Below are 72,089 nucleotides of genomic sequence, written 5' to 3'. Positions count from 1 at the left end.
TGTCACGGAAAAGGCTATCCATAGAGGATTTTGATTGACAAAAGGTTGAGTGAAGTGCCATAGAGTGAAGTCGTTGGGGATGTTAGCACTTGATGGGATGGCATTGTCAAGAGTCCTATATTAGGGAACCTCGCAAGTAGTGCGGGATTTATAAGTTCAAGGGCCTCTCCCACCCAAAAGGCTAGTCTTTTAGGATAAGCTCTCCCTTTGGGCTTGTGCTAGTCACATTGCCACTCAATGACACTTAGCGGGGTGGCATTGTCACAAGTCCCACATTGGGGATCCTAACAAATGATGTGGGGTTTATAATTTCAATGGGCTCTCCCTCCTAATATGCTAGTCTTTTAGGATAGGCTCTCCTATTGTACTTGTGCTTGTCATATTAGTGCTTTCATTGAGAGGCCGGTGTCATGGAAAAGGCTACCCACGGAAGGTTCTAACTAGCAGGAGGCTAAGTGAAGTGTCATTGAGTGAAGCCACTGAGGACATTGACTCTTGATAAGGTGGCATTATCACGAGTCCCACACCAGGGAGCCTCATAAGTGATATGGGACTTATAAGTTTAAGGGACTCTCCCTCCTAATAGGATAGTCTTTTAAGATGGGCTCTCCCTTTAGGCTTATGCTTGTTACATTGGTGCTTTCATTGATAGGCTAGTGTCACAAAAGGGACTACTCTTAGAGGGTTCTGACCAATAGGAGGCTAAGTAAAGTGTCATAAAGTGAAGCCACCGAGAATATCAAGTCTTGATAGGGTGGCATTGTCACAAGTCCCACATCGGGGAGCCTTACAAATGATGTGGGATTTATAAGTTCAAGGGGCTCTCCCTCCTTATAGGTTAGTCTTTTAGGATGGGCTCTTCCTTTGCACTTGTGCTTGTCACATTAATGTAACTAGCACAGGCTTAAAGGGAGAGGCCATCCTAAAAGACTAGCCTATTAGGAGGGAGAGCCCTGTAAACTAATAAAACTAACATCACTTGTGAGGCTTCCTAATGTGGGACTCATAACAATGCCATCCCATCAAGAGCCAATGTCCCCAGCGGCTTACTCCACAACACCTTACTCGACTTCCCACCAGTCAGAACCCTTCATAGGTAGCCCTTTCTATTGCACTAGCCTCTTAATGAAAGCACCAATATAACAAGAACAAGCCCAAAGGTAGAGTCCATCCCAAAAGACTAGCATATTAAGAGGGAGAGCTCTTAAACTTATAAATCTCACACCACTTGTGAGGCTTCTTGATATGAGACTCATGACAATACCACCCTGTCAAGAACTGACGTCCCTGGCGGCTTCAATCAACGGCACTTTACTTGGCCTTTTTCTAGTTAGAACCCTCTGTGGGTAGCCTGTAATGTCCATCTTGACATTACCAAAATTCACCACACAATCACATCAAACAATCATAATTAGGAGCAAGGATTTGCTCCTAATCTCACATTATATATATAAGGGTTAAAACTAATAATATTTTTAAAAAATTAAGGAATAATTAGGATCCCATAAAACCCTTTAAATTGATAGTTTGAGCTCAAACTTAATGATTTATAAAGGTATTGGAAGCATAGAAAAATTTTGGGAAGCAAACTACTTTAAAACAGGGCCAAAAATGTCATTTTTAAGTGTTTTGGTCTATACGCCGTGGCTCGTGGTCCATGCACCACGGCATGTGGCACAGAATGCCAAATTTTCTCGTTGTACCGTGCGCCGTGGCTTGTGCGAAATGCACCACGGCGCACGTGTCCATGATAGTAATGCTATCATGATAGCTTTTTTAGATGAACTTCAAACGCACGCCATTTTCACATCCCATGTCCGATTAGAGCGATTCAAGTGCCCACACGAGGCTTATTCAATAAGCTAACTAATGGTAAAGTTTCGTTATGATCTAACACCGTATGAGAATTTTAGAAACTTGAATGCAAAAGTCAGTTTTTCAAAAAAAAAAATTTCAACCATCCAAGTACCCAAAACTTATAAGTTATACCATTAACCCATTGTGAGGCTTGAACCAAGTCTAATGGATCAAAATACACTTGAGTGACCAATCAAACACACAAAAACATACCAAACACAAAATTTTGCCACTTAATGGCCATTTCACCCAATATGGCTAAAATACACAATTAACACTACAAACAATATTTGGCCTCTGTTGCCACATAATACACTACCAATACATTATCACCACATAAATAAAACATTCCTTACACTTGTATTAGTATTTTAGCCCATCACCACAAAAATTACTACATATTCACCTCATATATAATATTGGGTTAAAATATACCACAACATAGTATGAAACAAGTGCAACCAATCAAAATAATATGCATTCCTAGTTAGCAACATATAATATCATATAACAAGTTTATGTACACCACTCAAACTAAAATCAGGCATTATTATTTGATGTAGCAAATCTACTAGTCCTTACCCAATTCCTTTCCCTGCCCAATCTTAGAGGTAAAACCTGTAAAATGATGATCCATAGGGTGAGATAAAAATCTCAGTAACTAAGATAATCTACATTATTGATTAACATGCCAAGTTATAAACAAGTATTAAAGCAAGTAACATAATCACATCATGTAAGATCACCACAAATTTGCATGCATGATCCCTAACCATCCAGTCCTCCAATACTCCCGACCGAACCAGTAGGCTATTTCATAGAATTAAACCACATGTATGGTCCCCAAGCTCACCGTTTATGGTAGGACTACCTGGCCAAGGTATCCTAAACCACTTCCGGACTACTATTTCCCCCTATTACAAGTAATTGAGGTGTCGTTACTCCAACACCGTGTCTTATGGATGCTAAGGAGCATAATCTCTAACTCCGTACCCTTTTGGGTACTAAGGAGAATAAGTCTCCAACACCGCACCCATATTCAGGCACTAAGGAGAGTAAATGCTGCACCTGGTGTCCCGAGGTGCCAACAATGTCATGTGGACTTAATCTTCACTATCTCCACTAGGGTGACCTCCCACCCTCTCATATGTCACATTTCACTACATATCTCCACTTGACCATGCATAAATAACTTTCCAAACAAATATAACAAAATCTTACCATTTACTTCAAAAATATAGAATTTTACAAACCAATACTCCACTTTTTCTAAAATAGTTAACCTTTAAAGAATTTATACATATATACTCAACAATCATAAAAAAGCACTTAAGAATAACTAATACAAGGTAATAAACAATGCAAATTATCTAGTTACCTCAACCCTTTTGTTATTAAAAGGGTTACCCGTGGTACTAAATTTCTTCTTGTGTTAAGGTAAGTCTTCCCACACTACAATCTACATCAACAAGTACTATATGTTAATTTTCAATTAACACAAGCACCATTAGCTAATAATAACCTCCCAATTCTCCCACTTCTCACTTAAATTCTCAACAAATAGACTTGTCAAGATTAGAATTTGTTCACAACATCCCTTCAAGTCCCCTTCTAACTCTATCACAACATAAAACTCAATATCTCAACTTATCACACTTCAACACCCTATGATCAAGTTGGGGCTTGATCCAAAATTCACCAAACAAGAAAGTAACTTCCTATTACCACATATCCAAGATCAATAAACCTAAATTAAACCTTTAGAGTTAATAGAAACCTTCAAAACATTGACTCATGGCTTAATCCAATCGGACCAAATTCTCACTCTTCCAAATCCCATGGAAAATGAGATGAAAAGGTACAGGAGAAAGGTAGGAAACTTACCTAAGAGTTTGGAGGCTCAAATCATCTTGAAAATCCTCCTAAATTGATGCCCTAGTAGTGCCCAAAGTTTCTTCCTTCGTGCTCTAGATTTTCCACCCAAAAATCTGTCAATTTTTGATCATTTCTGAAAATTTAAGTTGCCTGCTGTGCCATGCGCTGCAGCACACGCCACACAAGCCGCGGCTCACGACACAGCAAGCAATAAGTAGATTTTGCTCTCCTCGATGCCTTTTGACTAGATCTGACTTTCATCCTATCTCAATCTAGAGCCAAATATGACCCAAAAATCCAATTAGCCACCCAAAAATATAATTAAATAAATTAATCATATTTTTAACTAATTTATCTCTTAATTAATCAGCTTTTCCAGATTTGAAGTTTTAGGATGTTACATAGCCCTTTTCATGACATCGGATTCTCAACAAAAACACTAATATAATAAGCATAGGCCTAAAGGGAGAGCTTATCCTAAAAAACTAGCCTATTGAGAAGGAGAGCTCCTTAAACTTATAAACCCCACACCAACAAAAGCACCAATGTAACGAGCATAGACCTAAAGAAAGAGCTCATACTAAAAGACTAGCTTATTGGGTGGGAAAGCCCCTTAAACTTATAAACCCTACACCACTTGTGAGGCTTCTCGTTGTGGGACTTGTGACATATGGTATATTTGTAATAATTTATACGATTTCATTTAACATTTTTTAAATATTTCTTTTGGACATTATGATTTCTTCCTAACATATCTATTTGCTTTTTACATTGGTGTTCTATTTATTGTTTTATGTTTCCTTTTTGCTTTCAATTTTTATATTCTTTTTAATATGTTTTTTGTCCTTGCATAAAATTAAATTTTGGCCCAATGTCATCTAAATGAATAGATTAGTCAAGAATGAAACAGATTGCTTATTATATGATCCATGATATTGACCCGAGTGAGTAAACATTGAAAATCAAGGTTAAATGCTACCTAAAAAAAAAGACTTTTAGTGGTGACTTTTAGCAACGACAATATGTCACCACCAAAAATATACTTCTGGCACCAAAAGTATTTTTTATAAAAACATTTAAATAAAAATTATTTGTAAATTTACTTTTGGTGACAAAATTTGTCTCCACTAAATATATTTTTAATAAATATAATTTAAAATTATATAAATAATTTATAAAATTATCATTTAAATTATCAAAAAATTTCCAATGAATTATTTTAAAAATTTAAAATTAATTAAAATCATTCAAAATATATTTATGAAATTAAATTTCTTATTTTATAAATAGAATTATAAATAACTGATATATAGTATCATGAAACAAAAAAAATAATGGTGATGTTTTAAGTTTAATTATTAAATCATTTTTTAGTTTCTGTATTATTCATAATCTTTTTTTAGATGTATATAGCTCATATTTTTAAGAATTTTGTTACAAGCTAGTATTTTAATACACTAAATTAAAATCTTGGTGGGTTATTACTTTCAATTACAATGAAGCTAACTTATACATAAATTATTACTCACATACAAATACATAAATGGCAATGGGATGTTAAAGTAGTATAGATGTTGTAATATCCTGAATTCTTAATTCTTGCATTAATACTAATTAAGATGTAATTTAGTAATTTAATGTGAGATTAGGATTTTGAATGGTGGAATGTTATTTTGACTATTTGGGATTTTATATAAACAGAGATAAGTGTAAGAACGGCATTGCAAAACAAAGCATATGAGTGCGGTGAGGAGTTTCCACATTGTGCCACAGGCTACGGCTAGAGCTGGATGCACCGTAGTGCATGGCACAAAATTTTGATTAATTGGGGCATGTATTAGCACATGAAATAGAAGGAAAAAGAGGAAAAAGAAGCTCAAGCATGGAGAAGAGAAGGGAGCTTTGCTAGGGCAATGAATTTTCAGAGCAAGGACGATGTTTCCAACTTGTTACTTATTAGGTGAGCCTTATGCTCTCTTAACCTTCGATTCTACTTTATTTTTTCCTAGTTAAACTATTGAGAAATTGAATTTAAAGATCTTAAGGAGATGATTTCTTACTCTATAATAATAGAAAGATTCTCTAGAACTAAATTAGGACTTTATGACTGGTTTAAGTCAAAACGATAAAACTTTGAAGGTATAGGTTTGAATTAACCTAATTTAAAGAGAGAAAGCTAAAATAAATTTGATAATGGGTGTATTAGTACCTAAATTGAGTAACAATTGGATGTAAAAGGTAGAAATTACTGTGAATAGGGGAAATTATAAGGATTATGAGCTTAATTTCTATGATTGGCACTTTTAGTCATCAGGGTAATTGACTCTGGGTGCCTTAATTATGTAGATATCTGTGTGTGACAAGTTGAATAACAAAAGAAACTTAAGTGAGGTTATGAAACTCGGGTAAACCTTTATTACAAATAGAAGGGTTGAGGTAACCGTATTATTTGTTATATTCTATAACTATTATAATTGTGTAGAAGTAAGTGTGATTATAGTTTAATATTTGTTAATTTTCCTATGCATGGTTTTGCAAATGGTTTTGGCATGAAAAGTGAATTGGATAAGTTTACTGAATAACTATGTAACATCCTGAATTTCAATCTAAGAAAACTAGTTGCTAATCAGGGGTAAATTAGTAATTAGTAAATTGATTATGGTTTGAGTGTTGGATTAATAAGTGTTGGTTGGTTAGTGTGGTTAGAGGATCAAGTGGTAGAATAGAAAATCAAGGCATAACGCATGAGTAGCAGGGTGGAAGCTACATGCACCGCAGTGCATTACACAAAATTTTACTTAAGAGCTAAGTCAAAACTAGTGAAAACATAAGGGAGAAGTTCAGAAAATGTATCTAAAAAGGAGAGAAGGCTTGGTTCTGTTAGGGCATTGATTTGTGGGAGCTCGGGAGTTTGCTTCAACTAGAGACTTGTCAGGTGAGCTTTATTTCTACCCTATTTTCATTAGATTTGATCGATTGAGAAATCAAATCAAGAAGTTTTAAAGTGTCGGAATCTAAAAGAAAGGTTTAAAAAGGAATTTTGAATGTAAAACTAAGGTTTTATTACTAGTCTAAAGTTAAATGGTTGAACTCTAAGAGTTTAAGCTCAAATTAGCCTAAATAGTTAGGTTGAAATTGAGAGTAAAATAAGTTAGGAGGGTGTTATGATCATTTGAATAACCTATAGGGCTAATGACTATAAATAATAGATTATATGAACTTAAAAGATGTTAATTGAACTATTTTGTGTGTTAAGAGATTTAATTTAACTGAATCAATGCCTCTGTTTAGTATTGAGAATTGATTGAGGGATATTGTATTGTGTAGATTGAGCATTTGAGAGGTTCCTCGTGAGTAATTCTACCCTTTGGGAATCCAAAGTGGTTGGTAACCCTTGATAGTAAGCGTAAAATGTAATTAGAGTAACCCTTTTGCTTATTAATTTGTGAAATTATTTACATGTATTTTGTATAACTTTATGCACTGTATTATGAACTGATAGAGTAGCAGTATTGTAAAAGAATATGCATGCGGATGTGTGAGTATTGATTGAAATGTTTAAGAAGAGGCATGTGTATTGCATCCACGAGTATACCCTTGAATAGAGTAGGAGGTTGTGGCCTTACTTTGTGCAAGTCTAAGAAATCTTAAAGGTCTTAAGTGTAAAGCTTAACTCTGCCAGGAAGGACCTAGAAAATCTTGAAGGTCTCAAGCATATAGCTTAACTCTACTACAATGGACATAGGATAATGATCCAAGAGTATACCTTAGACTAAGATAAGGGGTCGTGGTTCTACTCTATGTAAGGTTAGGAAGTCCTGAAGGTCCTGAGCATAAAGCTTAACTTCACCATAAAGGACCTAGGAGACCACCCATATGTGAAGAGGATACCTAGTTTGAGACAGAGGTATGGTATGTTGGAAATTGTGCCCTAGGGCTAATCATTGTACTATAAACATTATTATTTATAGAATTTCTCTTTTGTTATCATATTAATTACATGTTTACTATGATAACTATATCCTTGGAAAAACTATAGTAATTGTCCTAAATGTCCTTAGTCGATCATCTAAGAAGGATCATAGATGAAACAAGACTAGTATGACTTTGATTAATTATAGAGATATAAATCAAAATCATAGGCATTTGAAAGAGTACAAGGTTTTAGAACAACCCGCTATGGGATAGTTGCATGGTACAAGTTATAAGCTTATCTCATATGTAACCACATCACTAAGCCCTTTGACCTGAGACCATCACAAATTCCTATATGATGACCATTAAACTTTGATCTATTTAAAAGTCACTTTTGATTGGATGATCATAAAGGCTATATTGAGTTTAGTGATATTCGTGCAGATGAATATAAGTGGTTAAGATGGAATTTGTTCTTCACATTAAGTGAAAGATATTACTAGGCTCCTTGATGAGTAAGATTGAGAAAATGTATGGCCATGCTATAATGGAAAGGGTTTTTCCATTGTTATGTTAGTGCACTCAAAAATTAAGAAAGTAATAGTCAAGTAAAGGAGAATAACAATTCCATATCTCACGCTTGACCAAAATATCATATGACAAAAAGGGTGTGATATGGTTATATGATAAGATGCATCAAATCATCAATCCTCATATGAATTGGATAGTTGCAATGTCTTGCTAGAGGCTATTTGTGACTTGTAGGCTAATAACATAATTAGCCTACTGCCAACTTCATATAAGGCTACAGGATCACACACAATAATAGCCCAACTCGAGCTATAATGTCCAAGTTCATTGAATCTAGAATATGTTTAGATTCAATGAATGTAATATAGGGTAAATAAATTATATATATTTGAATATTTATTTGATAAATATTTATATATATACACATTTATATGAAATATAAAATTTAAAATATAATTATATATATATATATATTCAAATATATATATATATATATGCATATATGTGTAATTTCATGTATACATATATTTATAATATAATATGTACATCACATATATATTAGATTATATTAGATTATATTGTGTTAGTTTTAAATTTAATTTTATGTAATAGATTAAATTTAATAACTAACATGATATAAGAGAATATTAGGTTAGTTTTATAATTTTAATTTCTAAGATAAATTCAAATTAGATATGATATCATGGATTAAATTTTTAAGATAAATTTAATTAAATTCTCATTGGTTCATTAAAAGAAGACAAAAAAAAACCTAATATATATATATATATGATATAGGAGGGGACATACTCATTAAAGAGAGTTAGAAAAGTTCTGACAGCCAAACACTTTGAGAGTATGAAACACCCTAAAGAAAAGTAAACTAAAGTTCAAAGACGAACGGACGTTGGGGTCGTTAGCATGCTGTTTGAGTCAAAGAGCTGTTTATTTAGATACTAATAGAGGGAGTAAATCTACATTATCAGCTCATGAGATCCAAACATTTGAAGAGAATGCATGTGAGAATTCAAAATTCAAAAAGTAATTTTTCTATTTACCTTGACTTAAACAAGTTAATTCGGTCCACATCGGGATAGGGATTTGAAATTTTAATCTTTCACTATGCCTCCCTCTCTAACATGGTAGGCCCTATTTTGTGTAAGATTAGAAGTCTTGATTCAAGCATAGAGCTTGCTCTACCAAGGATAACTAGGAATGCATAAGCATGAACATGATGAGTGGATGAATATGATTTTGTGTATATACATATTATATTATTTTCTTGAATCACTTGCTGCTTTATCTTTTATTTATGATTTTGCTCACTAATCAGTATTTGGGTTATATACGAGTTAATGAGACATATGTCTCATCTGTTAACTTTGTACACAGGTAAAAAGAGTACAAGAAGGCCAGGAAAGGAAGCGAGGCAAGAGTAGTTTCGCTTGGTAGTGGTATGACTATCATTATAGATAATGAATGTATAATATGTTGTTAAAGTTGAGTTGCCAACTAGGATGCATACTTGTTTGTGGATATAAATATATGAATTGTGATTGAAAACTTGCTTGGGTATGTGATATTACATCTCGCCGAGGGTACCACAGTAACAGGTACATAGGTATGTCTAGATGCTAATCAAGCAATTTTATATTATGTTGTGTAACCCATTTCACTTGTATATATGTGAATTATTATGTGAAATTATATGTATATGTGAGAACTTGACATAAATGGTGAGGCTGGACATCATTTGAAAGAGTCGAGTATATTTGTGATTCTCGACCACATGGTGAGACAGAGCCTTATATGTAAAAGTCAAATGGTTGAAAGTGGAACAAGTTTATGTGTACATGTACTTATATGTTTGTGCCTCATATAATTTCAAAATTGTGTAATATGGCATTAAGAGATCAAAATGAGCATTTAATGTGATATATGTGATTTGTTGAGTCAGTCAAGTGTATATAGTCCTTTTAGAATTGGTTTAAGGTTTGAAGTGCTCTAATGAGATAAGAAATGAGAATTGAACACCTAGGGTGCAGGTTTTAAAAGAAAAGGTAGCTTTTTCACCCCAAGTGTTCAATTTTAGATTAGACCATCATATTGAGTCCAAACTTGTCTCATTAGATAGAATACATTATAAGCTTCACTCACGTGGGCACTTGAATTACTTTAATCGGACATCAAGTGTGTAAATGGCGTGCCACAGAAGTTCACCCTCAAAACTATCATTTCATAGCAAAGTTGCTGGCATATGCACTGTGGCTCATGGTATAGAGAAGAATAGAGCACGTTGCTTTGTACCACATGTCACACTGCCTACTGGTGTAAACCGTAACGCATAGCACTTTTTTAGGGAAAAGATGTTGTGTTTCATTGAGTCATAAAATTGTGTTTACACTTTCATTAGCCCTTTTATTTGAACACATGTTTAACAAAGTCAGGATCCCACATTTTAAAAACAATTTGAGGGCTATCACTATGATATTATGTGATTGTTATTTAATGATTGTGTATTTGAGAATGGTAAAGTCTAGATTAAGTAGGGACTTTATAGTTTGATATCAGTTTCTTTAGTTTTAGTCTCTTTGTGCATTCCATCACATTAATTGGAAATTTTTATACATGCATTATTCTCTTTCCAGTCTCTAACCACTTATTTACTAACTTTTTTACCTTTACTCTAAAGGAGGAAAGAAAGGTATGTAGAGCTACAATTATCCTACAGTAGGTATGAAAGGACATGGTAGAATTTCACAGTGCACATAAGGTCAAAGTGCCCAAGATGCACAAGATCTAGAGGTACCATCAGAATAACCTCAAAGTGATGACCTGATAATAGCATGTATGCTAGAAGTGGTGCTAGAAATTTAATGAAGTCTAGCTGGTCATGATAACTTGAACCGTAATAAGGATCATGAGGAACCAAGGCCAAACCAAGAGGTGAGGCTGAGGTTAAAGGGAGGATAAAACCTAAGCAACATCCTGAGATACAATTAAGTAGGCTAACGACCTCCCATGCTTTAGGGAGTAGGCTAATGATCGGTAGGGAAGATTAGGAGATTTCTATGGACCAAGTCTAGAGGACTTTCTCGCGGCTAAATTCATCGATCTTTAATAGTAGTATGAGAGAGGGAGACATAAAAAATTGGATCGAGAAGATGGAAACAATCTTTGAAGTCACTTCATGTTGTTTTAAACAAAAGGTGATATTGGCCATAATGTAGCTAATAGGAGATGCCACATATTGGTGGCATTCAATGTAACATCTTGAGTCTTTAGTTAGGGATTTTAAGTTTTTATAAAGGTTGAATGGTAATTTCAAGAGAATTTTGGATTAATGATGTTTATGGGAGACTAATATAGTTTTTGGATTGTTTGACAACCTTAGAAGAGAGATCAAAGATCAAACAGGCTGTGACATGAAGGGAGGTTTAAATTGTGAAGGGACTCATTATGCCATACGTTACAATAGATATGTCAATACACCGTGGTGCACGTACACAATTCTAGGGCATGATCAAAAGTAGGATAAGTGAAATTGTAAGGAGGTAATAGGCAATGACTAGTAATTACTAGGGCATGATCTCTGGATTATTTTAAACATACTTGGGGCAATAATTTTCCTTGGGTAAGCTCCCTACACCTCTCTCTCTCCCTCTATACGAATTTCTGATGTTTTTGGCTATGGTTGAGGCTTGTTTTCAATTTCTTAGGTAATGGACGAACCCATTAACTTAGATAAAGTTTTGGGGAGTTAAATCAAGCCTTTAACCCTAGGTTTATTGGTTTTATGGATGAAATTTTTGGCTAGGGTTTAAACAAACCTTATATGAGAATTTGAGGTTTTGGGATAATTTGAATAGTTGGTTGATGATTTTAGTATATTTAGATGCTAAATAGGATTGTTAGAATGTTTTGGAAGGGTTGATGTGGTTAAATAAGGAATTTAAGTGTTATGGGTACTTGAAATCTAGTGATTTTGGTGTTTAATCGGATTGATAATTGATAATTATTGGTTAAATGTCTAGACTAAGGGTTGTTCATGTGTCATTATGTGAGTGAAAATGTGTAGAGCTAAACTTGAGCCACAGTAATCCTTTTTGTAACAAAAGGGTTGAGGTAACAGCATAATTTACACTATTTGATTGTATTGCTTAAATGTTTGTGAGTAGATATATAAATTTTCTACTTGTGATTTGAAAGCATTGCATATTGCAAACTATGATTTTGTGCATGTGAAACAATTTCCTAACAATGATGATTGTGAAAGCCTTATATGAATTTAATGAGAATTGGATATGAATATGTGTTGTATATGAAATACGTAAGCATGATCATGATAGGAGTTGGGAGTTCACCTATAGGAAGGAGTAGTGAAAGTCCATATGGCATATATCTCCTTAGTGCCTAATAAGGCATGGTGTTAGAGATTATCTCCTTAGTATCCAAGTAGGATACGATGTTGGAGATTGATGTTCCTTAGCATCAATGATACAGTGTTGGAGTAATGACACCCTAATTCATGTGCAAAGGGGGAGACCATAGTTTTGAGGTGGGATAGGACACTTTGGGTCGAGTGATCTTACCACTAAAGGTGAGCTCGGGCCATTGTGAATGTTCACTTGGTCCAAGAGCCTATAGTTTTAGTCAGAGTAATATAGAGGCTCGTATATTAGAATGATCAGGTTAGTGGTAAATAATTTGTGCTCATGGAAAGTATATGGTTGAATATCTTAAAAGAGTATTTTTGAAGTATATAAGATTTACTCGCTTTTAGTTGTGCATGTTAATTGATAGTAGTGAATTATTATATGACTGAGATGTTTATCTCAACTCGTGATTATATTTTACAAGTGAGAGCTTTGGTAGGGGCAAAGGGAAGGAAGGGTTGACCAAAGAGTGAAGAGCATCATTGTATAGCTATTCTATTTCCCTTTTTTAGGTTTTGTAATGAATATGTTATGATATTATGCCAACTCAAAATCATTACATTATTTTGATATCACTTATATAAAACTCTATGTAATATGTACATATCTCGACCTAAAATTGTGATGCTTGTGGTTAAGTGAGTGTGAATGGCCAAGATATTAGTACAAGTGATTTATTGTGTTAACTATGTGTTGGAATGACCAAAATGAGATTTTTGTTGAATTTTATCAACCCCTTTATATTGTTGAGCATTTGGGTTTTGGTAGTCATTTTGAGTATGAATGGTTATTTGTGTAATATAATTGGCCATATATCTTGTGTGTGATCCATTTGAGATAGTCAAAGTGATTCTGGAGTTAATGCATTCGGTGGTGTGAATTAGACACCTTTGAATGTATTTTTAGGTGAAAACAGACCATTTTGGGTTCAGGTGTCCATCTTTTTAAAGGATGATTATTTGAGTATGAGACTGGTGCCATTGGTTAGAGGGCTCAAAGAGCTTTGTGTTGACACTTCAAACACTAAAATTGAATGTTAGATGGTGAAATGGTGCGCTTTAGAAGTTCAAAGTGCTATCATGATAGTAGGTACGCGCTGTAGTACATAGGAGTTTGAAGTGCAACGCATGCTGAGGTACTCATCATTTGTCACGATAAGTATGGCTTGCATTGTGGTGAACAAGCTAGTTTTTGGAGAAATTCTAGTTTTCTTCTTTTTTTATGTGCAGCTTGCTTACCATGCTTCCGTTATCCTATTTGATTTATTGTAGATTATAATTTGAGCTTAAATGACTTTCTACTTTCTAAAAAAGGATTTTTCTTGGGTCTTAAACATTTTAAATTGTCTACTTTTATACTATTAAGTTGTGATAACTTTTACTTAAAATTTTAATTAATCCTTATTATCACAATAGTGTGTTAGAGTGTTGTCCTAATAATGTCAAGGTGGACATTTACATTTGATGAGACCTTCTGTGGGTAATTGACTCAACTTGGAGCAATTCAAGGAAAGATTCTTTGACTACCAACTCCTATGCCATTCAAAGATGAGAAGGAAGCTAAATTCTATGCTTTTTAGCATGGAAATATGGATGAGGAGTCATTTATGAAGAGATTTAACTAGCTTTCTAAGTTTGTGACTTATCTGTATGAGCGAGATGGCAGTAAGTAGAAAGCTAAGCGGTTGATAAGTATGGAAGGCATATGGCTTTATTGGGAAATGCTATTTATAAAGAGATTTGTACCGGACTCTGTATAGCTACAAATTGGGGTCAAGAGGCAGATTTTGAGAAGAGAAGAGATAGTTATAGGTAGTTTTCTACCCTATTAGGCCCGACCGGAGGAATATTGAAGAGGAATAGTTTTAGTGCCAATGGTTCTGAATCCTGAAGCAGAAGGGATTTCATTAGAAGATCGCAGTCTTGGGGAATAATTGGCCAAAGTAGGAGGTTTAATGGGACTAGAGATTCTAGAGCTCCACAGTAGTCAAGTCAGATTACCATCGTCCTTACATCTTGTGTGAGCATTGCATACTCACCTTTCTATGCAGTCTATTGAAAAAATCATCCTGGAAGGTGTTGGGCATGTTATATTTGTGGTGGGATGGGCCATTTTGTGAAGGATTAGCCCAAGAACTAAGAGGGTTATAAGTAGTGATTGACAATGCTAGGTCGAATGTACATCATTTCTTAAGTGGAAGCTCAAACAACACCGAATTTGATCATAAGTACAATTTCTATCTGTGAGTAAAAAGTTAAGGCTTTATTTAATTATGGAGCCACTCATTCGTTTATATCGCATGACTGTATAAAGAAGTTAGAATTTCCTGTGTATGAGTTTCCTTATATATTTAAGGTGCCTATACCATCTGGGTTATTGGATAAGACCAGTAAGGTATGTGAAAGAGTAGAGTGTTTTTTTGAGTGCAAGGTTTTTGTGATAGATCTAATCTTGATTCCTATGCAAGGTTGGATGTGATAATTAGGATAGACTAGTTTCTTACACATGATTGAATGCTTCTGTTGTGTATTGATTTTTAACTAATCGAAAGTGTTGGAAATGATTTTCAAAAGCTTTTGTTAGGATCCCAACCCTTTTTAGAGAAAATGATTTAAAAGCTTGTGAGATTGAATGGATGATTGAATAGTAATATCAGAGAGATTACAAATGTCATAAGATGCTAATGATATTGTAAGCTACTTAGCATATTATGCACTTGATGTAATGTCCACCTTGACATTACCATAATTCACCACACAATCACAACAAACAATCATAATTAGAAGCAAAGATTTCTCTTAAGCTCACATTATCTATATAAGGGTTAACACTAATAATCTTTTAAAAATAATTGTGAAATATTTGGGATCCCATAAAAAACCTTCAAGTTAATAGTTTGAGCTCAAATTTAATGATTTATATAGGTATTGGAAGCATGGAAAAGTTTTGGGAAACAAAACACTTCAAAATAGGGTTAACATTTTTGAGTGTTTTGTTCCATGCACCGTGGCTCGTAGTCCATATGCCGTAGCATGTGGCACAGAAAGCCAAGTTTTCTTGCTGGACCTTGTGCCACGGCTTGCGCAAAATGCGCCACGGCGCATGTGTCCATGACAGTAATGCTGTCATGACAGCTTTTCTAGAAGAACTTTGAACGCACGTCATTTTCGCATCCAATGTCCGATTGGAGTGATTCAAGCGCCCACACAAAACTTATTTGATAAGTTAACTAATGGTACAGGTTTTTTCATGATTTGACATTGTATGAGAATTTTAAATGCTCGGATGCAAAATTTAGTTTTTAAAGTGATTTTCAAGCATCCAATATCCAAAACTCATAACTTATACCATTAACCCATTGTAAGGCTTGAACCAAGTCAAATGGACCAAAATACACTTGAGTAACCAATCAAACATGCAAAAACATACCAAATACAAAATTTGGCCACTCAATAGTCATTTCACCCAATATGACCAAAATACACAATTAACACTACAAGCACTATTTGGCTTCTATTGCCACATAATACATTACAATTATATTGTCACCACATAGATAAAACATTCCTTACACTTGTATTGGTATTTTAGCCCATCACCACAAAAATTCTCACATATTCACATCATATACCATATTGGGCTAAAATACACAACAACATAGTATGAAACAAGTGCAACCAATCAAAATGATATGCATTTCTAGTTGGCAACATATAATATCATATAACAAGTTTATGTACACCACTCAAACTAAAATCGAGTATTACTATTCGATGTAGCAAATCTACAAATCCTTGCCCAATTCCTTCCTTCGCTCAGTCTCAGCTGTAGAACCTGTAAAATGGTAACCACGAGGTGAGATAAAAATTTTAGTAACTAAGATAATCTACATTATTGATTAACAAGCCAAGCTATAAACAAGCATTAAAATAAGTGACATAATCACATCATATAAGATCACCACAAATTTGCATGCATGATCACTAACTATCCGGTCTTCCAATACTCCCGACCGAACCAGTAAGCTATTTCACGAAACCAAACCACATGTATGGTCCCCAAGTTCACCATCCATGGTAGGACTACCTAGCCAAGGTTTCCTAAATCACTTCTGGACTACTGTTTCCTCCTATTACAAGTAATTGGGTTGTCGTTACTCCAACACCGCATCCTATGGATGCTAAGGAGCATAATCTCCAACTTCGCACCCTTTTAGGTACTAAGGAGAGTAAGTCTCCAACACCGCACCCATTTTCGAGCATTAAGGAGAGTAAATGTTGCACCTGGTGTCCCGAGGTGCCAGCAATGCCATATGGACATAATCTTTACTATCTCCATTAGGATGACCTCCCACCATCTAATATACCACATTTCACTACATATCTCCACTTGACCATGCATAAACAACTTTCCAAACAAATATAACAAATCTTATCATTTACTTCAAAAATATAGAATTTTACAAACCAATACTCCACTCATTTTCTAAAATAGTTAACCTTTAAAGAATTTATACATATATACTCAACAAATCATAGAAAAGCACTTGAGAATAACTTATACAAGGTAATAAACAATGTAAATTATTTAGTTACGTCAACCCTTTTGTTACTAAAAGGGTTACCCATGGTACTAAATTTCTTCTTGTGTTAAGGTAACTCTTCCCACACAACAATCTACAACAACAAGTACTATATGTTTATTTTTGATTAACACAAGCACCATTAGCTAATATTAACCTCCAAATTATTTATGATTTTGCTCACTAATCAGTATTTGGCTTATATCAAAGTTATTGAGACGTATGTCTCACTCTGTTATCTTTGTACATAGGTGAAGAGAGCATGAGAAGGCATAAACTATAAAGAAACTTTTGCTCTAGTTGCTAGATTGGAAGCAATTCATCTACTTCCAGCTTGTGCATCTGTGAAAGATATCAACCTATACTAGATGGATGTAAAAAGTGCATTTCTCAATAGGTACATTCTTAAAGAAGTATATGTTGAACAACCACATAGTTTTGAAGATCCTTAGAAATCTGATGCTGTCTTCAAATTGAAGAAAGCTCTCTATAAACTCAAACAAGCACCCAGAGCCTAGTACGACCAATTGAGTTTCTTTCTTTTAGAAAAAGGATTCAATCGAGGTAAAGTTGATACTACCTTCTTTATAAAAAGAAAAAGGGATTAGATATTAATTGTTAAAATTTATGTAGATGATATTATATTTGATGCAACTGATGAATCTCTGTGTAAGGAATTTAATACAAGGAGAATCTAAAATGTTTATAATGGGGGAATTGACATACTTTCTAGAACTACAAATTAAGCAAAGAAAGGATGGTATATTTTTGTGTCAAACTAAACATCATAGAGAGACGCTCAAAAAATTTAGGATGGATCAAGCTAATAGAATTGATACTCCAATAAGCTCAACCATAAAAATGGATGAAGATATTGCTAGAACAAAATATGATTGCAAATCATATAAAGGGATGATTGGATCGCTTCTATATCTCATAGCAAGTCGTCCAGATATATCCTTTAGTGTTAGTCTCTGTGCAAGGTTTCAATTAGCACCAAAAGAATCTCATGTGATTGCAGTGGAAAGGATTTTTAGATATCTAAAAGATACTGATTCATTGTAGTCACATGAGATTCTTTTGGTGCTAGATATCTAAAAGATACTGATTCACTAGATCTCTGGTATCTTAAAGGAGTAAGTGAATTCTTAATTGGATATTCTAATGCTAATTTTGGTAGATACAAGACAGAAACAAAAAGCATGAATGGAATGTGCCACTTGTATCTTTGGCAAGCAAGAAATAAAATACTATCTCTTTATCATCAACTGAATCAAAATATATAGCTGCTGGATTGTGTTGTCATCAAATCTTATAGATGAAGCAACAACTTGAAGACTTTAAAATCAAGCTTAAGAATATTCCAATCAAGTATGACAATACCAGTGCAATATGCGTGACTAAAAATCTAATTTATCATTGTCAAATTAAGCATATTAACATTCACCATCACTTTATCAGAGATCATGTTCAAAAGAAAGATGTCACAATAGAATTCATCCATATTAAACTACAACTTGCTAATATCTTCACAAAATCTTTAGGAATAAAGCAATTCATATTCATAAGAAGAGAATTGGGTTCTATTAAATCCCAATAAACTGTAAGCAATTCTTTCTTTTTACTCTTTCTTTTTAATCTATTTAATTATGTGTCCTAACTTAGGTATTAGAGTGACTATTTGAAAGTGCAAGTCTTTGTCTAAAAAAGTTTTCTTTTAGTGTTATAAAAATATATAACACTAGTGTTATAAATTCAACACCAATAATAATGGTTATTCTAAGATATTATAGATAGCTAACTTTGATATTAACATCGATGATATATTGTTCAACACCGATATTATGAAAGCCACTGCAAAGTTATTAACATTGCTAAGAGATAAGTCTGACACCTCAAATGACTTAGAATAGATAAGATCAAATTGATTTACAACTTTAAATGAGGTAAGCAACACTGGTGCTATATCTATCTATATATATGTGTGTGAGTGTGCATTCTCGCTTAGCTCACTTTTTTTCTTAAAAACACTGGTGCTACTTTCTCTCTTGCATATATCCCTTCTTCATTCTACCCTCTCATAACTATTTTTCTTGTAAATCTGACCATTCCTCTATCAAATTTACACCATTTTCTCCATCCAAATCTTTGAGATACACTAATCAAATTCGAGATGAAGCTTGCATGAACAAAAATAACTAAAGAGGCTCTGAAATCTTAAGGACTCTCTGTGTTTAATTTCTTCTAAACTATAGACATTCTGGTTAAATGAGCTAGGTCAGCTATAATGAAGTTATGAATAAAGTAGAACAAGTTGCTAAGGTTAGAAAGAGAAAGGAAAGAACGAAGATAAAAACTCTTGACGAAGAACAATTGAAAACTACTAGTACTACTCTATCTTAGCTTACTCTTGAGAAACCTAGGACTACTTAAAAAGGTCAAAGAGCATCAAAGAAAGCTAAAACTTCTCAACCTTCTGAACATGAACCTGTCTCCTCTGATAGGACACCCGAGGGTACATTGCCTAGTCAACCCTACTCTAGAAATCTTGAACAATAGAGGAAAAGGAAAGAGAAAGCTCTTATTACTAAGGCATCAGATAAGAGTGATGATTTTGCTAGTTTCTACTTCAACTCACTCCACACTAGGTAAATTCTAAGCCTGGCCTTGAAAATGGCCAGAAAAGAAGTTAATAAATCTTGGATTGTCAACTTAACAGAGCTTAAAGAGAAGGGGTATGATGTTACTAAAATGATGAAGCCTTACAAGACATTATTAGAGCTCAATAGGGCAGTAAGTCTAGAAGTTATAAGAGCTTTTTATAGTTCTCTACAAGTTATGCACAATAGTGTAGTACTAAGAGCAATAGTGAGAAGAAAGTCTCTTGATATTATAGAAGACTATCTCAACACTCTTCTAACTTTTCCAACCAATGAAAGGTTGATGAGGCTGTTAAACTTATCCTATGAAAAGCCAGTCATGTTGACAATACTAGTGCCAACTTGGGAAGAAAGTTTTGGTCCAGTGGAAAAGCCATAGTCCATGCCAACACTTCACAGAGTAATCTACCACATTCTGTCAAGGTCGATTACTTGCAAAAGATTTAGGGTAAATAAGTTTATCTCTGAAGACTTGAGGCTTCTGGCTGCCTTAATTAAAGGATTCACATTGGATGTTGCCTCCATCATCTTTGAAAAGATCAAGAACTTAGTCCAGCTGAGTAGAAAAAGAGATGGGAAATATCTCATCTATGAAAATGTAATTTTCAAAATACTGGAAGATTAGAAGATTATGTATCTGGAAGAAAATGAAGTATTGGGACATAAGGAGATCAACTCTGTACTCTAAAAAAGATGGAAATTATTAAAGAAGGAAGAGGTGGTGCTCAAATTGAAGCTTACTTTATAGCAGCTCATAGTGCTCAAGCTAGATAAGATTCTCAACTAGCTCAAAATGACTCATCTGTCCCACCACCATCACAAGGAGTATATTTTGACTCAGATGCTGTCAAGTGGTTGGATAGGAGATTCAAGATTCAAGCTGAGCTTTTCACTTTATGTCTTGAGAGACAAGCTGAGGACTTTAATTCAAAACTAAAGAAAGATTCTAAAGAGATTAGAGAAGAATTCAAGGAAGAAATTAGCTTGCTAAGAGCTCAAGTTTTGAATTTAAGAGGTATACTGGCTAGACCAAGGGAATCATTTGAGCATTATTCTCCCTATAGGATGGGTACTCCTACTAGTATCTCTTTACGTGAGAATGCTGGAACAGATTTTTTTAAGGATTTTGTGTCAGTACATATGTCCAGCACCTCTACTTCAAAGAAGGGGATTAAGTAAGACATTGATAGTGACCTACAAATACCCTCCAAGATTGGAAATCTAAGGGTTGACCAGTTTCCTTTACTGATTTTAAACTAAAATCTATGTTTGAAGATAGTTCACAAGAAGTTGAGTCACATGCTTCAGAAAACAACAAGCTTGCATTATTTGTGGCCAAGATTGCCAGAGAGTATATTAAGATATTTGATGATGAGGAAGAATCAGAGTCTACACAGTTACCTCCACCTTCTACTCTATTCTTCTTTAGGATCAACTATACAACAGCCATTCAAGACTTAATTAGCATAAATCTTAATTTTGTATTATCTCCCACACCACTCACTACTATTTTGGAATCTGGTATAGTTTTCAAGCCTCTACCAAGGTTCAAGAATGTACTAGTTTGGACTGAAAGTGGTACTTCTTCATCCTATGTGCCTTCCTCCAACCTTTTTGTTCCTTTTGATCTATCCAAGCCTTCTGCTAATGACAAAAAAAGGGAGAAGATTAAGGATGCAAAGTCAGAAAATAAAGCAGACAATAAGTTTCACAGTAAGACTCAAGATAGTGGGTTAGACAAGTATGTGGCTGAAGACTTGGGAAGTGGCAAGCATAAGGGTCAACCTGTTATGAGAATACTAAGAAGTACCTTGCCTAAACTCAATAGATTCAAAGCAAAGTCTTTAATGTCTTTTGAGCCTCAATGCTTATCCAAACCCTCTGAACATCAATCCTCTTAACCCTTTGAAACACCCAAACCTTTATCTCCCACTACCAAAAAATTTCATGAGTTAATGGACTTTTTTAGTACTATCTTTAAGAAGTGAACTGAGTAGCTATTTGAATGTTTACTTATTTATTTGATTAAACTTTCTCTGATAATTTGTAACATGTTTTGAATATATATATATATATATATAATGTGCATTTCTTCTTTTTTAATCTGTGTTTATCTCTTTTAAGAAGTAGAGACCAAAGTTACTTCGAGAACTAACACTTTGCATTTGAGTTTTGTCATCATCAAAAAGGAGGAGGAGAAATTTTGAATCCTAGTTTTGATGATAATAAAGTAAAGAGAAGTTTTGTACGTTTTAGGTTTTCTTGACCAAAACCAAGTTAATTGGCTTTACATTAAATCTAACTAAGCAAGAGCTTATACGTAACAAAAGTATGCCATCCTGATAGTTAAGTATTTGACTTAACTATAATCTTTGTGCTTGAAGTTTTCTTATTCAAAAATATTTTAAAGTGTTGATAACACCAGTATTAAAAGCCTTAACACCAGTGTTACCTTTATTATCTTCATTATTCTATTAATTCGTGTTTCATATAACATTGATCCTACTCATTCTAAACACCAGCATTACCCTTTTAAACCTATGCAATTGAGTCTCTCTTATTTAAACCTTTTTTCTTGCACTGGTACTATCTTTTCAACATTGGTCTTTTTCTTCATTTATCCTTACTTAAGTTATGTCAACACCTGTGTTACTTGGTTAGCACCTATACTAAGCTTTGTTCACGTTTGTACAACACCTGTGCTAACACCTTAACACCAATACTATCATTTCTTCTATCCTACGAAGAGATTTCATTGATATGTTACTTTGGTGTTATTTCCTTTTAACACCGATGCTAAATAATCTTTTCAAAAATATTCTAATTCTTTCAAAAATATCAAAACTCTGTCTTTTATATATTGGATTACACGGGTACTATGAGGACAACACTTGTGCTATGACCTTCCTTCTGTGTCTGATCATCACTGTAACACCAATACTAGAACATAGTAACACCGGTACTACTATAAATCTTTGTGCTCTGCTTTTCATATCTCTTTCGAAGGTCATCAGAACTCATTTTTTTCATTCTTTTTTTCATCCAAGATCAAAATGATATTTAAACACAATTCTTACCTTAAAGTTTTTCTGGTTGCTTATGTTTGTTTTTTATCACCGAGCTTGCTTTCTGTTATACTAAAATGTATGAGCTTCTACTACTTTTGTTATAAGCATTTAATGTTTTTAGCTGTTACTGTACAAACGAAGAAGTCTCTACTGTAAAGTACTATTTCATTGGCTAATCCACCAGAGAACCTCAGAAAAGCTCAAATATATGAGGAAACTCAAAGCTAGAAGGAAATAGATCACAAGCAACTTCTAAAGAAAAAATTTATGAGTTTAATAGATCATTTATGATTATGAACTATAAATAGACTCATTTATGAAACCTGAAAAGGTAGAGGAACAACAAGAACAATAAGAATATTTTGCATTTATTTGAGCATCAAAGTTTACCTACCTTCTGTGTATCATTTATTGATAGAGAGCTTTATTGATTATATATCTACTGTAAAAGAGAGTTTAAAAGTAGTAGTAGTTCATTCATAAACTTACTCTATTTATCCCTATTTTACATTTTCAAAATAAAGGAATTTAAGCTCGGGGAGTTTAAGGAAATTTATCATTACTTTTGTAAGGGGAAGAGTTTCAAACTTATTGAGAAGTCTATTTATGTACTAAGGCAACCAAGAACCGAAATTAATCTTGGTAATATAGTTGAAAATCTCAAGAGGTTCCTAGGGACTAGATGTAGACTTAAATGGTAGGAGTCAAACTAAGATAAATCACTTATGTCAAGCTTTGCTTATCTAACGCTTGTGATTGGTAATTTCATTCTTTCATCTCACTTATTATTACTATATTTTATTTAAATTTTCAATTAGCCCAATTCACCCCTTTCTTGGGGCATTTACATGAAGAACAAGAAAACAGAGAGAAAGAGTGAACGAAAAAATATATTTCAACTGACAAATTCCATAATCTTACCCATCTTCATTTTCCACTCCATATACCCTTACATGCGATGATCTTCCATGATGGCCTTCAATTCCATTTGGTTCTTTTAAGAAAATTCGTCTCTTCTGCTAGCTTGACAACATCATCTCATTGTGTAAACAAAACTTCTACAACAAAAAATGTAAAATTATTCCTTTATAATAATTGATAATTTGTAGGTTCATAAACACTTAAAGCTCCCAGATGTAGAAATGTATGATACAATCATACACCATAAAGAGCTAAACAAATTAAAGTTCATTTACAAGGAGGATGGCCTTTAACGTGATAATATTTTCATTACCTCAGCCACTCCCAAACATCCCAAATAAATGCAAGATAAATTCATGGAAAAATATTAATACTTTCAAGGAAAATCATCACCACTATCAAGTTTAGTGATTATTTCTTTATGTTTATGAACACTCAGACATTGTATAAAAAATTGTACAAAATTTACGAGAAAAATGAATAAAAATAAATGTGTTTTACAGCATTTAATGCATAAAAATAAGATAAAAGTGCCACAATATATGCATAATGAACATCTCTCTTAAAATAATCAGAGATTTATTTCCTCACTAGGCTTTATGTTTCCTGCAACTACTCTTTGTGATCCTTGACTTGTTGCATAAAGTTTAGGACCAATAAATGCAAAACCAATGATGAACTAAAAGTAGAATTTAAGGTTACTAAAGCTTCTTCTCTTCATCTTGGTCTTGCATGATTTGTCCTCTCAGTTCCTAAACAAAAATTCTCTAAATCCAAAATGTAGCTAACAAAGAATCAAAGAAATAGAGTGAAGATCCCAACAATAGAGGTAAAGGAAAAAAAAAGAAGAAAATTGCAAGGTATTAATTTTGCCAAACAAAAAATAAGACAAAAGCACCACAATATATGCATAATGAACATTTGTCTTGAAATAATTAGAGATTTATTTCCTCCCCAAGCTTTATGTTTCCTATAACTGCTCTTTATGATCCTTGACTTGTTGCATAAGGTTTAGGACCAACAGATGCAAAACTGATGATGAACTAAAAGTAGATTTTAAGGTTGTTAAAGCTTCTTATCTTCATCTTGGTCCTTCATGATTTGTCCTCTCAGTTTCTAAACAAAAATTTTTTGAATCCAAGATGTAGTTAACAAATAATCAAAGAATAAGAGTGAAGATCCCAACAATAGAGGGAAAGGAAAAAATGAAAGAAGAAAATTGTAAGGTATTAATTTTTCCAAACAAAAAGCTTGCAAATAATGTATGAGAGAGCATAAGACCCCTTTAAACCCCCAAACAAATTCACATGCTTTGGATTTGGGACCTAAGTTCAATATCTTGTAAGTTACAATTAACTATTTATGGTATCCACATCTCTCTGAAATTAAAACCTAAGAAGGGTCCCCTTTAGACTATTCCCTACTCCTCGCAACTTGAAAGACATCAAAGAATTTGCTGACTCAAGGCTACTAAACAAAAAAGATAAAGGAATCAATCATATTTATGTACATGATGTCTTATGTTGAACAATTAATTGCAAGATGTTGGGTATAAGGGCATTATCACATGTCTCTTAGTTAGTCCTCTATAGCCAACTATGACTTGTCTTAGAATTTTAGTAATGACTAAATTCCAAAATCATAGTGATAGCAAGTTTGTCTTATTTATTTATATATTTCTACAATTTCTATTTATCAATTGTTTAGTTTCTGAAAAGACTGTCGTTGAAAATCTTTCAATCTTTTGTTACTATTTATTTGTATTGTCACTATTTATATCTTGTGATTCATAGAAATGATTTTGATGTAATTGACAAAAGGTCTAGTGATTGTTGATATATTCTTGTATGCATGAAAATACTTGCATACTACAACTTAGTGATTTTTTTCCTTTCATTTTTCTTGCAAATGAAGGAGCTAAACTCTTATGTGGGTTTGAGAAAACTGTAAGTTCACCCACTTGAACAAAAATAGCGAATAAAATTTATTCTTATGAATGCATTTGAACAACTCCCATGTTTAATATAAAAAGTTAGGGTAAGGGCTTACCGGCGCCACTCGCTAACGGAACTCAAGTGCCAGTTTCAATCTCAGTCTCAAATTAGGCTTTTATGTAACCAAATCTCTCTCTCTCACTTTTATATTTGTGACTTTATTTGGGAATGAAGATGGAGAGATGGGGTGATGATAATAGAAGAGAAGTTTGACTAGCAGTGGGCACTGAGGGAGAGAGGGTCAGAAGATGATGATTTTTTTCAATGATAGAAAGGTATGGAAGGTCAGAATGAGGAAAAGAGAATATTTTTTGGGAAAAATAATAATAGACAAAGAAATGATGGTACCCACATCAAAATGGGCATTTATGGGAGAAAACTATTAAAATAGGCTAGCATCTAAGAGGGGGCAAAATTGGATGACACTTAAAAACTTTTTAAAACTTGAAAGAGTAAAAAACTTTAGTATGAAGGAAGAAGATGAGATACACAAGATTTATACTAGTTCAATCCCAAACTTGGCCTACATCTAATCTTCAAGGTTACGCTTGATATTTTCAACTAAATGCACAAGCTTCAATGGGTGCTTACTACCACATTATAACTCTCAAGACTTAACTTATCTTGAATCACTCAACAAATCTTGCTACAATCCATCAAGTTGTTATAAACACTTGAAAAATACCTTTCCAAAGTTTCTAAAGAATGAAATAAACTTTCACAAAAAACCCTCTTAAAGAGTAGATAAAATTATAATTGAAAGCTTGTAAACTTATAAGAGCTTTTTCACAATTCTTTTTACGAATACTACATGAATGCTCAAATAAAGATTAGTTCGCTCAAAAATCATTATTTTTGTTTCAGGCTCAAAATGAATCACATATATAGTTTTGATAGTTCATAAACTGTTAGAACAATGATTCTATCTATTAGTGCAATTTCTTGTGAGTGACTTGCTAAATCACACATGAAATTACACTTGCTTGTTCCAAATATGTATATGCGATAAATCACACATGAACTTCATGAACTCTCATGCATGGTTTTACATCTATGAATATGCATTTAGTTCTGTGTGCTAAAACTTGCGAGTGAACCATTAGCTCTCACGCATGGTTTTGCATATGAGAAACCATCATCAGTTCTGTATGACAAATCACACATGAAACTACTATGCTCTCACGTATGATTTTGCTTACAGAAAGTGAAGCTCATATTTGAGTAACAGAACTCACATAGAAGCAGAAACCTATCATGCATGAAGTAACTACATCCAAACTTAGTCTATTCGAGATGACAAATCACGCATGGATCACACATTCACTCACGTGTGAAATAGCAAGCAATAATACACAAACTAGTTTGGGTTCATTTTCACATGTGGAATTGCACATGACTCAAGCATGATTTTGCATGATCAAGAGATATGAATTTGTTAATCACAAATCATACAAGTGAACAAATTTAACTTGACTTGAGATGACTTAAGACTCAACATAGCAAAATGTGATTGTGTAACAAGCAACAAATCACATGTGGCTACCCTCAGATCTCATGTGTGAAATAGTAGTTGACACAATATAATGAAGCATATTTACTAAAACTTGCTAAAACCTCCAGTTTCTTGTGAGTGCACAGCAGAATCATGCGTGATTCTATAGCTTTCACAAATTTCAGCCACAATGATTTATAACACGCAAGAAAGACGTTACTTGCAAGTTTGAACATACTTAAATGAGTCTTAACACATTTAAATAAGACACATGATGCATTTATTTTAATGATTAAGAAAAGTAATTAAACTCTCAAAGTTTTCACATTGAATCTAAGAGAATTTAAATAACTTATCCTAAACTCTTTATCTTCTCTTGATTCTTCATTGCTCTTGAGGCTTTGTCTTCATCCATGATTCTTTATATCTGCACACATAACAAATACCTCTTCTCTTAATTTTGTAATTATCAAAACATATTATCCAACAAAAATTGAAGATGACCCATGTAATGTCCTCCCAACACTACCAAACACACAGAATACAAAACACAAGACACCGTTATGATAACTAAAATTAATTAAATCTTTTATATAAGGTTATCATGACACAAGGGTTAGAAAGAAGTTTAAGAAAATTGTAATCCCAAGAAAATCCTTTTTGAAAAGTCATTTGAGCTCATATTATAGTTCAAAATATATTAGAAAAGATAGCAAAGGCAAGAAAGTTAAAATAACATCTCAAACAAGCACTAAAAGAGACAATTTAGGTTATCGTAAAAGTGCTCTATCCACCATAGTGCATGTGCCATCCACTACGATAGATGGCACAAAGAGCCCAAGGCTCTTACTGTGTAGTGTGTCACAGCGCTTTGTTGCTGTTATGACAGCACTCTTAGTCTAACTTTTAGAGCACACTATTTCTCCATCTGACATCTAATTTGAGTGATTCAAGCATCTACACATAGCTCTTAAAGCCACCTAGTTATTGGCACTGGTCTCACACCCAAACATTAAACCAATTGAAAGTTGGACACTAAATATAAAACGATCCATTTTCCTTCCAAAACAACAATCAGGGTATCCAAACTTACATACCAAGTGTCAATAATCATGAAACCAATTAAAACACCCAAATGGACCACAAACAATGAGATTGCACAATTAAAATCACAACAATAACATTTCACACAAGATTTGGCCATCAAAACCCAAAATCAACATAATTTCTAAGGGGTAACAACAATTCACAATAATCATTATTCTGGCCATTCAAATACACAATCAACATAAAAACAACACTTGCACCAGTACCTCGACTTCTCACAACCAATACATCACAATTTCAACATTCCAAGTCCAAATACCCACAATTTACAAAAAAATTTATGCTAGTAGGAACAAAATGACTTTATGATCCTAAGTTGGTATAAGCATAAATAATTAGTTACAAAACTAAAGATAGAAAGAGAACTATACAAATTTCAAGTCCCTCAATGCTCCACAGCCCCTTCCTTTTCTTTGCCCCTATCAAAACCTTCACATATAAAATATAACCATAAGGTGAGTCAATGAGTCAATAACTAAATAGTTTAAACAAACTACTCATGTGTGAGAATAGTTACTGAGTATGTGAAGTGGCATTTAAAACACATATAACAAGTTACATACTCATACATATGGCTATTCAATGAAAATATGCATGATCAACACCACTTTATATCCTCCTTATATCTTTTTACTGAATCTATGGGCTGACAATTTGATAAAACCAAATTTATGTAACTAGATTGGCTCAAGCTCACTAATCATAGGAGGCAGGCCTAGCCAAAGACACCTTCACCCACTATAAACTACAGACTCTCCCTTTTCGAGAATACTTGAAGTGTCGATGCCCAATCTATATGACATAGTATTATGACTTTTAAACAAATATAGAACTATGCATTGAGGCCTTTATGGTGCTAGTGTACCATATCAATTTCCAAACAATGTCTCCAACACCACACTAGGGTGAACTCCTATCCTCTTATAATGATCATGCTAAATATATGCTCAACAAGTCTACACATAGCCATAACGTATAATTTCCACTATAGCAATAATTTCCACCATAAATCACAGAATTTTACAAATACTTATACTTGAATATAAGATTTAGTCTTCAAAACCACAATATTCAAAACATGATTTTTCATTCCACTCCACATGAAGTTTATAAATCATAACCATTTCATATTAATACTATACCAATACAAAACAAGAGTATTAACTTTAATAATTACCACACAACCATCCAAACACTCAAATAGAGAGTTTAAACGATTTAGTTACCTCAATCCTTTTATTACTATAAAGGTTACTGTGGTCAACCAATAACCCCACACATGTCCACTTGCATAAAAATGCTACATCAATATTTAATCTACAAGATTAAACATTTAATCACCATTTCGGACACTAATTAACCCCTTTTTAGCATAAGTTTGAGTACTTACTATACCCAAAACCTTACTTTAACACAATTAACTCTCCCAACACACTCTATTAATTTCATTTAGCACTCAAACACTCTAATAACATGAATCTTCTACCCACATTGCTCTTAAATTCCTAAATTTCATTTAGGGTTTGTCCAAACCCTAACTAAAAACTCCAAATCATTACACAATCTATAAACTTAGGTTTAAAAGTTTGATTTAACTCCTCAAGACCTTAATTAAGGCAATGTGTTCAGTCATAACCCAAGAAAAATAGAAAATCGAGCCTCATATTACCCTAAACATTCAGAAATTTGCATAAAAGGAGAGGAAGAGATGTAGGAAGCTTACTCAAGGATGAATCTTGCTCTAATTACTTCCAAATAGCTCCCAAGGTTAAGCCCTAGCAACCACGAGTCATTCCTCCATCACTCCTCTCGCTTTCTTTCTTTTCCCTTCTAAAATTAGATGCATTTTTGCATCTAGTTTATCCTAAAAAATGGCCATGCACGGCAGCACATGGCACAAGTGTTGCATGCTAAAATGGCCTCCCTTTGAACCCGGTTGACCGATACACCATCTTAGTTATATCCCAAGCTATCCAAAGGTCCAAAAGCCTTATTAGTTTTCCAAAAATATCATTAGTTCATAAATCCCTATATTGACCAAATTACCCTCCCAAACACTTGAAATTTCAAGGTTTGAAACTTAGAATGTTACAATCCACATGAGGTAAGGTCATTGGGGGAAAAACATTGTAGATGAATAGTGATTGCCGGGCTTTATAATATGTAAGATTAACCTGAATTTTTTACATATAAAAAACTATAGGTTTTGTAGGTTCAAACAAGCTGGAATAGAACCAAGCCTGAATACTGCCTTTATCACTCTTGAATATATTTATGATTGCCGATTCAAAGTGGTCCAGTTAAATCCAAAGAGAACTTTTGGTCCTTAATTAATACACAGGGCCTTCCATGCCTACCCGTTAGCCCTTTTTTTTTTTTTTTTAAGGTAATGGACCCTATTTTTATTATTTGTTTTGTTGAATAATTTTACAATATAAAAGGCAATCTACAACTTCAGACTACAATCTACAATCTAGAATGTCAAGTAAATGCCATGTAATCCAACTTTTATTTTTTAAAAAATAAATTTTACTTTATATTAAAAATTAGACCACATGGGGCTTACTTAAAAAAATATTTTTAAAATTTAAATTTTTTGTTATCTTGAATTTTAAATTTTATGATATATCTTAATATATATATTTTTTGCATATTTAGATCTCACTTGGGATTTACATAATTAGCCCACAGGTTATTTAAAGTTAGACTTAATTAATAAAGCTCTTGATGGTTAATTTCACTTTTCACTTATAGCTACAACTTTATAATTTATAAGTAAAAAGTTTGTAATTCATAAATCAATTTTCTTGTTTAATGCTAAATATCATATGGAGTTTCTATAGAATTAATTGTGCCTATTTAAGATTATAATTGATCTAATTGGAATGTAAAATTTATAATTCACAATGTAATTATAGTCTTAAATAGGTATAATAAACTCCATGGAAGCTCTAGGTTTTATCAAGCGTTAAACAAAAAAAAATTAAATTGTAAATTATAAATTTTTACTTATATAATGTGAAATTGTAATTGTAAATAAAAGTCAAGTTAACAAGAGAAGTATTATTTTGTATCTCAATCTCAAATTAAACTTTAGATTCCAAAGGATTTGGTTGTAATTTTAAAATTTTCAAAACTTATTTATAAATAAATCTGTTATACATGACCTATTAATAATTTTTCCTATCAATATCCTTGTGTAACATGTTCAAAAGTAATTTGTGTTAAAAGAAAATAAATTTGTATTTATATTCTCTAACGTGATAGCAAATTTTAAAATATAACGAGTTGTTTATACATGTGGAATGAACGAATCTTAAAACAAATTAAAACGTTTTTTAGATTTTAAATTTGCATATATAACTAGTAAACCGTGGTCAACCATCAATCAACACTCACCAGCAGTCGATTAACGTCAGTCGAGGTGTGAGTCCAAAAGCATTTAGATAGGGCTGTGTATGGTATTAGGCTGTTGAGACCACTGCCTTGTGCCTTTGAAAGTATTTGCTTATACGTGTATAACTAGTCATTACTGTTAAATATTAATGCTAATTACATAATTTTTTATTAAAAACTTATTGTTTGCTTATATCTTATATAATCAAACATTAATTTTTTAAGCATTAATATTAATTATATTTTTCTATTAAAAACTTATTGCCTCGTAGTTTACTGCACTTATTACTGTTCTTCCCAATATCAATTAACAATGGAGGGTGATATCCATCCAGTGTCAGCCTATCACTACCACTTTGCTACAGTCTAACATATTTCATCTCTCCTTCTCTCCCAATCAAATCATTTCTTGTCATTGTCCTTATTTTCTTGTAAAAAAAAATGTGGCTCTGTTGCTTTTGCTCAACCTCCTACGTTGTGGCTTTGTTGATTTGTTTATTGTTGCAATTTGCTACTGTCAAATCATTTTATTTGCTTACTAGAGTTCTGTTTAAAATTAAGGTTAAAGTATAAATTTATTTTTAATTTTTTTTAAAAAGACACTTGATATGACATAATTTTTCTCTAACATTTTTAAAAAGGATACAAATTTATTCAGATGTTAGAGAAGCTTTATGTCGACCATTAAATAAATTTTTTTAACACGTAACATATATTTGGCAACCAAATGGACATCCACGTCTTCCTCTTCTCTCCTCTGCTTCTCTCAATTGTGTCCTAACTATCACCCCTTTCTCACTCTTCCATCAGAACTCCCTCTTCCTCTATCTTCCGTCAGAACTCTCCCTAAGCACAACAACTCCAAATCCATTGGAAATCTCTTCCAGATATCTACTTGATGCCCAATTACTCTTTGAAGGCCTTCACAAAGTCGTCCTTATTGCTGTTGCTCAGAGACTTCTCACCCAAATAGCCTAAAGAAAACCCAAATCAATTTCAAGAAGTTCTCGATCTAACCTTGCAAGCTCGGGTTTCAGATCCTCAATCAGATGGGATTAGGGGAAACTTCAAGTATGAAGAGAAAGAAGAGAGTGGAGGAGAGAGAGGACTCAATAGGTGAGAAGACATGGGTAAGGCACTCTAACACAGTGATCTGGAGGATGATTTTCCTGACTTGACTAGGTTTCTTGGAATCTCCCAAGGTTTCTCCACCATGCCCGAGTTTTAGATTTATCATTTTGGGAAAAGGCCAAGCATGGAGTTGCCGGCGTGTATAGGATTGTCAATCTAGGTTGCAAATGAGTCACATGCTTCAATTTTTTTTCCATAATCATTTTGTGCTTGATGTTCTTTAAGGCCAAATCCTCTTACTTTTGGGTTAAAGATGAATTTATGTTTATCTTAATGTGATTTAATTAGGAAATCTTTTTGTTGTTTTTGGATTCTTTTTGTTTTTATGAAGATTTCAATTATTGCTCAGAGGAGGAGACTAATGAGAGATTTTAAAAGATTGTCAATTTGATTTTTTTAGGTTTCCAATTATCGATTGTAGATCTGGGTTGTTGAATGTTTCAATTATTGGTTTGTATTTCTTATCAAAGACATGTGCAAGATTGTGTGATATTTTAGTTTTCTACCGTGGGTTCTTGTCGAAGACATGCACTAGATTATTGCTTTGATATATATTCTAGACCATTAATTATCTGTGAGTGGTGGGTTTTATGATGTTTGACTGTTGAGAAAATTGAAATTTTTTTTCTTATAGTTTGATTTACTCTCATGAACTGTCATTATCATCAACAAAGATCACCGACAAGATTGTGAATGAAGGGAGGAAGAAAACAATGAGATGGGGATGACGAAGAAGGTGGGACCCACTTGTGTTTAATTTTATAAGAGAGAGAAGGCATGAGAAAGATGAAAGAGGTGGGAAGCCAAAGAAGTATGCCATGTAACCAAAATGGGTCAATTGACAGTCAAACATTAAGGTCTGTTAAGATGAGATAGATTTATATCATTTTTAAAAATATCAAGATAATATTGTGCCATTAAATATTTTAAAATATTAAATATACTTTTAAAAAAATTTTAAAGATAGATTTATATTTTAACTTTTAAAATTAAATAACACCAATTATCAATATGAATTGTTGGCGGAGCAAGATTTTCTCCTAGTACTCCTCTCTTGTTCCCTGTCTTGCTCTCACAATTGTAAGAATTTTTTTTTTAATTTCTTAAAAATTCCTGCCCTTGTGAGGGTAGGATAGCCTCAGATGGAGCGGGGGAGGGGGACTAGGGGAGGAGGAGATAACCTGCTCCCATCTATATCAAATATTTTTATTCTTTTTTTACTTTTTATTTAAAATTAGAAAAAAAAATATAATTTTGGATTCTTGTATTTTGTTCGAGTTTTATTATACGTCCATGCACTTTTTTTTAGTATTCTGAGTCCCTGCATTTTATTTTTAAATGTTTAATTTTAGGGCTTTGCACTTTAGTGGAGGGACTTAGAACATCTAAAAACAAAAGTTTAGAGACTATGACACCAAAAAAAGCGTAAGGACTTATAGCAATAATTGAGCAAAATACAAGAATTTAAAGTTATGTTTTTCCTTAAAATTATGATTGTTTTGATATTTTTTTATAGGGTTTGGAGTAAAAATGTCAAATTAAAATTACTTGACTACAAAGTTTTAATATTTAATTTTACAATTGGAAAAGCTAAAAATGTAATGTGAAGATAGATAAATGACAATATAGTAAGATTTCTAAATAATTTTATTTTACAGATCATTTTATAGAGAAGATTAATTACAACCAACTCCCATCACATTTAATAGTTTTTTCACAAATTTGTGGTATTTAATTGTAAACAATTTTTTATTTGATACTTATATGTAATTTAAAAAAAATAATTATTTTTCATTGTTATATTTATTTATTTATAATTACATGAACAATTCTATTTTACACTTGCTAAACACTATTTTTTAAAATTATCATTAAAAACATTAATCACGAATTGTTCTATATGCTATTACACTTTTTTTAAAAACATATCAAGTAAACATATACTTAATATTAATTCCTATTATTTTTTGATATATTATGAGGTTTTGAACTTTTAAATTATTCCCCCACTTCATCGCATTTTTTTATTATTAATTTTTAATCTTCTGGGCATCCCACGAAATGTATATTCTAGTTTCTTACAATAATTTGCTTGCAAGTTTGGCTACATAAGATGGTTTTGATACCACGAACAGTAGATTTGGCAGAAAAATTGCAGCAACTATTGATCTGATCTAACTACAGTATTTGTTAGAAGCCATGGTAATATGGTTCGAAAGTATAATTGTGATTCTCTTACAAGTAATCCATGCTTTTATCATAAAATATAACTGATAAAATTCTATATGGAAAATTGATAATTAGGACTCCATAGAAACATTAATAACAATCACAGAACTTAAATTATTCAAATCATAATAACAAACTATGATTCTTACTTACAATAAATTATGTTTTGTTGATTATTAATTTGAAATTTACAAATTACAAACAACTTTAGTAAATTCCCAACAAACACTATAAAAATTTCAACTATCTTTTGTTGATTTTCTAATCAATAACAAAAAAATACAAGTGATTCACTTGTGATTCACAACTAACATTATAAATAATCTCAAATATATTTAGTAAATTTTTTAAATGATATATCTATATATTGACAACAACAAAAATCATAAGTGATTGGTTTGTAATTTATAACTAACTCTTATAAATTCCTAACCAACATCACAAATAATTCCAATTGTATTTGTTTAATTTTTTAAGTGATTTATTTGTATACTAATATAAAAAATTGAAATTCACAACTGACTTTTGTAAATTCACATCTAACATTATAAATAATCATAAGTGTATTTAGTGAACTTTTCATCTAATTATTCACATTTTTTAATTGCAAGTAAGAACCATGTCTATGATTGAGATTTCAATAATTGAAAATATGTAATTGTTATTATTTTTTTATGAGATTCCCAATTGTCATTTTCTCACTCTCTTTTTTAACAGGATAATTGAGTAAAATATGTCAATATAATTAACCAAGTTATCAGGGAAGATGAAATTGTGACTTTCGTAGTGATATCACTCCATGGTTTCATGTGGGATATTGGAACTTCAGCTGCTAGGATGATTTGCAAAAATAGTGAAGCTGAGTTTCGGCGCTTGTTTAGATTTAATCTCGACAATTTAAGTCTAAAGTTTATGATTTGTAATTTTAAAAAGTTGCTTATCCCTAATTAATTTAGGCACGATTTATATGTAATTTAAACAATTCAAATTTAATATTAAAAACTATTACATTTTTTGTAAATTGACTGTCCAAGGTCTAAACTTCAACTTTGGTATTAAAAACATTTATATTTTTATAAATTTTTATTTTGATAACCACAACATTAAAAGTAAAGATAGTTGTCTAATTAACACTTCCCACAAAATAATTTTCTTAAGAAATATTTAAAACTTTAAATCTAAAAAGCTCAAATCTCATGAGGTGTTGAGGATCATGGTCTGTCCCAAAACTAGACCCAATTTTTATATAGTTGCTCAGGAAGTGTCTGTGGTGGAATTAGCTAATGAATCTGATTAACATTGCCAAGTGATTTTGGAAGTAGACTTTGGAGCACACTTAGACTAACATATAAAACATAATCGAGTTAATGGTCATTTTAATCCCTGAACTATACACAAAAAGTTACAAATATCCTAAACTCAACTATGGGTCAATTTTATCCCTCAACTTGAAGGATTCTCTCCCCCATACCCCTAACATTAACTTCCCTAGCTTCTATTAACTTTAGTGTGTGGGTCCCACATTTATTATATTTTTTACACTAAAATATTAAATATGGGCCCCACATCTACTTTTACCCCCTCCTCTTTCTCATTCCCACCATTGGTGTGCAAGTTGGGCTTCATGCATGAGGCCCATTCAATAGCCTCTTTACTCTATTCCCTTTTTCCTCATCCATTTGTCTCTCCTCCTCGAGCTCACTCTACCCCTTGTAAGTTAGACTTACCTAAGCAAGTGAGCTTGAAGAGATGTTTAGAGACCTCTATTTTATTGCTTGAAAATAAAGCATACTTATGCTTATAGGAACCAATTCGAAGACAACACTAAAGCACCGAATGAATTAGTTGTGCTTCATAAGAATATGCAGACCACCACATGAGACCTTAACCCAAACAACCCCTACCTGACACCATTCATGAGTAAGACAAACTCTACCCAATGACATTGATGAATAAGAAGAACTAAAGCTCCATGCATGGAACACTATGGCTTCTTTCCTGAGCTTAGGCATCTCCACCACAAGCATATCTTCGTATACATCAGACGAAGGAGCCATACAAGTGCACATGTTTGGGTTCTACTTCAGGAACTCGTTAGTACTCTCTCTCCTCCCTACTCTCTCTCTCTCTTACATCCACCTTCCTTTTCTTTGATGGTAGAAGAAGGGGTACATAATGGCCTCCTCTATCCCTTAGTGACTCAGTCCAAGTATGTGATCAAGGTGCATCATTGCCAACTCTAGGTCCATTTTGTTGATCTCCATCATGTCCTCGCTTAGCAACACCCACTTCCCACTTGGCATCAACACCAGGGACTCGCTCTCTTGTGCACGCCATCAACACGTTCTCTCTTCACTCATTGATCACATTTAGGAATATGCTACTCATGGACAAAGTTGGGAAGATTGGAGGAGTGTACATATTAGGGAGTTTTTTTTGAACTGAAGAAGGTGGGAAGAGAGAGTGTGGCTGTTGAAGATGAGGAAGGGAGAGAAGTCAGTGGAAATGTTAGCAGAGAAGGAGAGAAAGGACAGGGAGAGGGACACAAGACCATTATGATAAAGAAGAAAAGGTAGGAGATCTAGAGGGATGGAGAGGAGAGAGGGGGAGAGAGAGGGAGAAAGAGTAAGAGGAGACAGCGAATAAAATATAAAAAGGGTAATATGGGGCTCACAAGTAATATTTTATGATAAAAAATATTAAAAATTCAAAAAGTAGGATCCACATTAATGGACATTAAGAAAATTAATGCTAGGGTGCTGGGAGAATGGATTTTTTAAGTTAAGGGGCAAAAATGACCTCAAGTTGAGTTTAGGGCCCCCAGTGATCCTTTGTGTACACTTGAGAGGCAAAACTGACTCTTAACCCAGCACAATGACACACTTTTACAAACATAAACATACATACACATAAATGTAGAGGGAAAAAGAAAGATGTTAACAGCCTATCCATATATTAATACTCCCTCTGTTTTTATATAAATGAGAAAAAACTACATCACACAATTCAAGAAAAGTCAGTTAATTGTAATAATTATATTTGAAAATAAAAAAGTAGACTAAAATACCATGTGTTAATCACCATAAGTATATATTAATTGTTTTTTGCTAATGTAAATTATGAGAGATTATTTGAAAGATGTATGATAAATGCTTATTAGAATAAGTGATTTTGTTGGCCAAAAAATACAAGTTAAAAGTGACAGTTTCTTTAATAATAAAAAAATTAGAGGGAGCATAATACAAAATGTTTAGTGTTCGAGCATTGATTCTCACAAGACACCAACATTATCTGCTTAAAAGACAACACATGGGTTTGTTTCTATAAGACTCGGATCACATGTTAAGTAAGGCCCATCAACACTTGTTTCACTTTCTCTCTCTACATGTTTAGTCTTAGAATTAGAATTGGAACTAAGAAACAACCTCCTAAGAAACAATGTGGATGCGGCGGATAACAGGTTCGAGTCCCCTGAACAGAATGTCCATCCACTCCCACTCAAACTAGAGCCGAGAATAAGGGCCGGACCTAAAAGGTTAGATTTGAAGGCCCTATTTAAACAAGGGTTCGAGCTTTAAAAATAATTTTTTTTAATGTAATCAGGCTTGAAGGCTTAGCTTTGACAAGCCTTGTAAAAAAGGGCTCGGGCCTAAGTTGCCTTTCAAGCTCTGTTATATTTTTTTTTCCTTTGGTAGAATATGTATTTGAAGCCAATAACCTACTCACTTGATCCTACATGCATTATATTATTATTAATTTTAATTTATTCTAAAATTAATTTAATATAATTTAATAAATATTAATGTATAGTATAAATTTTTTTATATTTTTTATTTTTCTATAATTATTATGTTGTGTATTTATAAAAAATAAACTATTTTTTTAACCAAGATTTAAATTTTATTACTAGACTCTAAATATGTGTTGTTTAATTTCTAAAAAATTATGAGAATTTTAATTTTTTTAATTTCAAAGTATTTAAATTAATTTATAATGCTTAATTTTATTTTTATTTTATTTTATTTTTTAAAATAAGGCTTGCGGGCCTGACCCTGAACCCTTCACATAAAGGTTGAGCTTGAAAAATGAGACTAAAAATGAAAAACAGAGCTTTAGGGCTCAAGCCCTTAAGGCCTAAGCCCACCATCACTACCTTCATATTCACAATCGGCATCTTCTATACTCACATCAAAAATATTCTCAATAAATCCTCTTTTTTCCCTACATTTAAATATTAATTATTGTGAATTCGAACAAAAGATCATCGAGTAAGAATCTTAAATCTATGAAAAAGAAATCACTGCAACTACGTACAACTCTGATATCAAATTTAAAATAGTGCAAAGCATTACTTGAAAAAAAAAAGTATATTGTAAACTTAAATTATGAAACACAAAGAGTTTTGTGATGGCGAGAAGGTAATTAATTTTTTTTACCTCAGATTATGAAGAAAACTACCTCTCTCGTTGCCTATGTCACTCTGATGTTCTCCTCATACGCAGTGTTGTCTCTGAGAATTGAAGGGTGGCCGCTATTTATAATGGAGGAGGGAGGAGGCTTCTTGTTGTGCAAGCTAGCAAGGAACAAGGAAAAATTGGGAAAATGACAATTAGGAATCCAATAAGAACATTAATGATAATTATAAATTTTAGATTATTAAAATTTCTATAAAAATCATGGTCTTTATTTGTAATTAAAAATATGAATACTCAATTGAGAAATCTATTAATTACACTTGGGACTATTTATAATATTAATTAGGAATTTACAAAAGTTAGTTAAAAATCTTGATATTTCATTGTTAATATATAGATAAACCAATTACGAAATTAAATAAATATACTTAAAATTATTTATAATGTTAGTTAGAAATTTATGAAAGTTAATTATGAATGTCAAGTTAGTTGCTTATGATTTTTTTACTTTTAATATATAGGTAAATTACTTGAAAAAAATCAACTAAATATATTTAGGATTATTTCTAACATCAGTTGGGAATCTACAATAATTCGTTGTGAATCTCAAGTCAATCAATAAAAAATAATTTATTGCAAATAAGGACTACTGATTGTCATTAGAATTTCAATAATTTAGGGTCTGTAATTATCATTAATATTTTTTTAAGGTCCTTATTTGTCATTTTCTCAAGGAAAATTAGTCATAAGGACCAAAAAACCTAAATATCTAAGAATAAGTCCTAGATGCAGAAATGAAATCAAGGGACTATAGTCTTAATTAAGGGATAATATTTTCCAGCAAAAATCTTAAAATACCCTTTTTTTATTTTTTTAGGAAACTATGATCTTTTTTAGAGGCACCCAACATTGTTAAATGAAGGACAGTGCAAGAGTACCTATAACATCCTAAATTTCTTAATCCTAAGTTTAGAGGTAAATCAAGGGTGAAGTGAAAATTAAAGTGGGATTAGAGATTCGGAGGACTAATTGGTATTTTTACTGGTTTGTGTGTTGTATGGATAGATATGGGTGATAAAAGTGCGTTTCGGGTCGAAACAAGTGCGCGTGGTGAGAAAAAGTCTCACTGTGCCACACGCCGAGGCACATGGACCAGAATTTTCCTTCATAAGTAATAAATTTTAAAAAATTTCAAAGGAGAGAAATTGAGAAACACACGAAACAGAGAGGAGAAGGACTAAGGCGCTAGGTCAAGTCATTTTAGAGTAGAGGAAGGTGATTCAAATGGGTAACTTGCTAGGTAAGCTATGTATAACTCTTACCTTTCATTCTACACAAATTTCTCTAAAAATGAGTTATAGAAAAATTGAATCAATGGAATTTAAGGGGTTTGATTCTTGCTCAATAGTAATAAAAAGGTTCTTGGAAGTTAAATTAGAGCTTTATGACTAGTTTAGAGCTGAACGGTAGAGTTTGAATTTAGAGGCTCAATTTTGCGTCTTTAGAGAGAGAAAGTTAGGGCAAAATCTATCTTAAGTGAAATAAGACCGGTTGAGGTGATGTAAAGTAATAATTGGGTAGTTATAGACTTAGAATGGATAAATAAAAAAGAGTTTATAGATGAATATAGCCCTAAATAATACAAATGAGTTTTTAGTCAAAATAGGCTGAATGACTAAAATATGCTAAATGTGTTCACATTGGCATATTGGGTGAGTGAATAGAGAAAGGAAGCTTGAGATAAGTTTGTACGATAGTGAAAATCCACGGGAAACCTTTCTAGTGTTAGAAGGGTTAAGGTAACCGAATAACTTTATTTTTTTAACTGTTTATTGTAACTGTATGCTAGTATGCATGTAATGCATGAACTGGTTTTGAATTGAGCATGTTTTGCGACATTGAGTGAAGCTATGTGTTTTGTTGAAATGATCATTGAAATTGTGTTTTGTAATGTAAAGTGACATATATATCTATGTTATTTATAAGAAAAAGTAAATTGTGAAAAGGGAACCTTAAATGGTTCGAGAAAGCATGATCAGAGTGGTGAAAGTTCACCCAAGTATAGGGGATGATAAAGACCATATGGTAAGGTTTTCTTAGTATCCTGTTAGGGTGCGGTATTGAAAATAATTCTCTTTAGTGCCTTATAAGGTACTATGTTAGAGAAGATCTCCTAAGTACCTATTAAGATACTGTATTGGAGATGAGAGATTCCTTAGTATCTTTGTGATACGGGTGGGAGTCAACGACGCCCCATTGTATGCATTGGGGGAAAACCATAGTCTGTATTGTGCATTAGAACATCTTTGGCTGGGTGATTCTACCACTACAGGTGAGCTCAAGACTAATGAGAGTGTACATTAGTCTGAGATGAGCCTATAGTTTCATGTTAGGGTGATTTGGAGGATTGGTTGTTAGAGATCATGCTAGTATTTTATGATTTGATGAAATATCTTAAGATAGTATGGAAACCTTTGGGATTGATGAAAAGTGGAAAATAAAATGTGATATGAAGTAAATACTACTTTATGAAGTTTTAATGGTATACTATATTTACTTTCATATTGTTACATGTGATAGTCAATAGGAATGAGTTATTCTTTTATTGAGATTTTTATCTCACCCTCATGGTTACATGTTTATAGGACCGAGAAGTGATCAGGCCAAGGGAAGAGAGTCTAGATTGGCTTGAGTGGAGAAGCCGTGTACTCTGAGGTTGTGTAATGAACTAAATCGAAAGATTGTATATATAAGTGTCTATGAGTTGCTATAAGGTTGCATGCATGTATTGAATTGAGTTTTTATGAAATCAAGCCGAATTATGTGCACCTAAATTATGTGCATATGTGTTGTTTGAGACAAAAAGGGCTTTGATTTGAGTATGTTTATGTTGCAATGGTTATGTATTGGTGAATCTTAAGCTAAAGAATAAATTATGAGGAAATGAATAATTTAGGGGCTAAAATTGTATTTTGATTATGATGGGTGAATCTTAAGCCAAAGGGTAATAATGCCACCCATTCTTATATATGGGACGATCGGTGTGAAGTGGTATTTCAAAAGTTGAAAGAGAAATTAACCACAGCACCAGTGTTGATTATCCCTAATCTAAGGTTACCTTATGAGGTATACACAAATGCATCTTTGAAAGGTCTTGGTTGTGTCTTGATGCAAGATAGTCAAGTGGTAGCCTATGCTTCGCGACAATTGAGACCATATGAAGAGATTGTCCTGCACACGATTTAGAGCTTGCAGCAATGGTGTGGTGTTTGCTCTAAAGATTTGGTGCCATTACTTATATAGTGTAGTGTTCACTGTGTTTAGTGACTATAAAAGTTTGAAATACTTGGTGGATCAAAAGGAACTGAATATGAGGTAAAGAAGATGGATGAAACTTCTTAAGGATTATAACTTTGAATTGAAATACCATCCGGGTAAGCTAATGTGGTTGCTAACGCTTTAAGCTGGAAGACTTTACATATGGCAAGTCTTATGGTTAAGGAATACAGATTGATGGAATCATTCGTTGAGTCACAGTAGGATGTGCCATTGAAGGCATTAGTGGGTGCCTATTCCACTGAGATTAGCAATGATTTTTGGAAGGAATTGAGAATGGCACAATTAAAAGATGAAAGTATTTTAAAGATTAGAGAAGAAATTGAAGCAGATCAAGCTATTGAGTTTGGATTCAATGATGATGGTTTTGTGGTTTATCAGGATAGGATTTGTAGGCCTAGTGATGTAGATTTAAGAAAAGTTATCTTGAATGAGGCTCACTATAGCAAATACACGATCCATCCAGGAGTTACAAAGATGTACTAGGATGTAAAGCGGTATTGGTGGTGGCCTGGTATGAAGAAAGATGTAACAGAGTTTGTAACTCGTGTTTGACCTATCAAAAGGTTAAGATAGAGCACCAAAGACCAGCAGAAATGTTACAACCGTCGGGTGGGAGAGAATTTCTATGGATTTTATAACTGGGTTGCCAAGAACTCAATCTGGACATGATGCCATTTGGGTTATAGTTGATAAACTTACTAAATCGGCTTATTTCTTAGCTATTCGGATTAGTGATTCTCTGGAGAAGTTAGTAGAGATCTATATCCGAGAAGTGGTAAGATTGTATGGTGTGCCGAAGAGTATAATTTTTGATAGAGATCCAAGATTTACTTCTAAGTTTTGGGAAGCTTTACAGTGTGCCATAGGTACAGAGATGAGATTCAGTACAGCATATCATCCATAAAACGGATGGGCAGACAGAATGAACCATATAAACTTTAGAGGATATGCTGAGAGCTTGTGTATTGGAGTTGAAAGGTAGCTGCGATAGCCATCTCCCTTTGGCTGAATCTGCTTACAATAATAGTTACCACTCCACTATACAAATGGCATCATATGAGGCATTGTATGGGAGAAAATATAGATCGCCTCTTTGCTAGATAGAGTTGAGTGAAAGGATTATGTTAGGATCGGATATTATGGATTAGACAACTCAAAAGATTAAGTAGGTCAAGCAAAAGTTGTTAATGGCACAGAGTAGGCAAAAGAGTTACGCAGATAAGCGTAGAAGGCTGTTAGTGTTCTTGGTGGGAGATCATGTATTTCTAAGGGTTACACTAGTGATGGGAATCAGGAGATCGATAAGAGCTAAGAAGTTGACTCTTAAATTCATTGGTCCTTTTGAGATTCTAGAGAAAATTGGACTAGTTGTCTACAGGATTGCTTTGCCACCACAGTTATTGGGTATGCATGAGGTGTTTTATGTGTCGCAGTTCAAGAAATATCAATCTGATCCGTCACACATGATAGAACTGGAGAAGATTGAACTCTAAGAGAATTTAACCTATGAGGCTGAGTCAGAGCAAATCATATATGCAAAAGAGAAGCAGTTAAGGAACAAGACTATACAATTAGTCCATGGCTCATGGTGTTGCTACCTGGGAGACAGAGGATAGAATGAGGCAACAATATCCTCACCTGTTTCCATAAGTATATATTTATGTCTTTTAAGAATTTTAAGGGAAAAATTTTTTAAAGGAGGGGAGAACTGTAACATCCTGAATTTCTTAATCCTAAGTTTAGAGGTAAATCAAGGGTAAAGTGGAAATTAAAATGGGATTAGAGATTTAGAGGACTAATTGGTATTTTGACTAGTTTGTGTGTTGTATGAACAGATATGGGTGATAGGAGTGCTTTTCGAGTCAAAGCAAGTGCGCGTAGTGAGAAGAAGTCTTACTGTGCCACGCACCGCGGCTCGTGCTTCGTGCACCACGGCACATGGACTAGAATTTGCCTTCATAAGTCGTAAATTTTAGAAAATTTCAAGGAAGATAAATTGAGAAACACATGAAACATATAGAGGAGAAGGGTTGAGGAGCTAGGTCAAGTCATTTTGGAGCGGAGGAAGGTGATTCGGATAGGTAACCTGTAAGGTAAGCTATATATAACTCTTACCTTCCATTCTATACAAATTTCTCTGAAAATGAGTTATAGGGAAATTGAATCGGTGGAATTTAAGGGGTTTAATTCTTGCCTAATAGTAATAAAAAGGTTCTTGGAAGTTAAATTAGAGCTTTATGACTAGTTTAGAGCTAAACGGTAGAGCTTTGAACTTGGAGGCTCAATTTTAGGTCTTTAGAGAGAGAAAGTTAAGGCAAAATCTATCTTAAGTGAAATAAGACCGGTTGAGGTGATGTAAAGTAGTAATTGGGTAGTTATAGACTTAGAATGGATAAATAGAAAAGAGTTTACAGATGAATATAGCCCTAAATAGTACAAATGAGTTTTTGATCAAAATAGGCCAAATGTGTTCAGATTGGCATATTGGGTGAGTAAATAGAGAAAGGAAGCTTGAGATAAGCTTGTACGATAGTGAAAATCCACGGGTAACCTTTTTAGTGACAGAAAGGTTGAGGTAACCGAATAACTTCCTTTGTTTGACTGTTTATTGTAACTATATGCTAGTATGCTATGTAATGCATGAACTGGTTTTGAATTGAGCATGTTTTATAGCATTGAGTGATGGTTTGTGTAAAATGACTTTTATTTGAAATGAGCATTGAAATTGTGTTTTGTAATGTAAAGTGATATATATATATATATGTTATGTATAAGAAAAAGTAAATTGTGAAAAGGGAACCTTAAATGGTTTGAGAAAGCATGATTTGAGTGGTAGGAGTTCACCTGAGTATAGGGAATGATAAAGATTATGTGGTAAGGTTCCCTTAGTACCCTGTTAGGCTGCGGCATTGGTAACAATTCTCCTTAGAGCCTTGAAAGGTGCTATGTTAGAGAAGATCTCCTGAATACTTATTAAGGTACTGTGTTGGAGATAAGAGATTCCTTAGTATCTTTGTGATACGGGTGGGAGTCAATGATGCCCGATTGTATGTATTGGGGGAAAACCATAGTCCATATTATATGTTAGAACATCTTTGATCGGATAATTCTACCACTGCAGGTGAGCTCAAGACTGATGAGAGTGTACATTGATTTGAGATGAGCCTATAGTCTCATGTCAGGGTGATTAGGAGGATTGGTTGGTAGAGATCATGCTAGTATTTTATGATATGATGAAATATCTTGAGATAGCACGGAATCCTTCAGGATTGATGAAAAGTGGAAAATGAAATGTGATATGATATAAATACTATTTTATGAAGTTTTAATGGTATACTATGTTTTCTTTCATATTATTGCATGTGATAATCAATAGGAGTGAGTTATTCTATTATTGAGATTTTTATCTCACACCCTTAGTTACATGTTTACAAGACTGAGAAGTGATCAGGCTAAGGGAAGAAAGTCTAGATCGGCTTGAGTGGAGAAGCCGTGGAGTCTGAGGTTGTGTAATGAACTGAATCGAAAGATTGTATAAATAAGTGTCTATGAGTTTGCCATAGGGTTGCATGCATGTATTGAATTGATTTTTTGTGAAATTAAGCCCAAATTATGTGCACCTAAATTATGTGCATATGTGTTGTTTGAGACAAAAAGGGCTTTGATTTGAGTATTTTATGTTGCAATGGTTATGTGTTTGTGAATCTTAAGCCAAAGGACAAATTATGAGGAAATGAGTAAATTGGGGGCTAAGATTGTATTTTGATTGTGATAGGTGAATCTTAAGCTAAAAGCCAAAATTATGATGAAATGAGTAATTTGGGAGCTAAGATTATATTATGAATAGGATTGCATATGTATGAGTTGAGAAGTAGCAAAGTGGGCTATGTTATGTCAAGAAATGGCACAGCTTGTGTAATTAGTAAATTGTGAAAATTAGCCGTAGAAGGGTTAAATTTTGATATATGATTATGATTGTGATTAATTATGGTCAATTAGGTGCATTAGATCCTTTTAGACTTGGTTTAAGGCCTAGTGTGGTCTAATGAGAGAAAGGGATTGATTTGAGTACTTTGGTGCATCAAATTTTCAAAAAAGTGACTTTTTGCACCTCGGATGTTGAAATTTTAATCAGACCGTTAGATCATATCCAAACTTGTCTCATTAGTTAGTATACGAGCTAAGCTTCATGTCGGCGCTTGAATCACTCCGATCGGATGTCGTATGAGAAATTGATGCACGCCAGAAGTTCATCATTTTTGCTATCAAAATGACAGCAGAAATCCGGACAAGCGCACTGCGGCGCATGGATGCACATGCCAGGGCGCACGACACAGACAGAGAGAGCGTGTGGCTCTGTGCCACATGCTACGACGCACTGACCGTCCACCGCGACACATGTACCAAAATTTAGTTTTATTTTGTGGGCTGAAATGCATGCATTTGAGAAAGGAATGCTAGTTGTTTAAGTCCACTATGTATTTGAAAAGTATATGATTTATTTCTATTGTATTTTCTTTGATTGAATTGTGATTTAATTGATTTTATAAAGTAAGTCTTCAGTCAAAGCTTTTAAATTGGAATTGGATTATTGTGAATGATGTGAGTTAATGGTAACATCGTAATCTTCTCTTATATTGAGTGGATATATGAGAGGAGGTTACAGTACCCATAAAGTTAATGAAATAGGTGCAAAAGTGTTCAAATCGTTAAGTTTGAGTAATTTTTTTTAACTTGACTACTAAAAAATGGAAGCAAATATAATATAAAAAAAATATTTATAGAATATTTCTCTATGAGCTTTTTGTATTCTAAAGTCAACAATGGTACATAAGTACCCATTAATTTTATAAAATAGGCCATTATTCTCCAATCTATTAAATTCTATTTTTAGAATTTTATGCTCAACATCAAGTTAATGAAATAGGTGCAAAAGTGTTTAAACCGTTAAGTTTGACTAATTTTTGTTAACTTGACTACTAAAAAATGGAAGCAAATATAATATAAAAAAATATTTATAGAATATTTCTCTAGGAGCTTTTAGTATTCTAAAGTCAACAATGGTACATAAGTACCCATTAATTTTATAAAATAGGCCATTATTCTCCAATCTATTAAATTCTATTTTTAGAATTTTATGCTCAACATCAAGTTATTTTAACGAACTGAAAAAGGTTAGATATGATAATTTGGATCAAGCATGATACGTTAACTTGAATAAGCTCATAAAATTATAGCACCAGGCTTAAAAGTTAAAAAAATTTCGTTACTTCGAGCTTATTCAAGCCACTTGAATAAGTACAAAAAAATTTAGGTTAAGCCTAAACCCAAATGGGATTAACTTGAATACCAAAACTATTTTTTATTATTAATCAAATAAAATTAAAATTAGATAAGAATCTATAAAAATCTTCATTTTTAGGATAAATATTGAAATTGATTAAAAAATAAAATAAAAATATTTTATAATTCAGGTATTCAAGCTAACTTAAATAAGCCCGAAAGCCTAAGTTATTAAAGCTGATTTTGGTTATATGAATATTTTTATACCTTATATTTACTTTATTTTTTATTTTAATGGTTAATGTTTACAAACATTAGTCAAATTTAAGCACTCTTGCAATATCCTTCCCTTAAGGATATTAGGTGTCCTTAAAGAAAAAAATTTGTGAATATTTTTACTCTTTAACCCTATTTTCCTTTACATTTAGGGAGAATCACACTAAGGGCCCTAAAAAATACATAATTGCACCTTAGGCCTGAAATATTGCATTGCAAGCCTTGAGCCCCTTATTGTAATTTTTTTTAGAACAAAAGTACATTTTTTCCCTTTGTTTTATTTAAATTCAGAAAACTTGCACGAAATCATACACAACACAATATCTACTATGCACAAGATAAGGCTCATGCATACTTAACTCAAAATCCATACCTTTCTAGCATTTCAATAGCCTAGGCTTAACAAAATGGACAAGTTAGCCAGATTATGAACAACACAATATCCACTATGTACAAGACAATGTTCACATATACTCAACTCAAAGTCTATGTCTTTTCAGTATTTCAGTAGCCTAGGCTCAACAAAATGAACAATTTAGCCAGACATATACAATAAAATACCTACTATGTACAAGAGAGTGATCATGTATGCTCAACTCAAAGTTCATGTCTTTTCAGTATTTTAGTAGCCTAGGCTCAACAAAATGGATAATTTAGCCAGACCATACACAACACAATATTCATTACGTACAAGACAATGATCACGTATGTTCAACTCAAAGTCCATGCCTTTCTAGTATTTTAGCAGCCTAGACTCAACAAAATGGACAATTTAGCTAGACCATGCACAACACAACATTAACTATGCACTAGGTAATGCTCATGTATGCTCAACTCAAAGTTCATGCTTTTCTAATATTTTGGCACCCTAGGCTCAACAAAATGGATAAGTTAGGCAGACTATACACAATACAACATCTACTATGCACAAAATAATGCTCACGTATTCTCAACTCAAAGTCCATGCATTTTTAGTATTTCAATAGCCTAGACTTAAGAAAATGGACAAGTTAGACAGACCATACACAACACAATATCCACTATACACAAGACAATGCTCACGTATGCTCAATTCAAAGTCCATATCTTTTTAGTATTTCAATAGCCTAGGCTCAACAAAATGGACAATTTAGCCAAACCATACACTAATATCCATTATGTATAAGACAATGATCACGTATGCTCAACTCAAAGTCCAAGCGTTTTTAGTATTTCAGTAGCCTAGTGTGATGTCCACCTTGACATTATCAAAATTCACCACACAATCACAACAAACAATCATAACTTAGGAGCAAGGGATTGCTCCTAAGCTCACATTATTATTATTATTATATATATAAAGGGTTAAAACTAATAATCTTTTAAAAATAATTGTGGAATATTTGGAATCCTATAAAAACCCTTTAAATTGATAGTTTGAGCTCAAACTTAATGATTTATATAGCAAAACACTTTAAAACAAGGCCAAAAATGTCATTTTTAAGTGTTTTGATCCATGTGCCATGACATGTGGCATAAAAATGCAAATTTTCTCGCTATACCATGCACTGTGGCTTGTGCGAAATGCGCCGTAGCGCACGTGTCCATGACAGCAATGCTATCATGACATCTTTTCTGGACAAATTTTGAATGCAAGCTAGTTTCGCATCGAATGTCTTATTGGAGTGATTCAAGTGCCCACGCGAAGCTTATTCAATAAGCTAACTAATGGTACAAGTTTTGTTGCGATCCGATGCCGCATGAAAATTTTAGATACTCAGATGAAAAAGTTAGTTTTTAAAGTGATTTTCAATCATCTAAGTACCCAAAACTCATAATTTATACCATTAACCCATTGTGAGACTTGAACCAAGTCCAATGGATCAAAATATACATGAGTAAGCATTGAAACACACAAAAATATACCAAACACAAAATTTGGCCACTCAATGGCCCTTTCACCCAATATAGCTAAAATACACAATCAACACTACATGCACTCTTTAGCTTCTATTACCACATAATACACTACATATACATTATCACCATATAGATAAAACATTTCTTGTATTTGTGTTAGTATTTTAGTCCATCACCATAAAAATTGCTACATATTCACATTATATATAATATTGGGCTAAAATATAAAATAACATAGTATGAAACAAGTGCAACAATCAAAATGATATGCATTCCTAGTTGGCAACATATAATATCATCCATATAAGTTTATGTACAAGACTCAAAATGAAATCAGGCTTTACAATGAGAATGTAGCAAGTATGCTAGCCCTTGCCCGATTCCTTCCTTGGCTCAGTCTCAGTGGTAGAACCTATAAAATGATAACCACGGGGTGAGATAAAAATTTCAGTAACTAAGATAATTTACATTATTAATTAACATGCCAAGTTATAAACAAGCATTACAATAAGTAATATAACCATACCATATAAAATCACCACAAGCTACATGCATGATCCCTAACCATCTAGTCCTTCAATACTCCCGAACGAACTGGTAGGCTATTTACAGAACCAAACCACATGTAAGGTCCCCAAGCTCACCATCCATGGTAGAACGACCCGGCTAAGGTATCCTAAACTACTTCTAGACTACTAGTTCCCCCTATTACAAGTAATTAAGGTGTTGTTACTCGAACACCGCATCCTATGAATACTAAGGAGCATATCCTCCAACTCCGTACCCTTTTGGGTACTAAAGAGAGTAAGTCTCTAACACCGCACCTATTTTCAGGCACTAAGGAGAGTAAGTGCTGCACCTAGCGTCTCAAGGTGCCAGTAGTATCATATAGACTTAATCTTCACTAACTCCACTAGGGTGACCTCCCACCCTCTAATATGCCACATTTCACTATATATCTCTACTTGATCATGTATAAACCACTTTTCTAAACAAATATAACAAATATTTACTTCAAAAATATGAAATTTCACAAACCAATACTCCACTCATTTTCTAAAATAATTAACCTTTATAAAATTTATACATGTATACACAACAAATCATAGAAAAGCAACTTAAGAATAACTTATACAAGATAATAAATAATGTAAATTATCTAGTTACCTCAACCTTTTTGTTATTAAAAGGGTTACTCGTGGTACTAAATCTCTTCTTGTGTCAAGGTAAGTCTTCCCACACCACAATCTACATCAACAAGTACTATATATTAATTTTCAATTAACACAAGCACTAGTAGCTACCAATAACCTCCCAATTCTCCCATTTCTCACTCATATTCTCAACAAAAAGGCTTGTTAAGATTAAAATTTGTTCACATAATCCCTTCAAGCCTCCCTCTAACTCTATCACAACATAAATTTAATATCTTAACTTATCACACTTTAAAACCCCATGATCAAGTTAGGACTTGATCCAACTTTTACCAAACAACAAAGTAGCTTCATATTACCACATATTCAAGATTAATAAACCTAAATCAAACCTTTAGAGTTAATAGAAACCTTGAAAACATAGACTTATGGCTTAATCCATTCAAAGCAAATTCTCTCACTTCCAAATCCCATGGAAAATGAGATGAAAAGGTAGAGGAGAAGGGTAGGAAACCTACTCAAGAGTTTAAAGGCTCAATTTATCTTCAAAATCCTTCCAAAATGATGCCCTAGTAGTGCCCAAAACTTGCCCCTTTGTGTTCTAGGTTTTTCACCACAAAAACTGTCATTTTTTGATGATTTTCAAAATTTTAAGTTGTCTGCTGTGCCGTGCGCCACAACGCACTCCACACAAGCCATGGCTGACAATGCAGTGAGCAAAATGTTTATTTTGCTCCCCCAATGCCATCCGACTTGATCTGACTTCCATCCTAACTCAATTTAGAGCCAAATATGACCTAAAAATCTAATTAGCAACCTAAAAAACATATTTAAATTAATTAATCATATTTTTAACTAATTTATCCCTTAATTAGTTAATTTTTCTAGATTTAAATTTTTCGGATGTTACACCTAGGCTCAACAAAATAGACAAGTTAAGCAGACCATGCACAACACAACATCCACTATGCACAAGATAATGCTCATGTATGCTTAACTTAAAGTCCATGTCTTTCCAGTATTAAAAAGAAAAATTGCATCATATATGAATAATTTCATGTTGGTACTGGCTTAGCTACTAAAACAAGCACCCATATGAAATTTGACATGATATTTCAAGTCTGATATACACAAAAAGTTAGCAACTATATTCAAAATATCTAACAATTGCTTCTCTATATACAAACAAAAAATATTTATGATTCCTAAATACCTAAAAAAATTATTTGGGAATGCTTCTATATACATAATTATAGTTGCCTATGTACATAAAAAAAGTACACAATGTGACTATTTTTCATGCTGGGTTAAGATTCTTGTACAACTTTATGACTGTATTGACCTCCCTAGATGTTAAACAACTATAAATCTTCTTATCTTGAAATTAATACTCTATCCTCCTTATTCGTGGCCACCCAGGAGGATGACTAGTTAAAGGTAATTGCAAGAAAGTTTGTGATTTGTCAATATTACTATATCAGTAGGCTAGACTTAACAAATTGCACAAGTAGGCAAACAATGTACAACACAATATTCATTATGCACAACACAAGGTTCATATATTCTCAACTAAAAGTCCATACGATTCTAGTTCATTAGTAGGCTAGGTTTAACAAAATACTCAAGTTAGGCAAACAATGTACAACACAAAATCTACTATGCACAACACAAGGTTCATATATTCTCAATTGAAAGTCCATGTGATTTCAGTTAATCAGTAGGCTAAGCTTAACAAAATGCTTAATTTAGGCAAACAATGTGCAACACAATATTCCTTATACACAACACAAGGTTCATATATTCTCAATTGAAAGTACATGAGATTCTAATTTATCAATAGACTAGGTTTAACAAAATTCTCAAATTAAGCAAATAATATACAATATAATATCCACTATGTACAACACAAGGTTTATATATCCCCAATTGAAAGTCCATGCAATTCTAGTTTATTATTAGGCTAAGCTTAACAAAATGCATAGCTCAACATTTAACAACTTAAAGTTAATTTTTGCACAATAAATACTCCAACATTTCTAACAACAAATTTTCTTTATATTGAATCATATTTTATTCAATTCACATGTCAAAATTCAATATGAACAAGTCAACCATCATTATTGTACAATAAGTAATCTATTCTAAAACTTTCATAGCCAACTTAATTGTTCGACAACCTTTAGCTTATATCAACAATAAAATCACAACTAAAATTTCAATTTCAACATCACAGTGCAGTCTATATAACAAAAAGTCCATCTCATATGCACCCTATAAGCTATAAATAAACCAAGGAGCATTATAATATAAGAAGTTGAATGCTTTGATTGCATATTCTTAACAGACCATCCATTGATCTATCATCATACAACAAGGAAGAGGAAGAAGATGAGTAATGGTTAGCGATGTGTGAAGCAGGGAAAATAAGGAAGAGAACCAACAAGAATGCATAACAAGGGAGGAACAAGGAAGAAGAATCAATGGAGAAGAAGATCCCCACCAACACAATCCTCCTTCGATAGCACTAACGAGCTGTGGTGAGGCTTAGACCTTTAAAGGTGACTTCACCAAACTTCGAAGATGACCTACCTTCTCATTTAAGTGTGGCAACCCTCGAAGAAAACTACTACTCACACCTTCGAGCACAATAAAGGTCGCATGGCTTTCTCCACCCTCTTTCTTTTTGTTATTCCTTTGAGACAACCTTTAAAGATGAAACTAGAAAGCAAAAGGAAGAAGATAGAGAGCTTCAAGGTTTTATGTAGGTTTTGTTTTTAAATCATAAGGGCAAAATTGTACTTTTGCTCTCAAAAAATTGTAATAAGGGCCCATAGGCTTACAGTGTAATATCAAGATTTTTCAGGCCCAAAATGCAATAATCTATCTTTTTAGGGCTCTTAGTACAATTCTCCCTCACATTTATCTTCAGAATATAAATTATTAAAGATTTATGGATAACTTCAATGTATTAGTAAAAAAATATGAGAAGAATTTTTTATTATTTTTCTTGAAAACATACTCCTTCTGATTTTATTTATAGAAAAATTTATCACTTTTAATTTATTTTTTATATAAGAAAAATTACATTTTTTCAAATTATTCTTCATAATTTTATCATTTTTAGTCATAAGAAGCAATTAATGAATATTTGTTAAAGCAATTAATAAAATACATTGTACTATAATTTTTTATTTTCAAATATAATTAATATAGTTAATTAATTTTTTTAAATTATATAATATATTTTTTATATAAATAAAAATGAAGAGAGTATTATCTTTGAACTATAATCTCTATAAATTTTATTTTTGTATACATGTGCTCAAATATAGAGCTGGGAATAAGGGTCAGATCTAGAGGGTTGGGCTTAGAGTCCTTATTTAAATAAAGGTTCGGGTTTAAAAAATAATTTTTTTTAAAGTAGTTGAGCTTGAGGGTTTGGTCTTAATAAGTCCTATAAAAAAGAGTTGGGGCCCGAGCTACCCTTCAAAGTTCAAATCCTATTATATTATTATTATTATTATTATTAATGGAACACATGTTTGAAGCTAATGACCTACTCACCTAATCCTACACGCATTATATTATTATTAGTTTTAATTTATTCTAAAATAAATTTAATATAATTTAATAAATATTAGTGTATAGTATAAAATTTTTGATATTTTTTTATTTTTTTATAATTATTATATTTGTATATTTATAAAAATAAACTATTTTTTAACCAAGATTTGAATTTTATTATTAAAGTTCTAAATGTGTGTTGTTTAATTTTTAAAAAATTATTAAAATTTTGATTTTTTTAACTTTAAAATATTTCAATTAATTTATAATGCTTAATTTTATTTTAATTTTTAAAATAGGGCTTGCGGATTCAGCCCTAAACCTTTCTTATAAGGATTGAATTTAAAAAATGAGATTAAAAATAAAAAGTTAAATTTTAGAACTCAAGCTTTTAGAAATCGAGCCCATCAAAACTAAGCCTTTTAAGATTGGTCCATCTGTTTCATCAACTCTACTCAAATATACTATGGGTTCTTTTGTGCGTTGTCTCTCTCTGCTTTTTTTTTTTTTCTTTAGCAGATGGCTTCTTTCGTGCTTGTGAACCACTTTTTTTAAGAAGAGATGAATGAATGAAATCATTCGATGAAGAGAATCAAGAGGAATTAAATGAATGGATTTATGGCCGTGACTAATGCCACAATTCCAAGTTCCAACGCCCTTCATGTGCACCGGATTTTTACTTCCGTGTGTCAACCAAATATTTCCGTCTCTTAACAGCTATAGCACCTTTATTTTTAGGTTTACTTTTATCCCTATACCTAGATGTTACGTAGGCATCAATTCAGAATGCATGTGTATGCCATATTTATCTATCGTTTCTGAAAACCAATAAAAAATTAATTATATTTTCAATTATACGCTTAAGCAATTAATACTCAGATACTTATCAAAACTCTACTTAAGGAATGGATGGTTAAGGAGCAGTCCTTCTATAACATCCTCTCTCCATTTTTTATTATTAAAAAAATTATCACTTTTAATTTATATTTTTTATAAATAAAATTACTTATTCTAATAAATATTTATTATACATTTTTAAAATCACCCTTCAAATGTTGCATTAACGAGAAACAATTAATATATATTTATATTAATTAATATAAGATATTTTAGTCTTTTTTTATTTTCAAACATAATTATTATAATTAATTGACTTTTGTAAAATGTGTGATATAATTTTTTTATATATAAAAATTAAGGTAGTATTATAAATATTTTGAACTAATTTAGATATTTTAAGCAGTTGGTTATTCTTCTTTAGAATTACATATTTTTCTTTATTTACTCTATAAGTTGTTTCAATTAATAAAATTATCCTCTTAATTAAAGATATTTTTTAAAAATAGTATTAATTATAACTTGAAATAATCAAAATATTTTACATTTTTTTAATATGATACTTAAAAAAATGCATTGTAATATTGAATGCAAGGAGTAATAATTCAGTTAAAACACATATTTCCTTCATTTAAAAATATAAGACATTTTTAATCAAATCTCACCTTCAATAAAGTAGTTATCTACTTTCAAACTAACTCTATCTTTTCATATTTACTCCTATTAAATACACTATAATAAATATAAAGTCATTATTAATAGGGGCACTTTTGAAAAAAAAAGCAATGATTACACCTCAAAAGATTAAAAAAGTCTTACATTTTTGAACACCTGACTTTTCAAAAAATGCTTTATATTTTTGAATAGAAAGAATAATTCATTAGGTTATTTATGCTTTTGAAAAAAAAAAGGTTATTTATGCAATGCTAAATTATAATGAAAGAAGAACTCCTTGTTTTCAATTATAGGAAAAAAATAACTAATTTATATAATTTAAGTAAATTGGTTATGTATGGTAATTATATTTAACATTAAAATATTTGAACTAAATTATCTCTATAATTGATGAAATAAATTTTTTTAGAAAAAATAAGCATATACTTTACGTTGCACATACTTGAAATTTATAATTTTACTTAAAGGTACAATTTTACTCCTAAATTATTCTAAGAGGAGCAGTGTTGTTCTTGACGTTTAAATATCTATTACTATAGTTAGTAAAGCCCACTTTTCATGAGTTAAGTTATAATTTTATCCCTAAACTATTTTCAAAAGACCAATGTTGCCCTCACTGTTTAAAAACTAAAAAATTAAATAAAAATAAAATTATAATAATATTAAATGTATATATAATAAATATAAAAATATATAAATTATAATTTTATAACTTGTCAAATATAAGTGGATCTTAGTTAAATTAAATACGAGTAGACTTAAAAATATATGTATTTGTACCTATAACTATCGACATCTTTATAAGAAAAATGATTTCAAATCATGTTTTATACATTGAATTGTTCAAAAATAAAGTTAATAAAATCTAATTTTTGAATTTTTTTATTTTTTAAAATTTTTTAATATTATGGTTAAAACCATTCAGTTTTCTGAAAATTGCTCCGATTCCCAATTTAACTTCAATTTCTGGCTTAATAGTGGCTTAACTCTTGTCTAATGCAACTCAATCATAAAAATAATTTTTCGGTCTAAATCGAGTCATTAATGATGGCTTTGGTCGATAGCTGTAAGTACAAATATAGATACTTTGAGTTTACTCATATCTTATTTAACCAAGATCTACTTATATTTGATAAGTTATAAAATTATAATTTATAATATTATTAATTTATGATATTTTATTAACATACTATAAATTTTTTCTTATATTTAATTTATACGTGCATTTAATATTATTTTTATTGAATATTATTATAATTTTGTATTTACATATATATTTAATATTATTTTATTTAATATTATTATAATTTTTATTTAATTTTATAATTTTTAAATGATAAGGGCAACATTGTTTCTTTAAAATTAGTTTAAGAAAAAAAATTACATCTTAACTCATAAAAAGTGAGCCCCACTAACTACAGTAATGGACTTTTAAATGACGGGGACAATATTATTCCAATTTAATTAGTTTAGGGTCAATATAACTAAGGTTGTCACTACCCTAGCAAAATAATAATAAGCTATACTAATGTAGTACTAGTGTAAACCTAGGTTGATCTTTATGAGCAGGCTTGGTTGGAAATTTAGGTTTGAAGTGTATTACAAGTTAAAAGGTGTGTGAGACATATTTAAACTCAAAACTAGTTAAGCTATTAAACCTAATTTTAAAGTGAATTAAGTGTATGTGTGAAAACCTATTAAAAATAGGAACTCCTATATAGATTTAGTCACCTATCATTATTTGATTAAGGCCTAGCTAGTGTGGTCTCTTCTCTCTCCTTTTTAGTTTTAATGACTTAGATATATTAACCAAAACTTAGCTAATCTCTTGACTAATCCTAATCCATAATTATGGTCTTAGAATGTGCCAAAACCTAGCTAGCATTAAGCCCAACCAAAGTGCTACTCACTTGAATCAATTATGTTAAGTACACTTAATAGAACCAACATGCTCAAGAGTATGATACATGGAGATATACACATACATTCAAGTTGGAAAGATTATATTATAACAGGCAAGAAAACATGTTAATATCATCAAGCAAGTCAAGATTATGAACAAGCTATGAAGAGGCTAAAAAGTCATGCACTAAACATAACCAAATTCAAGTTGCAACAAGCTAGCTCCTCTCAATCAAATGAATCATTACTTGAAATTACAAGTTCAAAGAGTCATACAAATTTATAATTCTAGAGGGAGAAAGTAGAAAGAGAAATTCAAACTAGCTAAAAAATAATATAAACTCAAAGTTTCCTCCTCCTCATAATAGCTCTTTTAAGAATTTAGCCTTGCATTTTCAAGCAATCTCTAAGTTGAAGCTCTAAAATTCTAGCTCATTTTCCCATGAATTTCACCCAAGGCAAATAAGGTTTGATCCTTATGAACTATAAGGTTTTGTAAAGGAGGAAGAGAGGAAGAGAATGGTGGTGGCTTGGTTAAATTTGGATGGTTAGATTGAGAGATATGGAGGAGAGAGAGTGGAAGTGTAGAGAGAGAATTGAGAGAAAATGAAAAACATGAAGAAGAAAATATGAAATTGTGCTCGCTTGCTCTGAAAATTTGATCCTAGCCTCATTCAAATCTGTTTGGACGAAATTAGGGGTGAATGACTTGCTAAACAAGTTTCCACAATACACATTGTAAGTCATTAGGTTAAGTAAGGTTAAGAGTAGTCTAGGTTGCAAGTCACTTGGGTGATAATTCTAATGCTTGCTCTTCTAATCCCATATATGTATGGATATGATAAGTTCTTATGCTCCCTTAATTGCCTTGGAATTCACTCCAAGTGAAGCTCAAATTCAAGTTTAAAATTTTCCTCCAAGCTTCTCAAACACATTGCACTTAACTTGAGCTTTGACAAGTCAACTTGATTCCTTGTATGCAAGTGCATGAAAACTTTATGTGTGCCTTATTTTCCCCTGAAAATCATGCTTAAATGGACTCATTCTAAGTCTGAATCATGTCCATAATGCTCCTTGGAAGCTCTCTTCAATTGCCTTAAGTTATGTCTTCATTTGTCACACTAATTAGCCTAAGTCACAATTAAATCAAATAATCAAATAACTATAGTGTGACATTTATTTAATCAGATTAAGATATAAAATATTTAATTCATCCAAAGTATTAAAATGACTAAGGAAAATTGAATATGAAAGCTTCACAAAACTCAAGTGTAGACAAGCACACACTTGAACTAAAATCAAAGACTAATCAGAAACTATTTAGGAGACAACCTTAAAATATTATCTTTTTCTAATAAATCTCACCAAGAATGAATCAATGAAAACTAATTTGACTAATCATCTTAGCTCATCAAAAGACATAAATCTCAAGTTTAACCCTAATTTGGTGAAAAAGTACATTTTATAACCAAATTACCCCTAATGCATGTATTTGAACACTTAGGTAAAATCAAACTAGGAAGGTGGTATCAATGCATATAGAGACTCTTAACATAAAGAAATGGTCCTAAAACTACTACTAAAATACCTCTTAACATATAGAGACTCTTAACATAAAATTCTCAATTTGCTCTTGAATTTCCAACAAAGTGAAAAATGACTAAAATACCTCTAATATTTCTCATTAGGGTTCAAAACCCTAATTTAACACCTAAAATGCACATTTTAGGGTTTTCTATCATGAAATGTGGTCCTATGTGCCTAAGAAAAGTGTGTAACAAATATGACTTATCACAATATTACTACAATGAATAGTTTAAGAATAATATTGCTCCTCCAAGAATAGTTTAAGGATAAAATTATACCTTAACTTTTTTACTCATGCATAAAAATAATCAGACACAGTTTGCTGGGGGAAAAAACAACAACAACAACATCAAAACTCTACTATTTGCTTTTTAATTTTTGATACTCTTGCAATGTGTTGCATGGTTGTAAAATGCCTTTACTTACATGCATGCATGTGCGCACATACTCCATCCAATTTTATCTAGAAATTACATTTTTAAAAATCTATCTAATCACATTTATAAATTACGATATGACTTTTTAAGTAATATTTCAAATTTATTTCTAAAATTATCTTTTATGAGAGAAAAAAATTAATATGGCATTACTTTTTAGATTTTTTATATAAGAATATATTTAGAATTCTATATACTTTTATTCCTTATTTTTTTTATATTAATATCGATGAGGTTGGTAGAAATGATATATAAAGAGGATCCAAGGAGTATCTACATGTATATAGGCAATGTTATCCAAGACATGGACTATTAAATGTGAATATTTTTTCAATAAAAATTTAAATCTTAATTCATGTTGTACTTGTAATTGATACACGATTTGACTTAAAAAATGTAATCTATGTAATACTAATTTTTTTTATATTTAAAATTAGGTTAAATTATGTAAAAATTTCCTGAACTTTGAACTATGTGTAAATAATTCAATTAAATTTTAAAATTTAATAATAAACTTTCTAAAACTTTTATGTATATACAAATAATACTAGTCATTAATTATATATCCTCTTAAACCTTATTTTTATATGCATTTAAGCTCCTAAATTATGATTGATGTAGGAATAATCCTCTAAACTTTAATTTATATGTTGATAATTAATATATAAAATTAATTATATAGAGTTATCTACATAAATATAAGAGTTGAAGTGTTTATTATAAAGTTTTACATGTTAAGAAGGTGATATGTATGTGATTCAAAGTTTAATGAAAGTAATTCATAATTTAGCCTTAAAACATAAATTTTTTAAAAAATAAGCTATATATAAAAAGATTAGGATTAAAGTATATTTTTAGTCTTTTAACTTTATATAAAGTTTTAATTTGATTCTTTAATTTTGTAAAGGATCCTTTTAGTCAAATAATTCTAACATCTTTGGTTTTAAATGATTATTTTTTCTCAATCATTGTTATTTTAAAACAATTAAACTTAGTATGTTAACATTTGAAAATGTTTTATTAATATTTAAAAATTTAATGTAAAAATTTATTGAAATAAAACTAATAATATTAAAATTAAATAACTAAAAAAATATTGTATAAAGTTAAAAAATTAAAATGAAATGTTACCTAAGCTTAGAAAATGAAATGTACGCCGTAGCCAAAAGATTAGGGACATGGAGGGAGTATGTTCAAATGAGGTATGGCATAATGGCATTACATATGAGCATGTTTGGATTACATTCTAACCTCAATTAGAATAGGTGAAACTGATGTTAAGGGGTAGAATGTTAAAAATATCTTGTTTGGATTAGTATAATTTTTAAACCTCAGTTGGCATGAAAACGCACGTTAAGTAAGAAGCTTACTGACCTGGCTTTTCCTCCTCAATGTTCACATTGCTGCTCATTAAAAGCATTAAATGCATTTTAAATTCTGATGCTTTCTCTCTCTTGTCTTCTATCTACCAAGCTGTGTCTTTAACTTCCTGTGTGTGTTGCTTTTATTCCTATGACCTTCCAATTTGCTTTAAAACACATACCTCAGATCTTGCACATAGCTCTACATACCTTAGATCTGCCTCCTTTCATTAGTCTTTGCTTCATCTGGTTGATCTCTAACTCACTGCCGTCCTTTCTAGCTTCCACTGTATCCCTCCTCTAAAGTGCTTCTTCTTCCCGTCGCCTCTCGATCTCCACCATGTCTACCAGATGTGCACTTTCCATCACCGAATCTACTCTCCATCACCTGTCTCTACCAAGTAAGGTCCTTCTTTTCATCTCCTTCCTTGCTTCCTTCCTGTCATGCTCTGCTATTCCTTCTTTAAATATTATTTCTTCCTTGACCTATCATGCTCTATTGTTCTAGAAATTGATATGTGCTTATTATTCTCTTTACTTTCCATCCCCTGTTCATTTATCTTAGAGTAGAGGAAGGCCTGTCATTTTATTTTTTGAAACTCGAGTTGTTGGTTTTTATTTTCTTGACCTATCATGCCCTGCATGTGTGCGTGTAACATAAGTATGAAAGCCTAAGTTATAATTCTGTTATTTATAATGTTGGTTTTTATTTTTATTTTTTGAAACTCAAGTTGTTGCTATTTATAATGCTATTAGACCAATATGAAAGCCTGAGATCTGAAAGTAATCCCCTGTTCATTCATTTTCAATCCCTGTTCATTTATTTTCTGGCGAGTTGAAAGCCTGATGATATTCTTGAAAAGGTGAAAATAGCTTCCTGGAAAATGCATGCATGCTGTGTAGTTTTTGACTTCGCTATCTTTATATAGGATATTGTTAGTGTCATCATTCATCATTTCTAGAATTCATTCATCCTTTCTGGAATTGATGATATAGTTCTGTACGAATAGGCATGTCATGTTTTTAATGTACTATATTAGATATTTATTTTCTTAATTTATTCTTTTAAAGTTTAAAGATTCCAAAATCTGTTTCTTAATGTCAATCTGATATGATCTTGTAGCAGGTAAGAGAAATTGGGAGTTAGATGGTTTATCAAGAGAGATGATAGTTAGTAGCTAATATTCTTGAAAGTTTGAGATCTAATTACAATCCCTTGTTCATTTTCAAGGATACATATATGCAGAGATATTTATTAATTTTGCATGTTTGTGATGGTTGGCTAGTCTATAGAACAATGAACAGTGACAAAGGAAAAGCTATGTAAAATTCAACCTTAACAAAAATTTTCATTAAGGAATGCTTGGAGTAAGTGTATAAGAAATAAAGGAAATGAACTACTTTCAACAAAAATCGGTGGTAGGCAATAATTGAGGGGTTTGAGGCAAAAATAGGAAAAAAGTATGAGTGAAAGCAATTAAAAAATAAACTAGACAACATGAAGAAAGAATGAAACGTATGGCATAAGTTGTTTTCAAGTGAAATCAATTTAGGATGGGACAGTGACAAGAATATTTTTTATGCTCTAGATGAGTGGTGGGAGCAAAAATCTTGGTATGGATTAGTCATTAAGCGTTTTTTATATTAGAATTTAATTTGAGAATTTTAATTGTTGGCTACTTGAATGGTTGCAGGAAAATCCCCTCTATGGAAAATTTAGATATAAAGGCTTGAGATTTGCATGGGAATTAACCTTGATATTCAGGGATGTCCTAAAAATTGGAGAGACACTTTTTATACCATTTACTACCTAGACCCAAATAGAGGACGATGATGATGAGGATGTGTACCGTCCCACTATTGACCTTCAAGAAGGCTTCAATGATAGTAAAGAGGAGCTAAATTTATTTGACATTGCAACACCTACGAGGGTCACCCATGAGCTGTTAGGCTTGAATGTCACCACAAATATTGAACTAGTGGTGATGGAAGTCAAGGCAAGAGAAAGAGGGTTGTAGGCATTGATGGGAGGAAAAAGCAAAAAGTCTCTGCCTTAATGAAAATAGCAGATGCGATAAGTGAAATAGTTAAGGATAATAAAGCTAGAATAGAGACAATAAACAAGATTTTGGCAAATGACATAGGAGTTTTTGAGGTTGTGGCTCACTAAATGGACTCCCAGAAGTTTTTGGTGATAAAGATTTGCATTGGAGATGTGTCAATCTTGTTCTGTACAAGCCTATGCGAGATCCCTACTGGCAACTTAAAGATCATCCTTATCACTTGGTCAATTGGTTGGAGCACCAAGTCTACCATCTACTAGATTTTATTTCAAAGAATACATTTGGATGAATTTTTATCTAGGCTTATGATGACTTGACTTGTGTTTGACTTGTAGTTGTTTTATTTTGACTTGTAGTTTGCTATGCAAATGATGACTTGGTTTGTAGTGAATATTTAACTCTTATCTATGTCAGAAATTGTGCCCTAGGGCCAATCATTGTATTATGCACACGTTATTTAATGAATTTCTCTTTTGTTATCACAACAATTGCATGTTCAATATGATAACTATATCCCGGGACAAACTATAATGATTGTCCTAAATGTCCCTAGTCGGTCATCTTTGAGGAATCATAGATGAAATAAGACTAGTATGATTTTGATTAAATATAAAGATACAAATTAAGGTCATAAGCACTTGAAAGAGTATGAGGTGCTGGACAGACCTGCTATAAGAAAGCTGCATGATATAAGTTATAAGCTTATCTCATATGTAACTATATCACTAAGCCCTTTGACCTGAGATCATCATGGATTCCTATATGATGACCACTGAACTTTGACCTAGTCAAAAGTCACATTTGACTGGGTGATCATAAATGCTATGATTGAATTTATTGATATTCATGCAGAGGAATATGAGTGGTCAAGATGAAATTTGTCCCTCACATTAAGTGAGAGATATTATTGAGCCCCTTGATGAGTAAGACTGAGAAAATGTATGGACATACTACAATAGAAAGGGTTTTTTTTCCATTGCTACTATTAGTTTACTCAGAGATTGAGAAAGTAATGGTCAGGTAGAGGAGAATGACAATTCAATGTCTCACACTTGATCAAAATATCGTGTGATAAAAGGGATGTGATACGATTGCATGATAGGTTACATTAGATTATCGATCTTCATGTGAATTGGGTAGTTGTAATGTCTTGCTAGAGGCCACTTATGACTTGTGGGCTAATAGCATAATTAGCCTACTACTAATTTCATATGGGCTTATAGGGTCACACACAAGAACAGCCCAACTCGAGTCATAATGTCCAAGTTCGTTGAATCTAGAATATGTCTAGATTCAATGAATGTAATATAAGGTGAATGAATTATATATATATATATATATATTTAAATATTTATTTGATAAATATTTATATATATTTATATGAAATATAAAATTCAAAATATAATTTTATATATGTATATATATATTTTCAAAAAATATATATATATATATCCATATATGTGTGTGTGTGTATATATCATATATATCTATGATATATATAGATAATATATATATATATATATATATAGTCAAGATATGACAATCTAAGGAACCAATTTCTTATAAAATTTTGTTAAGCAGCAGATAATAATCCCCCCTTAACCCTTAAAAAGAAATTACTCAGCCATACTTGTTAATCTTCAATACTTACAAAGGAGGAAATAATTGAAACAAATACTTTTATTGATAGTGAGAATGCAGGGTTACAAGAATGGAGGCAGAGAACTTAAGTGCTCAAAGAAGCTCTAAGGTTCTCGTGTGTTGCCTCAGAGATTACATGGCTTTATATAGAGTTAGCATTCCAACCCTGGTTACATGACTATGGTTAGTTTTTGACTAACCCAATTTCTACAAGAAAACATAATTACTTTTAACAAATGGAAAAGTAAGGATACAATATAGCTTTAGACTACTTTTTAGCTTTAGGCTTTTTGACTTTGTTATCCACTACTTTTTGTCTAGTCTTCTTCCATCTTTTACTTATCGGCAGGCTAATCCAGAATATTCATGTTAATAGAAAGGTCTTCATAGTCCTTGTCAGCCTGTCTTTTTTCTTTACAATACTTGCATTTGTGGATTGCATATTTTGATAATACTTGACATATTTTTCTTTTTGTTCCTTCATCATTATCCATTAAATTATTTCTTAGTCTTTCATACCAAATATTGAAGCTCCTTGAATTTTTGCCATTTCTTCCTATTGAGAAAATACATGTTGTTAGGCTAGTGAAGTATGTCCACTGTTCTTCTTCTACAGTAGTTGTCCTGTTAAGTTCTTGAAAAGTAATATGTACTTCTTGTGCTCTGATAGTGGAAATTTTATACTTGAAGTCTTCATCATTCATAATGTCTTCTTTTTCTTCTTGGTCATACTTGAATGGTCTTCTTATTATTCCAAACTTAATTAGATTAATTGGAGGATAAAATTTGTCAGGAGTTATTTTAGCTATTGTTGAGTAACACCGAATAAAGACTCGGTATTGGATTATTATTCCAAAATAATGTTTGCCAGCTTCTTTGATGGACTCTGGAAGTTTTGATATTTCAGACATATCATTAGAAGGATATATTGAGTGGATAAGGCTATAACTAAAAAGGGTTTTTACAAGTTTATGATTAGTGTTTGGATAAATAATGACTTTGTTGAAGGAATAATGGGAAACATATTTAATGTTACTGGTGTTAGAAAGTAAGAAATGGTTAGTGTTATTGATGAGAAGTTTAAAATAATTATATTGGTCTAAGGTTTTAAATGATGGTGAATTTACTGGGCTTGGACTCCTTCTCCTAGAAGAGGTCGAAGTAGATGCACTATTCTGAGGTGTTTTTGTCACTATTTGAGCTTTATACTTTTAGGCTTCTTTTACTATTTCTGTGAAAGGAATTATTGGTCCAGGTCTAGTTGGACTATGAGGTTGGAATAAGGATTCAGGAGTTTAAGTAGATAACTCAATTACTTGTTTTACTTGTCTTTCAAGAAGTTGGGATAATGGTTCCTTAGATTTCTCTAAGGCCTCTACTTTACTTGTCAATACATTCACCTCGTCTTTGAGATGAGTTACTGTTCCAGATAATGATTGTATACTGTTGTTTAATTGTCCAGCAAGAAGGCTTATTCATCTTCAGAATATTTACTTTCACTATTACTTGGTCTAGTGGGGTCATCATTGGTCCTGTTAGTGAACCACCACCATTACTATTTATCATTATACTTGTCTCTCTTCTATTTGGCTCCATCTGGATAGATAATTAGCAAAAAGATTATTTTTTTCTTTAATATATTCAATTTCATAATTATAATAAGACATATCAAATTACCATTTAATTAGCATTTTATTATATAATTGAGTTGTCTTTATTCTTTTATTCAACCAATGTTTTACTTGAGTATTATCAGTCCTTATAATGAATCTAGTGTTAACAATAAATAATTCAAACTTTTGTATAACTTTTACTATTACTAAGAATTGTTTCCAATTAGAATGATATTTGGTCTGAGAATCATTAAATTTTCCACTAGTATATTTAGTTAGTACTTGTTCTTCTTTTTTATTAATGTGATATAAAGCTGCTTCCTAATAATTTTCACTAGCGTCTGTATATATTACATTATTATTTATTGGGATAATTAATTTAGATAGATTTTGACATAAAGTTTTTATCTGATTTACTATTTTTTCTTTATTTTTATCCCATATCCATACTGTTTTTTCTCCAGTTAATTTACTTACTTTTGATGTTAATTTTGATAAGTTTGGAGTATAATTTCTAGCCTAATTTACTAATCTTAAAAATGATTGAAGTTTTTTTTATTTTTAATTTCATCAAATTCCAATATTTTCTTACTAATATATTCCTGTAATTCTATTTCATTATTGGTTATGTATTGCCATAAAAATCATATTCTTTCTTTTCTTAATTCAGTTTCTTAGGTGATATATTTAATCCTTTTTCTTCTATAAGATCTATAAATTATTCTAAGTGTTTTTCATGTTCTTCTTTATCTTTTAAGAATATTAATATATCATCTATATATATTATAGCAAAATTTTTTATTGGTAATAATAATTTTTTCACATACTCTTGAAATATACTAGGGCTATTATGAAATTTCATAGGTAATACATTCCATTCATACAATCCTTCAGATGTACTAAAAGCAGCATATTTTTTACTCTCTTCTTCTAATTTTATTTGAAAAAATCTAGATTTACAATCAAATTTACTAAATATATTTTTTCCTCTTATTAAATTAAACAACAAATCTATTTTTGGTATTAGATCCTTATTTCTCATTGCTAATTCATTTACTTTTTATAATTTATAACTAATCTTGATTTTTCTCTTTTTTCTTCATTATGTTTGACTATAATCATTGCAGGTGATGAATACTCAGATCTATTTTCTCTTATTAAATCATATTGTTTCATTTTATTAATATGCATTATGAATTCTTTTTTGTCATTTTCTATCTATGGGTAAGGTTTACAATTTATTTCTTTACTATAATCTGTTAATTTTATTTTTGCTAATGGTTTTGATTTGGGAGAATGATAATTAAGGACCTTCTAAGAATATTAGTCTGAATTATGGACTATGAAATTTTGAAATCTCAGTTAAGGATCATGGTCTTTAATTGTGATAAAAAAAAAATTAGTTTGTGAGGTAAAATTTATTATTGCCACTTGGGAATTCACTAACCCAACTTGAGAAAATTTGTAATACGAATATTATAAAAATATGAAACACCACTTGAAAATCAATTGTTTAACAAAAAAATGCCACTTGAGAATTCATTAACTCGACTTGAAAAAATTTTTAACATATATTGTGAAAACATGAAACTCCACTTGAAAATTGATTGTTTAATAAAAAATACCAATTTGGATAAGTCACTTTATGATTCTCAAGTAAGGTTTTATTTTTTCACAATATATGTTATAATTTTTTTCAAGTCTAGTTAGTGAATTTTCAAGTGGCACTTTTTGTTAAAGATTCCATTTTCAAGTAGGGTTTCATATTTTCACAATATACGTTAGTAATTTTCTCAAGTTGGGTTAGTGAATTCCCAAGTCGTGTTAGTAAATCCCACCTCATAAATTACATTTTTTTATCACAATTAAGGAACATGGTCTTTAATTGGGATTTCAAAATTTCACAGTCTGAAATTGAGATTGATGTTCTTAGAAGGTTCTTAATTGTCATTCTCCCTTTAGATTTTTCCCAATGTACTAAAGAATTATCAGCAGAAGTACAAATAATGTTACAAAAAAAATGCTAGAGAAAAAATGAAAAAACTTAAAGAATATGTTAAACCTTTAGAGCAAAAAGTATATGAAATAAAGAAAGATTGTAATGAAAAATTAGATGAAATAAAATATGACACAAAAAGATTAAGAACTGAATAAAGTATGATAAGTCATAATATTTATAGAATAATGAAATATTTAGGAATAAACCCTCATAGTATAATAAGCCATATAATCTCTGAGGCAACACACGAGAACCTTAGACCTTACTATGAGGGTTTATTCCTAAATATTTCATTATTCTATAAATATTATGACTTATCATACTTTATTCAGTTCTTAATCTTTTAATATCTTATTTTATTTCATCTAATTTTTCATTACAATCTTTCTTTATTTCATATACTTTTTGCTCTAAAGGTTTAGCATATTCTTTAAGTCTTTTCATTTTTTTCTCTAGGATTTTCTTTTTCTAACATTATGTGTACTTCTTCTGGTAATATTCTTATTATTTCTTTTTCATTAAATAGATGTTCTAAATCTTTTATATTTTCATTTATATAACAACCTAATTATTTCATTAAAAACATATTTGTCCAATTTGCTTGATTACTTATGCTATCTCTCTCTTCTCCTAATAAAAAAGGTACTAAATACATGATAGATTTTCTACTGGTATATAAGAACTTTTTGAGATTTTATTTTATTCTACTTCATACATTTTTGGTTCAATTGTTTTTATAATATTCATGGGAAAAATTCTTCTAAAATTTGTATAATAGTATAACTTATATTTAGGAAGATTAAAAATTTTCTAGTATTTCTTTGCCTTATTGGTATTTCAAGATTTTTTCTAGTTTCTATTCTTATTATTTCATTTATTCCATATATTATATCTAATCTTGTTTGTAAATTTTTTAAATCTTGATTTAATATCCAAGTTAAAAATAAAATTAAAGGAAACATAATTAAACAACTTATTTGAACAAATATTTGCTCAATTGCAATACTATCATCCAACTACTATCAAAATATTCAAACAACAATTAAAGAAAGCAAGTAAACAGGTAGGGAAAGCAGGAAAGTAGGTAACTGAGTAAAATAACAATAAACTTTAGGGATTAAGAAGTTCAGATATATATATATATATATATATGATATATGTAACATTCCAAAAATTTTAAGACTCGAATTTATTTTAAAAAAATAAAATAAAATATCTATAATTAAATTAAAATTTAGAATAATTTAATAGAGGTCCAGAGTTTGAATTTTTCTCAGTAAAAGTTTGGTTTTATTTGATTTTTAACTATGGAAAAACTTACTAAAGTTGACCCGGGCTTTTATGCTATAAAAAAATATTGGGTCCTTTCTTGTAATTTTTCCTAAAGTCTTCTATCAGCCTTTTTAAAGGGAAAACAGACGCAGAAAATAGAAATTAAAACAAGAAAGAAAACGAACGCACGAGAGAGGGAGGAAGAAGAAAAGAGAAAGAGAGGGAGTTAGACTCGAATCTAGGAGACTTTGCGGCCGTTGTGAGCTCGGCTACGCGATAGGTAAACTCCATACTTCAATCTTCTTCCCTCCCTCTTTGTTTTTCTCAATTTTAGAAAAGAAAATTTTTGAAATTTGATCCCAAAGGTTTTATTCTTGTAAGCTTTTGTTTCTTTAGATCCTAGGGAGCATGTTTTAAGTTTCTATATAGTGATTTAATATTTTGAGTGAATACTTGGATGAAAAGAGGTGTTTTGGGATCAAATTAAACCTTGAGAGATTGGTTTTTCTCCTCAATGGTTTAATCCTATTGATTTAGTTATAATTTTGCTATTTAAGCCCAATAAGATTTAAATTAAGGTTTGGTTTTCATTATAAGGGCTAATAGTGAAAGTTGGTGATACTAAGTGAGGGTTTCTAATTGATTAAAAATTATATAAATTGAAAATTAGCCTAGTGATGGCTAATAAATGGTTTTGGTGGTTAAGTGATACTATGTGAATGGTTAGTTTAATATATGGACCATTGGGATGGATTATGGCTCATAGACCTAAGTTGTGTGGTATGAGTTATAGTCTTCATTAATGCTATTTGACATGATAAGTGGTGTAGATCACTTATATGTTGTAGGAATTGTTGGTGAAATTTGTTTGGAAGTTAAGGAACAAGCCGAGCCCTATTTTGTACAAGAGAAACCCTTTTGGTACTAAAGGGTTGAGGTGATAGGAGAATTTATATTTCTTATTATTTTGTTTTAGCTATTTTTGAATAAATATTACTAGCTATCATGCATTACATGTTTTAAAAGATTAAATGTGCTTTATAAGGGGTTATGGGGTACTACTTTGATTATAGTGCAAATATGTTTTCTAATTGTTTAAAATAATATTTTTATGGAAACAAGATTTGTTTACATGTATTTTAATCATAAGGAATAGAAGTTGCACTTAAGGAAGTGTAACTAAGTAAGGTACCTTAGATAGGCTAAGGAACTGTTTAAGGGAGGTTTATAAATGTTATACTACCTTTGAGTGTTGAAGTGGTTAATACTCGGGGAAGGTAGACGCGAATAAAAGGCATGATCTTGGTGGGAGTTCACCAATGAGAAGGTGTGGACTTTTGATATTCCATGGCACAAAGTCAGTACTCAGTGTTGCTTTACGTATTATAGGCTCAGTGCACTAAAGTAGTTAATGTATTGAGTGTTCGACACCTCTCAGTAGGGGAGGGAATCCGACATATGAAGTGTGAGGTTGAGTGCCTAGGCCAAGGTAACCCTCACATGGAGAGTAAGTCGGGCTGGCTCTGAGAGGGAGTTAGTTTTGACTGCTCAGGATTCACGTCGAAGGGGCATAGGCAG

The sequence above is a fragment of the Prosopis cineraria genome, unplaced genomic scaffold, assembly GCF_029017545.1.
Source record: "Prosopis cineraria cultivar Desert tree isolate PC_DT_omini unplaced genomic scaffold, ASM2901754v1 PC3, whole genome shotgun sequence".
NCBI lineage: Eukaryota > Viridiplantae > Streptophyta > Magnoliopsida > Fabales > Fabaceae > Prosopis > Prosopis cineraria.
Note: the sequence above shows the minus strand (reverse complement) of the source record.